This window comes from Leiobunum rupestre, chromosome 4, assembly GCF_980474605.1.
Source record: "Leiobunum rupestre chromosome 4, qqLeiRupe1.1.hap1, whole genome shotgun sequence".
NCBI classification, from domain to species: domain Eukaryota; kingdom Metazoa; phylum Arthropoda; class Arachnida; order Opiliones; family Sclerosomatidae; genus Leiobunum; species Leiobunum rupestre.
The window spans coordinates 25,575,362-25,636,309 of record NC_143387.1 but is presented as its reverse complement, the minus strand read 5'-3'; the positions used below and the strand labels follow the sequence as shown (position 1 = coordinate 25,636,309).

Here is a 60,948-nt window from a genome sequence, read left to right as displayed (position 1 = left end):
TTAAAACGGCGTGAGTGGGGTGTAACACTTTCTTAACACCTTTTAAACAATCATTTTTCTTAGAGTGTACCATCCTCATCGACGGTACCCGGGAAGAGGACCTGGCCACTACTCAAGGGTCAAACCTGGTTAAGAAAGTGGTCCGCAAATTGGGAATACTCACCCTCAGCGTCTCTCCCACCTTCAGTCCTGGCCAGGGGCTCCTCTGGACACCGCTTAAGCCGAGTATCTGGTCAAAATGCTGCCTCCGCATTTGACCATCACGGCAGTGGCTAAGAGCATCGTCAGCGCCTTCGACAATTGCAATGCCATGATTGCGAGTTGGATTGGCTCAATTGTTATTTTGGTCAGAGTAAACTTTTTTTTTAAGAAGATACAGTTATTTTTAAACCGTGACAGGGTTACAGAATAAAGTGGGTCTCCTTTTCGTCAATATCGGTGGCACCGAGGCCATTGACAATGTCTACAAGAAAAATGTGAAAAAGCTGATGGAGAAGATCCATTCAATCGACGCTGGAATAATTTTTCTATTCACTGAGACTATATTCCAACGATCTCAGAAAAGGTACAGCAATTTCAAGGATGGATCAAAAGCACACTATTAAAGTTCCATTGACGTCACCCACATAATTTAAAAACTGACAAAGGGAGTGCATTCATATTGATTGTTTTCATACCATCATAAGCAAATTAATTACAAGTTCTCTATAAGATTGACACATTCTTGCTCCATAATAATCCACGCTACAACAACAACAACTTCCGGGTTTCGGCAGGCTTTTACTATGAATGAAATAGTTGAACCTAATGTTAAATCCTTTTACTAAAATGTTTATTGAGATTAAGAATAAAATCAAACTTTAACTAATGTATTAACCACGTTTATTAAATACACTAAATACTAATGCATATGGATCTGAAGGTTGCCAAAGGAATATTTAATCTTAAAGTTATTCGCTAACATTTAAATTTACAAATAAGAAACCTTCTCCACGATGCACCCTAACTACAAATATTTAACTAACGCGTAGAATCTGTAGCGGCTTGTAATCGATGGATATGGCAAGGATAAGGGTGAATAGTCTTAGGCAGTTGATTAAATTTTTTTAGAATCACTCATTACGCAACGGTTACTTTACGCGTAAATCTAGAAAGTCGATTCTTTTTGCAAAGGCACCCGTGAAAAGAGTATTTTTCAAAATATAGCTACTTCATCAATGGAATATTTACACAATCAATATCGGTATACAATGGCTTATGTTTAAAAATTTTACCGATAAATGGGTAAAAATTTGCCAAACTTCTGCCCATTCGTACGTAAAAGAGTGGGAGCACTCTAGAAGACACCTGAAAACAGAGGCTATGGTCGAGGGGCTGACCACTCAGCGTTATCAGTGTACACGCTTCCTGTAATGAGTAAGTAATATAAAAAAGAAGTTAATAATGTTTGCTCGCAGACCTATTGGTACGAGTTATTTTTTTTTTAAATTTAAATTTGTTTAGGTTTATCTTTTTGGTCCCTTTTCATTATGGACTATTCTACCTATTCGCGTATTTTATCACGAGCTATTAATTACTATCGCCCAACGAGTTTAGTTATACCCTTCTGATAACGTCGCAAGTAAGTGTATTCGACGCATTGAAATGCTTCAACGCTGAAGTTATTTATCGCTGTAGAAATGATTCATCTACATTTTGGCCTTGTCTGGAAAAGGAACGCGATCGAATTTATTTCTCTAAAACTCCGGTACTCGACAATGTTGGAAGTAAAAAATCGTTATCCTTCATTTTAATCGCGTTAAAAGTAAAAACCTGTCAAGAAAATCTATAATAAGAAAACTTTGTTTATAGCCATTTTAAATTAGGTGGCGAGGAAGGGGGGAACGTTGGCCATAATTTGAGAATAATTAATAAAGAAAGAGCGTCCCAGATGGCACGATCCCAGGAAGCAGTCCCATTGAAAGGCTAGTTCCTAACCGCGGATCAATATCGGGCCTGCGAGAGTTCCATGCCAAGGCGTTATATATTTCATGTTCAACAAGTGTATGACGACCTATTTTTCCGATATGGATCCGAGTGTATAACAGTTTCCTTATTAAACTTACACCCAATCTAGAAAGATATTCCCATTTTCTGTGGCTCCTTACGAAGTGCCCGGTAACTTAGTTAACACCGACGAAACACCGTTCCTTAAACTTAAGCGGAGCTCGCTAGCTGCTCTAGATCTAGTATCTGATAAATAGACGACAAAAACTCTTTATTACAGCTAACGTTCATTGCATGAGAAAATAAAAACAAAGCGCAGAATAGAATTATCGGTGGGCACCAATCTTTTGAAGACATATCTTACTATGGACATGGGTAGTTTTATACTTAAATTATGGAGGTCAAATATTTCATTGATTATAGTATCAATCCATATTAGGTCGAACATTTTAGGAAATGGTTTAGAAAATTGAAACCTTAAATTTTTTGTTGTATCTGAAAATATTTCGTCAATAGACCTAACAAGGGTTTATGGGAAAATATTTTGTATTCAGCGAAATCAGATAAATCTAAAGGTAAATGATGTTTAATCACTATATTTGAAGTTAACCCTGTTGATATTATGGCAAAATTATATTTATGAGGTCTACGAAACCTTTGGTCAAAATATATCGTCGTAGACTCAATTGACTAATTTTAACTCAAAATATCATTGATTAACGTCAATTTTATTTCTAATAGTATAATTAAACTGTATAAATTCTATTTTCGGTATGCTGCAGTATATCAGGTGTATCTTTCCATTAAGAGTGTGATAAGCTATTAATAATGCAAGTGAACGTGGGCTTAACATTATTGGTACGAGTTATTTTTTTTTAAATTTAAATTTGTTTAGGTTTATCTTTTTGGTCCCTTTTCATTATGGACTATTCTACCTATTCGCGTATTTTATCACGAGCTATTAATTACTATCGCCCAACGAGTTTAGTTATACCCTTCTGATAACGTCGCAAGTAAGTGTATTCGACGCATTGAAATGCTTCAACGCTGAAGTTATTTATCGCTGTAGAAATGAAACATTATGAACTTTAAACTAATAGCCTCATATATCACAATTAACTGGTTGAAATTCAAAATTTGGACCTTGTTAGGACACGGGGATGGTTTAGATCTGTTTGTACCTAGAGTTTCAATACATTGTACATGTATATCTTATTATTATATATTTTATTATTATATTATATTATATGTATTACCGACCCTACAAAAACATGTAAATGTGCATTAATTTAATTTAATGTTTTGTTTTTCTAGCGATATTGTGACAACTGCTGTGTAATAACTTGTTGGTTTCCTGTAAACTGTTTTTTTGGTAAATAAACAACTATTCTCTTATTATAATATATCTCTGAAATCGTAGTTAAGTGAGGTAAATACAGAGCTCGTAGTTTGTTTGGTATTTCGATTCGTTTCTAAAAGTATTTAAGTGAACACGCTTCTCAAATAAAAATCAATAGGTCGTTAAACATTATTGACCCTACCAATCAAAACTATTTCTCTTTAACGCTCAAGTTTTTGACAAAAGATTTCTTCGACGTGTATATTTCTTTTCAATGAATATCACAATTCTTACATTAAATCATGCGCCATATTTAATTATAAACTATTTTATTATAAAACTGTAACGTAACTTCTCAATAGCGCTTTGCAATGACAGCGACGATAATATTCTCACAAGCAGGGCTAAGAAAGGCGAGACTGAAAAATCCCTCAAATAATAATAATCTGGAAAAAATAGTGTATATTATCAAAATCTCTTACACGCCTTAATGGGGCTAACTAGCAATTAAAAACATAAAATGAAGAGATGAGAAAAAACACTAAATATATTGAAACATTTAGAGTTCCTTTGGAAAAATATTTAATGATCGGAGTTCTCTTCAATTAATTAACTATTCTGGTTGCATTAATCGATTCTTGTGTCGTAAGGTACTTAATATGTTTTCTAAATTTGAGAGTGACACGCATAGTGGCTATTAAAGGTAATTCTTAGCAAAGTCGTAATATTTAGCTCGTTTCCCTATCTAGACTAGTTTAAGGCGTAAACCGCTTTTCGCGAGCATTTATGTTTGATAACTCCTCCCTTCTTGGGGCTTTGGCTGACGCGGTGCACACTCGCTCTTGGTTTTTAGGCCAATATTATAATTGAGAAACTTATAAGCACGGAATGCAAACAAACAGTAAAACATGGTCGAGAAAAGAAGGGGGAGGGAACGAGGGCTATTCAGGGATTTTTCTCAAGATTTCTCGCAACTTGCAACGGTACGAGACTCGCGGTCCAGCATTTCAAGTTTTTTATACGAATGAGGACAGGTGTCGCGACACTATAATCAATTTCCACTCTTGAGACGTATCGATAGTGTCGCATCGCCTTCGCGTAGGAGAAGAAATGCCGAATTCCTCGTTCTATTTGCTCCTTCAAGTTCTATTTCTTCACGTTACATTTGGTGCTGAAATTAAATTGGGTAAGTTAATAGCGAGGGCGATAGCTAAAAGCAATTTTAAATACAATACAAACGACAAAATACCTTTTCTCTCGGCCAACTAGTCAATTACCAGTATGCCCAAATTTAAACTTAAATTTCCAATGTTGCTAAATTTACACGGTAAATTACCATTATGCTTAAATTTGGTTGCTAAACTAGTGTTACGACTTAATTTACGCTATAAATTATCATTATATTACGTTGTAAATTAATCACTATCTCTAATTTAGACGATAAATTTCCATAAAAGTTCGCTAGATTCGCAAATTACCCGAAACATGAAACTCGTAGTTGAACCGGAGCAGGAAATCGATCGTAAAGTAACTGTGTACGAGGTATTTTTCTATTTTATAAACACGCTTGACTAAAATATTTACTGGAAAACAGCTCCAAGCAGCAGGAACGTTCCTAGGCGCAAAACAAACAAATAAGGAAATATGAATTTATATACCCGCTTAGCAAAAAAGTGAGATAATACGAAAAGCCTTTAATGCAATTGTAAACAGAATGTAGCGTTCATTAGAGCGGCGCTAGCACGAAAGAAAAGTTCTGGAAATGAAATAGCGACAGATCAATGTTATTCATGCAATTCCCTTAGTAACACAGAGAGAGAGAGAGAGAGACACTACGGAATAGGAGTGGCAGGAAATGGGAAAATTTAATAGTTACCACAAACTATTTTAATAAAACATGAATTGAATAAAATATGAAAAGAAAATTTCATTTAATAATTGGAATGTGTATAAAATATAAGTCGTGTTTATGTTAGTTTCATAATACTCTTGAATCTAAGTACGGTTGTATTGTTAGATTTTTACGGAATAAATCGAAATACAGAGCTAAATAAGATAATACAGTTTATTATGACAAGGTACAAAAAGATACTATTTTATCTTATTTAGCTCTGTATTTCGATTTATTCCGTAAGAATCTATAGCAGAGCGTGGTTGCGATCCACGAACCTCTGTTAACATGTATTGCTTTAGATTTTATTGTAAATAGCTCATTCACGCAAAAATATGAAACGGTTAGTGGCGTAGCCCGAATTTCCATCCTGAGGGGTGCACAATAGACTAAAAAATTAAAATTTATTTATACAAGCTAATAATTAAGGGTTGAAGATACATGTAGCACTGGGTATGCCACTGTAAAAAGTTCGAGAATACGACTATAATACATTTATACGTGTATAATAAAATATAAATGGAATTTAGACTTGTAACAGCGTTTGAAAAAAACAGCGTACTCGCCACCAAACCGAAACATGCAACGCGCCTCATAAATTTTAATTAATAGTCATTTTTAATTTAACATTTCAAGATCTGATAAAGTAAAATTAAAAAAAATTAGTTAATTTTTCTTTACGTCACAAATGATATATTTATAAATCGAAATTTCAAAATTTCCCAGTTTGAATCAGTAACAACATGGCTTAGAAATGCTATTGTCTTTATAAAAAATAGGAAACTTCTTTCATATTTTATGATATGATCACTAAAAATTGAATGTGGTAAAAGTCTTCGGGTAACTAACTTTAAAAGCTAAATGCACGTACCTTAGGGAAATATAGGATAGACTAAATACTATTTATGTCACCATGAAGCCTGATAATTAAAAATCGATTATTGACCAGAGATGATGTAGTGTATTCAGCTAGGCACAAACGCCACATAATTATCTAACCATTAAAGCTAATTTTGGTCAAAATAAATAAATACCTACTATAAATTTTAGGGTTGATGTTAACAAGGTTGCCCCTTAAAAAACTTGTCCCATGAAGGTCAGGACCCTACTCCGTTTCAGTATCGGGCTACTATTTTTAAATAACTTTTAATTGTTTTTTCAAGTTGTTCTGGTTGACGAGAATAACAGTATTCCTAAAGTTGCGTCAAAAAGTGCGGCAAATTCCATCAAAGATGTCGTCATCGACACCATCGACATTAAACCGGGAATGACAGAGGAAGACAGTACGTAAAATAACATATTTATAAAGGGAATTCACAGAAAAAACAAAGCGGATCACTTATAAAATAGTGAAATCTAAGGAAATGTTAGTCTAAAAAATACGATAACAAGTCATTTTATTCCCCGACAGTTTGTAAGAGCATGTTGGAAATGGCACCTAGCATTGTCATCGACGCTACCCGGGAAGGCGACGCAACCGCTACTCAAGGGTCGAACCTGGTCAAAAAAGTGGTCCGCAAACTGGGTATACCCACCATCAGCGTATCGCCCACCTTCAGTCCCTGGCCCGGCGCTCCTCCCGATGCCGCGGAAGCCGAATATCTGGTCAAAGTGCTGCCTCCGGATCTGACCATCGCTGGGGTGGCCAAGAGTATCGCCAGCACTTTCCAAAATTGCAAAGCCATGATGGTGGTACACGACAGCTCCTTCGGTAAGTGCTAGTGGTTTCAGATTTGTCATTTAATAATTGATATTATTTGTAACAGCGCTACAAAATAAGGTAGGTCTAATTTTCGACAACATCGGTTGCGCAGTGGCCATCGAGAGCTTCGACAGAGAGAACGTGAACCAAACTAGAAAGCTGATGGAGAAAATCCAGGCCTCTGACGCGGGAAACATTTTTATTTTCGCCGAAGTTAATACCATCCAAACACTTTTAGAAAAGGTACCGCAGTTTAGTCGCATTAATATTGAATTAACGAACATTTTAGACTCCACTATACTTTAAACGTTAAAGTTGATCACTGTTTGTTACTGTTTTTAAAGGCATCGGAGATGTTTTTGTTCAAAAACCATTACAGCTGGTTTGCTATAACAAAAGTAAAAGCGAAATAAATACGCGGGTTTCATTTTACATACTTATTACAATTATATTTCTTGAACTCCAGGAAAACATTAAAGACGCGAAAGTGCTATGTTCGAATTGCAAAGATGGCACAGTGGTGTTCGCCACACCTGTTGTACAGAATGAAGCCGACAATCTGGAATTCTCAAGAGCTGGTTTGGCGTACGATGACGTAGTAAGTATTCCAAAGCTAACGTTTTAGGGGAGAAATTGCCATAAGATTTATTAGATTTCTCTACACCATCATTTCCATCTGTATATTCAAGATCCAACATTTACGGAATTTATTTTTTTCAAAGGTTTATCTTTCTCTAAAATAATATAAAGATATTCGTAAGAAACAGGCATTAATTATAGCCAGTGGTGGTTCTGTAGGCTTAAGCTTAGGGACCCGGATTCTTGAAAAAGAGAGATATCCGTGACGAAGCTAGAACTAGGTATGGAGGCCACTGAACGTTATTGTGAAATTTGCATAAAAGTACCACTTAGATATTTTACACAATAATGAATTTGAGTGTACGGTCGCGTTGGTTTATTTATCCTACCAGTTGTTACATAGATCTGATCATAACTCGGGAGACTTGCTCTTAGGTTAGTAAATCATTTCACTGAAGCTGCTTTGTCGGACATAAATTATCACTACCTCTCTTGGTTATCTTTTGCCGTTTAAGTTAAAGTATAACGTTTAAGATTGACACTAGTAAAAAACGTGTTATCTAGGTGTACAGCGCTTTTCATTTTGATTTGACGCGAAGAGTGGCCGAATTGGTGACGAAGGACGTCGGCTGGCCGGCAAAATTGACCTTACCAGCAGACTGCGCGACCGCATTGACTGATGAAGCCAAAGCCGAGAGAGCTAAAGCCAAACTGATGTCATTACTCGAAAAGGTAATACAATTATAGTACTTTCTGTAAAAACAACAATTACCTTTAAAAGTGAGTTTCGTTAAAATACAGACGCCACTGAAAGGCGCTTACGGGGACATTGTTTTCAAGACAGGCAACGCCAAACGAACGACGGCCTACCAAAAAATTCAAATGCAAGTAAATAAGGGCACATTGAATTCACCGGATTTCAGGACTGAAGTGAGGAAAATTCATTTCACACCGTCTGTAACTAGCCATGACCCAAACTAATACCTAAAAAAATTCCACAGCCTATTATATCATGGCAGGCAAAACTGGGGGAGAAACCGAAAGAAGAGTTGGTAGGTGGTGACGTCACTAGTTTAGCGAAATTAGACGCCGTTCCCATGTTCAGAATAACCACCGTCCACGTAAGAAATGTGCAGTGTAAATTATTATCCAAAATGAAGCGTTCTAAAATCTCCGTATCAACCAGGACCCGCCATTCATCTACGCGACGAAGAAAGAGAACGGAGAGGACTCTTTCGAAGGATTGTGCATCGATTTGTTGGAAGAAATCAAGAGGGTGGAAAAGTGGGACTTTGGGTATCGGATGTTCATCAACAAGGAAAATCGGCACGGAGACCTGAGTGAATTTGGAAGCGGAAACATTACTTGGAACGGAATGATTGGTGACGTTGTCAATGGGGTAAATTACGCTAGAAGTCCAATCACAAATACCATTTTACAAAATTGAACCATAATTGGAACATTTTCGTAGAGGGCAGATTTGGCTTTGGGACCCTTGGCTCTCATGGCGGAAAGAGAAATTGCAGTGGACTTCACGGTTCCTTTTTATGATCTGGTAGGAATCTCCGTTCTCATGAAGAAGAACAACCCCAAAACCGATCACTTTAAGTTTTTGACTGTGCTAGAGGCTAACGTATGGGCTTGCATCATCGGAGCATATTTCTTTACCAGGTAAGAACTCCTACAAGAACTAGCGGTGTAAAAGAAAACGAATCTTTTCATAATTCACAGCTTCCTGATGTTCCTGTTCGACCGCCTGAGTCCGTACAGCTATCACAACAACAAAGAGAAGTTCAAGGACGACGAGGAGACGAGGGACTTCAGCCTCAAAGAATCTCTCTGGTTTTGCATTACCTCTCTCACTCCTCAAGGTGCAGTTCTAAGACTACTCGGAGGAGATAATATTGTATTGATTACCTTTCACCGCAGGTGGCGGGGAGGCTCCGAGGAATCTGTCCGGTAGGTTGGTGGCGGCCACTTGGTGGTTGTTCGGCTTCATCATCATCGCTTCGTACACGGCCAACTTGGCCGCTTTCTTGACGGTCTCGCGTCTCGACACCACCATCGAGTCACTGGATGATTTGGCCAAGCAGTACAAGATCAAGTACGCTCCCGTTGAAGGCAGTTCCTCGAAAACCTACTTCGAAAGAATGGCGTCCATCGAAGAGCGATTCTACGAGTGAGCGCCGTGAGACTCAAAACACATTTAGAGTTGAAACTGAATTGTTTTCGTTTGCACATAATGATCCATAGAATCTGGAAAAACATGTCCCTTGATGACACCCTGAACGAAACCGAGAGGGCCAAATTGGCCGTCTGGGATTACCCTGTCTCGGACAAGTACACAAAAATATGGTGGACCATGAAGGAGACGACGTTTCCACTTTCGTACGAAGAGGCTATTAAGAAAACTTTAGACTCGAAAGGAACTCAGGATGGTTTCGCCTTGATTGGTGAGTTCACAGTTTCAATCTGTAAAGTACCCAATGACAATAGCGCTAGAAATATTTCTAGCCGAATCTACGCGAGTACGATACGCCGCCATGGAAAACTGCGAGCTGAGACAAGTCGGCCCCGAGTTCAGCAGGAAACCACTCGCTCTGGCCCTACCAAAAGGATCCGAGCTCCGGGAAAGACTAAATAAAGCGTAAGACTTCGAAAAACCAATTTCAGCTGGCGGATTAGAAATATAAAATTTCGCTTTCAGAATCCTCATTCTGCTGAACGACCGGAAGTTGGAAAGTCTGAAAGACAAATGGTGGACCAACAACCCTTATTTGAAGAAATGTGAGAACGAGAAGAAGAAAGGCGACGGAATTGGTCTCGACAACATCGGTAAGAACCGTTTCAAAAACGCATCACATGACGTTACGAGCAATAACTGAATTGATTGTTTCTACTCGTAGCTGGTATTTTCTTCGTCATGTTCATCGGTGTCGCTATGGCTCTCACCTCACTTATTATAGAGTTCATATACTTTAAGAACAAACGTAGTGCCACTAAAATTATCAAAATTAAAGACTTCGGTCAGAGCAAAGAGCCCATCAGACGATAACATGTCACCCGAGGAAAAACGATTGCCAACATGTACATCAATATTTAATCACCCAATATTCGATGAATTAAAAAAATTGTACCGGAAATTACAAAGTAGTTTGATGACGTTTTAGGTTTACAAAATTTCATTTCCAAACGGTTTGTCTCCTGAGGCCCTATTTATCACATTGGATGTTCTATTTTTCGAAAAGAACACCACACATATTAAAGATATCCTTACTAGTTAGTTATTCCATTGAACTATTTTTAGTATTATGAGCACACTCTTAATTATTATAATTTAATGTTTTTTAGAATTACGCACTGAAGTGACCGTCTAAATTTTCGTCTTGTTATACTAGTATTCTGGGAAATGTTATTTTTTAATGAAAATTATCCAACAAAAGTTTTAGAGCATAATAAAACCACATTCTTCTAATTTTAAAGAAAATAAATACGTTAATTTCGTATTCCATACAAATACATTAATTTAAACCTACACTTGGCTTGTTGGCAACTCATATACTCGACGGTATGTTAGGTTATTGGCCATTATTTACGGCCACATCAGAAAAATCAAATCAGGTCACGGACAGCGGGGTGTTTTTGGTGTGAAAGTTTAAAGGGAAATAAATTTTAAATATTGTCTTCCATTTTATCACGAAAAATCTACTTCAATCTAAACTTTAATTGTTGGATTAAATAAATCTATCGAATTTTATATTTTGAAGTAGTTTTTAAAAGACTATTAATCCCATAACTATCCCACCCTTTTTAATAACACATTTTAAACCGATAAAATAATAAATTTCGATGCTCCAATTATAAGTATGGTTCTAAGCTAGCTCGCTGATTTTAGATTAATGCTCGGGTTTCGTTGAACCATGGATAGTAGATTTTAGAGGATCGGTAAAAAGCCGGGTTTTTAGCCCCCGTAAACCAATCACACTAAGGGAGTAGAGGTCGGGGACAGATAATCATTATCCATGTTTAAATTGATTTTTTTCGGGAAAAAATGTAAACAAAGAAATTTACCGGTTAATATTTCGGAAAATTATTAAAAAACATGTATTATTCGTAAAATTTGAGCTTTTTATCAAAAAAACGTCGTTTTTCCGATTAATTTTACAAATATATCAAAAAATTAATCGGATAATACAGAAATATAAATTACTTGATCAAAACGTTTTACGAATAATTTTGAGAGCTTTATCTATTGAATAAAAGTTAACCATCCCCGACCTCTATAAGGGAGTCGTCCAAGGTTATTTGAAAAAAAAAAAAACAAGTATCGCTAAGAGTGGACGATACTGTTCGAAAATTTTTTTATAGATTAAATATGATATACTAAATATCAGTTGATAGTTTTTATTGAATTAAAAAAACAAAATTAAAAATTACTAAAATATAAAGCGCAAAAAATTACGTAACAATATCAACCGCATTAGATTGCCATTTTGAAATTTTAAGATCACGTGGTACAAACGACCTTGCAATACTCCCTCGTAGTCTCTCGAGCTGATTGATACGCGGGGAGAAATAAAATGCACTGTGGAAGGGTATCGAAAACCTGTCCTCTTAATTTACTGTCCATGGTTGTACTATAGTTTTGGGTTAAAGGGCAACAACGTTGCGGTGGGAAAACTAACTGGAAGAATCTGCTCAAACGGCACTGTGTCACTGAAGCTCATCATTCTAGTGCAGCAAGGCAGCGCCACCCGGTTTACTGAGCCCTTAGATCTCTTGCCAGGGTTTCACCTTAATCACAGTATCACGGTGCCGCTTGAGAAGTTTTCGGCCACGTAAAATAAAATATTGCGTAAATACCGTTTTCTGTTTATTATAAACGTTCAAGCCTTCCCAAAGAAAACTTTATTTACATCAATTATTCTGTCAAATATTAAGAGTTCTATAAAGCGTGTCTCGCAAACAATTGGTGTGACTTATCAAACCCATTCATAAGCACCGAAATTCAGGTCGAGCCTGGGGCCACATAGGGCACACGCCCCCCGAAACGAATGGATGTATATATCATTTTTTTAGATTTTTTAATTTTTTCAATTGTGTGCCCCCAAACAAACTCCCGGCTACGCTACTGGGTCAAGCCGTTAAACGTTCGTAGCTGGCCAGAACCAAGGGGTGACAAAGAGTAGGAAGTATTTGTCGAATTGAAGAAAGTAATGTTTCTACAATAAGGGGTACTTGTAAGTCGCTCCCATCTTACTCTCTTGAAACGCTTGAATATTTGAAGCTTGATGACCAACTAGGACTTTATTATTGGGAAGGTCAAAAGGCAGATGAGGCACGTATCGAAACTATTTAAACGTTAACATTTGTTGTAAATTATTACACCACCTCTCCTTAATGTGACAATCGAAATTGTTGGAATCGAGACAACATATTTACACATTTTATGGTATGCACAAAACTTATAAAATAAAAAAGCGTTAAGTAATCATAACTTCCGAGTAGACGCGTAACGATAAACGACTCACTTGCCTTACCGAAATTAGTTATAAATGCGCTACTGACCAACGGGCTTAAAAATGGAGGTACTGAAGCTTCGTTTTATATAAAAACATTGGAATAGAACAATCAGCAATGAAAGGAAATTGCCTTTTCCATACCGCCCCTCCAACGATATCACTCCATTTCCGAAAAGAACAGACCAAGTCGATACTTTTTTCAGCACAACAAGTTTATCGAGAGAAAAACATAAATCATTTTTTAGTAATAATAAAAACGTTTGGACAACAAAAAAGTTTGCGGAATAGGTCTATTACGAAAGTCAGGGGTTGAAACCTTTGTTCCACATCTTGTGAAAACTCACTTCCCGCAGCGGCGCGTTTAGGTAAATTGTAGCACTAGGCGCAGTTTGATTTTGGGGCCCCTTTTTTCACAAGGCCATTAAAGCCCAGGGCGTATCCAGGATTCCACTTCGGGAATTTTCAGATAACGTATAGAGTAGCTTAGTATGGCCCGAAAATTTTATTTATTGTAAATAAATAATTATTTATTTTTATAAATTTAATTTTTGTTTAAAATATTTATTACGAAAAATAAAGCTACTTAGCACATTCAAACATTTCTAATGGATTTCGGTTTTTCGGCTAAAATGGGGCTCCTAGAAATCGGGGGCACTAGGGCGCGCCTCGTGCGCCTGTGGGGAAAATCGCCACTGACTTCCCGCCAAATCGTAACACGTCGTCTGTCCCGTGGTATTCTCTCCTACTCTCCCAAGCTTACGAAACAGACGACGTTATGACGTAGAATAAGTGAGTGTACGCAAGAAAGAAGGATAAAATTTTCATCCTCTGACTATGCTAGTAGCTACCAGTTTATGCTATTTACGATTGGAGTTACTGAAATTTTAGTTTTAATTTTATAATAATTACCTAACACCGCCGGAGAAGTTATTTCGTATCAAATCAATCGAAGAATAGCTGAGGTCTCTGTTAGGTAACAATTTTCTTTCAAATGCATCCGATTTGTAGACTTTCCCTTGGAATTTCCACGTGCGGTAAATTTTACCTCGAGTACTGGGTATATCGACTGGTTGAAATAATTTAATTTCCGAAAACGTCTATTGTTCTACTGGTACGTTAAGTTTCAAATCGGCCTGCGTCGGTATACGGGCACGCGTGTATCGCCATATCGCCGCGTATGTTATTTATCGGTCAAGTGATTATAATATTTACGGTTCGCGAATTACGAAGTAGGTTTGCACAACCGCCGTAAGACTTCATTCTCTCGGTTCGTCGTGAGGCAAGCGCGTACGCCCAAGTAGTGACGGCGGGTCAACAACGTAAAAGCGTCATTATAATTCTTTTAAGGATCCACTAATGTCGTTATAAAACTTTTGTTTATAGCCATTAATATGTTTTTGCTCCAAATATCGTCGCTAAAGTATTAAATGTAAAAAGAGCGTGCCACTGTCTCAGGGCACTCGAGTCGAGTCTTTCCCTAATCCATATTCATTTGCGGTGTGGATCGAGATAGAAAACAACCTTCCACGAAATTCCCAGTACCGGTATCAAAAGTATCGTATGGCGATAACTACGCCCTTATTCTCCGGTTAATATTGGCGACCCAATATAGAAAAAAAAACTCATTTATTATTAACATTTATTTTGACGTTTTTGACTCTTATTTTCTCAGCGCGGCTCGTCACTTCCGCTGCCATTGCGCCGCTGCGTTAATAATTCGATTAACGAAGTAAAGCTTTTATTGCACCAACGCATTTGCGTTTCTAAGCTCGCACCCTGAATGCGGCGCTGCGAAATTCTCTTTAAAATATCTAAGATTTGATAATGACGTTTTAGTTTTACGCTGTTAGAATAACATTTACTGTTTCATTTCAAAATTCCGATTGCATGTCCAGAACGATCTGATATCGCTCCGAGAGATCGTTAAAAGGAATTCGACATAAAACACGAGACGGAAAAGCACCAAACAACAACATAGCGCAACAAGTGAAAGAAACATTTTCGTTTCAGTTGGATAATCGACAACGGCGCGGCTGCAGCTCGCATTTCCAACCTGTTGTTCTAGATCGAATAAGCCATGAATCTGGTTCCTTAGAATTACTCCTGAAATCCCGATTTGTCGATTGATCGAAATATGGAAAAGTTTTGGTTTTGTTTGTTATTTCTCCACGTTGTCGTTCTACGTGACTGCGTTTTGGGAGTTAAATTGGGTAAGTTAAATAAAAAGTTATAACGGCTTTTGTACCGAAATCATTTGTGCCTTCGAGTGCTGATTAACATTGTTAACGTCTAGATAAAATTTAATTCGATATTTAAAATTAAAAGAGCAATTGCTAGGAGGATGATGTAATAGCATTTTTGCGAAGGGGGTGCAATGTAAGAGAGGTTTGGCGATGGGGCGGAGTAACGGCATTTAAGATAGTTTGGGAGAAAGGCGGTCATTTTGAGTGCTTTGCAGGACCTGGGACCCCACCTTAAAAGCTGTGCGCCTGCTCTCGATAAGAATAAAATTCCAATGTGCCTAACTGCGCAATATATTTGAATAATATCAGAAATATATAATATATATGTACCTTCCGACACTCTAGGCAATTTTCTAGTGTTGTAAGTTGGAAAATTTTCCGGAAAATGACCGAGGCCCTTTTCCGGAAAATGTTCCGTATTTTTCCGAAAAAAATAAAAACGTTTTCATTCCATGATTAGTCTAATATATTGTTGCAAATTTAAATGAAGTGGCATTTTCGCTTCATTTTTTCGAATCTAAAAGTAAAACTAAACCTCTAGACTAGTTTGAACTGATTAACAATGTAACGCTATTAATGTTTTGTAGTATGTTTACTGGTATTAGACATTTTATATCGATAAAAAATTAAAAACTATAAAAACCCTTAAAAAGAAATTTATTTTACAATTTTTTTTTCCGATTTGCGGAAAATGTTCTGGAAACTTTTCCGCATTTTATTTTTCCGGGAAATTAACAACACTACAATTTTCAATAGACGCGATTTTCCCGCCAACCGCATCCCGGCTCAAAATTGACCACGTATATTATAACGATAATGTGGTCTATTACTATAGGTAGTCTAGAACGATAGTATTTCGTTCAGCATAATTTTTTCTTCGAAAACGAATTTTGAATAATAAACAAGAACCTGGGAATTAATAACATAAGCAGTAATCAAGACGGATATTTATCTCGCAAGATATCTACTATATAAACGTTTGATTATATTATAAATACGTTTATGGCCTTATCTCAACGCGATTATTAGAAAACTCGAATAATTCAATCGTTAATAAATTAAACAAATTAATGCATTAGTATGATTAACTATAAAAATGATTAACTAGTGATTAAAAGAATGAAATGGTTAACTATAACTACCTATACAAATGATGAACTAGTGACTAAAAGAATGAAATGGTTCACTATAATTAACTATAAAAGTAATGAACTAGTGATTAAAAGAATGAAATGGTTAACTATAATTAACATTATGAAATGGTTAACTATAAGTAACATTATGAAATGGTTAACTATAAGTAACATTATGAAATGGTTAATTATGGTTAACATTATGAAATGGTTAATTATAATTAACATTAAGAAATGGTTAACTATAATTAACAATATGAAATGGTTAACTATAATTAACATTATGAAATGGTTAACTATAATTAACATTATGAAATGGTTAACTATAAATATCATTATGAAATGGTTAACTATAATTAACATTATTAAATGGTTAACTATAACTAACATTATGAAATGGTTAACTATAAATATCATTATGAAATGGTTAACTCTAATTAACATTATTAAATGGTTAACTATAATTAACATTATGAAATGGTTCGCTATAATTAACATTATAAAATGGTTAACTATAATGAACATTATGAAATGGTTAACTATAATTAAAATTATAAAATGGTTAACTATATATAAAATAATAAAATGGTTAAATATCGAAATTTTATCTTGGCTTAAAAATAGAATGCTTAAGATTAATATTATTAAATGGTGATTAAAACTTAATCAAAATGAATAAATCGTGATTAAAACGTGATTAAAATGAATAAATGGTGATTAAAACGTGATTAAAATGAATAAATGGTGATTAAAACGTAATAAAAATGAGAAAATCATAATCAAAATGATTAAATCATAATCAAAATGAGTCAAAATCCGGGTAGAAATCCGTCCAAACAACGAAAGATTCCAACAGCAGACCGCAGTTGGAATCTTTGGTTATAAATGTGTGGTTTGGTTTTCATCCAACGTCGTATTTCGACGGGTGCTAGACCATTAATGTTGTATTTAAGAACGCTGTGCAGTGAAACTATTATTAACTGCATTTTACCGATTTACTGTTAGAAACAATCTGTTAATAAATCTGTTGTTTAAGTTAATTATTATCAGAATGATTAAATTGTATTGAAAATTATTAAACCATAATTAAATGGTTAAATCGTAATTAAATGCTTAATAGTAATTAAATGCTTAATCCTAATTAAATGGTTAAATCGTAATTAAATGGTTAAATTGTAATTAAATGCTAAATCATAATTAAATGCTGAGTCGTAACTAAATGGTTAAATCGTAACTAAATGGTTAAACCGTAATTAAATTGTTCAATCGTAATTAAATGGTTAAATCATAATTAAATGGTTAAATCTTAATTAAATGGTTAAATCTTAATTAAATGGTTAAATCGTAATTAAATGGTTAAATCGTAATTAAATGGTTAAATCGTAATTAAATGGTTAAATCGTAATTAAATGGTTAAATCGTAATTAAATGGTTAAATCGTAATTAAATGGTTAAATCGTAATTAAATGCTTATATCGTAAGTAAATGGCTAAATCGTAATTAAATGGTTAAATCGTAAGTAAATGGTTAAATCGTAATTAAAATTTGATGAAGCATTAATAAAATAAGATGGTTAAAATTATTTGAATTATCTTATGAATTAAACATGAAATCGTAGTTTAAATTATTTGAATTATCTTATGTTTAAAAGATGAAATTATAGTTAAAATTAATTGAATTATCTTATGATTAAAAGAGGAAATCGTAGTCAAAATTATCTGAATTATCTAATGATTAAAAGATGAAATCCTAGTTTAAATTATTTGAATTATCTTATGATTAAAAGATGAAATGACAGTTAAAATTATTTTAATTATCTAATGATTAAAAGATGAAATCGTAGTTAAAATTATGAAATGATGAGTTTAACATAATATGATAAAAAGCCATTGACAAATTACTTAAGGCGGTAAGGGGATAGAGGTTTTTTTTAATAAACATTTCATACGGAGATGCCAAGAAAGTAGACTGATTTCATTCATATCAGTAACACCATAAGTAACATAATCGTTAAGTGTCATACTTATGTTATTATTCAACTTATGATATATTATTGTTTCTGGAGACCAAATAATAAATAGGCTTAATTTTGAATTATTAAAAATTTTAAGGTTTATGGTGCGATTATAATTCAATGACATCAGAGTATTGGTTCCGAAAAAGATAATTGGGTCATTTATGAACGCCCTTAATTATCAAATTAATAAAATATGGATTTTGGGCCTAAGCTGATTATTTTTATTATTATTATTTATTATTTATCGTCTTTTGAAAACCAATCGCTTTTCAAATTTATATTAAACTGATTAAACAGTTTGGAATCCCAATTAAAGTGATTAAATCCAAAATTAAAAAAAGTTTATGGTACCTCTAACAATTGTAAGTAGTCAAATGGCTATGCTGCCTATGGCGGATATACTGGTCCAAATAGACCTATACTCTCTCCGCATTGCGTGTTAACGTAGCCTTAATATAAACCTGAACTGCCGAAGCCGACGTTTCTCTAATCCCGTTTGGTGCAAGGCTAGCTTGAACGGCCTCAAAAGAGATTAATTTCGATATTTTCTCGGAAAATTTGTTCCCCCCCCCCCCGCATAGGAAAAAAAACCGTTATTTTTCTATTGGTTTATTTCTCTCATGTGACTCAACAAAAAAGTCATGGCTATTGGCTAATGAAAATAGTCGACAGTTTTAACGAGCGAATGGGAGCGATGTTTATATTTGACGTGTTGGAAGTTTAAATTTCTTAAGTAAGAATAATTTTACTATGGCTACTTTGTGTGTAAAATAAACTCAGTGCAATCTTGCAGCGTAAAGTAAGGCACTCAAACGCTAGCCGTAAATTTTTTAGAGCCAAGTAAACTCTCCATAAAGATATAAAGATTTAAAAACTTTCTTTATTCTCTCATTAATTATTCTCATTAATTAAATGCGGTATTTCATCCATAATTTTGGCTCTCTAATTCCCTTTCAATAGAACTTCCTGATTCCACTCTTGCCCACTAGATAAAGAGAAAAGACGGCTCTTACTCAACGCGAGCAGACGACACTAAAATTATAGTAAAGAATCCTCTCTCCCCTTCCACCCCACTAAGCTCCACCTAGTCAAATTAGAACCTCCCAATATAGTTTAATTCTCGACCGCACAGCAGCGCTGTCTCCGAGATTTTTTTCAAATTTTTCATTTTTGTGGTAATCGAAGGGACAAGTTTTGACATCACGTTTTCTAGATAAAGTGCTTATTTGACTACTAATTTAAGCCCCATTTTCATGCTCGCTGGTAGCGGGTAAAAATCGACAAAATCCGCTTCAGCTATACACTTTTTCACTTTCCGCGTCGATCTGTTTCAAACAGATATTTTAGCTTTATTTTCACGCTTGCGAGTGGCGGAAGCGAATTTTGAAGATTTTTATCCGCTACCAGCGCGCATGAAAATGGGGCAGAGGTATTTTAAACATATGATAGTAGTTAAATTAGGACATTTTCCACCGGTTGCGGTATTTAATTTGTGGTTCTTGTGAAGAAAACTAAAAATGCCTTTATTTATAAATGTGGGGTGCGTGTGAGACACAATTAAAGACAATCTAATATAGAAATTAAAACAACAACGGATCAATTGTTGGCTATGCGTTTTCCTTGCTAACTACCAAAAGTGTACTTGCGAAAACTAAACTAAAAATCAATGTTACCTGAGACTAGGAGCGAGAAAATACCGGTTTTCTAGCTTTAGGTAGGGGTAAAAAACACGTTTACTTTAAATATAGTAGAAAGTGAATTTGTACCGTACATTTTTATTATGTTGAGAGCCTCTGATCTTTACACTAAGTATTTTGGACGTCAAAAAATACACTTATATTTATCTACATGAAAGATATATTGGAGATTAAGCTCTTACACTGAAAGGTGTAAGAAGAACGCGTAGAGCTAGTAACTTTCAATATACGAATTATTTTATTATAGTTATTCGTTGTTTAATTTTCAACTTAATTTAATTTAAGGTTATTTGAATTATTTACATTAAGAACAAGGTCTTTAGAAATGTTTCCGAGTTCTTCGCTACACATACTAGTCTAGTAACAATATCTCAAAAGATATACCATGTCATAAAATAATAAATAATTAATAATAATCAGCTAGGCTAACACCCAAGGCACCACCTTAGGCCTAAGTCATCAAGCGACTTTAGCCATAAATTCAGGTGGCCGGGATACAATGTGGAGGAAGGTTGTGGAAAGCCCTTCATACGACGCGAGCCAACAGCTCCCTACACTAATTATTACCGTTAATTTCAAGTTTTTATGGAAGGGGAAACCGAAGAGCTCGGGAGATAACCCCTTAAACCAGTGGGGAGAGAACTTGCAAACTCAACCTTTCTTCTGCTTTAACTAGATCTCATTGAAATTTTCTAAATTGATATTTTATACATCTGCTGATACCCTGAATTTATTTCTTTCGTGAATATTCCACTCTTTATAGTAATGTGTATACAATATCGAGTACATTACATCCCTGTACTCCGGATTATGAAGCGTCCGCATCACACCACGTACAGAATAATAATAATAATCAGCTAGGCTACACTAACTACGTTAACCTTAGGGCTCGGAATCGAATATCCATTATCCTAAAATATTTATAGTTTTTTCTTTAAGGGTAGAGTTGTAGAAATGAATAAATTGCAATTATTCATAAGACGAACTAAACAAAATATCGACATTTCGTTAAATAGATAAAGATAATGTTTTTTTAAATATTATTCATTTGGATAAATCTTGAATTCGCTTATCTTATTAGTAAAATATATGCAAGATTTTTTATTCTTATCACTTTTGTTCATGACCAAACATTTTTCGCTAAACATATCCTTTGAAATAGTGAAGTTGGAAACGAGTATTTTTATATATTTATAAACAATGTCTATTTTTTATTCATATAAACAATGGATATTTTACGTTGAATGTGTTGTGTAACTAAGGTAATTTTACTCTCTTATTCTTTTGGATAAATATTGTTCAAATAAAAAAATTCGCCATTTGGATCGAGCCGCTAACCTTTTCTGTTCATCCATGTCGACAATGGCTTAAAGAAGTGCTCCGCGTGGTTCCGGCTCCGACTTAAACCCTATCGGCTCCATTCGGCTCCGGCTCCAGTTCTATTCGCGGCTGGGCGTGGGGATTACACAGCGTGGGCTTCTGGCATTCAGAAGGTCGCGGGCTTTAATTTAAAAACACTCTATAGTAAAAACGTTTGTACTTTAGAGTGTTGTTCAATTAAATTTTAAAGAAACCAATTTAACACTGTTAAACTTGATATCATAGGTCGGGGGGCTCTGGGCTTCAAAGATCGCCAATGCCCTAGGTTAGGCTGGGGCTCTCTTTTGTATATTAGAATGCCGATCTCTACTTGATTAGTGCTCGGATTTCGATTAATTTTTATCCATGAATAAAATAAGCTCGGCGATATTTAAATAATATTTATTTAAATAACCAATAGTTGAATACAAATTGTAAAATGTTTGAATAAGCCTATTATTTAAATAAAACAAACAATTATTTAAATAAATTCCACTTTTATTCAAATAAATGGTTGGTTGCGTAAAAAACATAATTAAATAAGTTAAAATGATATTCTTTTTACCAACGTTTTTTAAATAAATCGGAAAATTTGTGGATAATGAATAAACAATTTCGAGCACTATAGTTGATATATAACGGTTAGATTGATAGCCGGGCAATGAAATAATATTATCGCCTTCTTGGCGAACTTGTTTGTTATGAATTTACGAGTCCTAGCAGTAGCAGTGGTATACTCCACTGATAACTTGGTAAATACTAATTATTTAAGTCCTAGCAGTAGCAGTGGTACACTCCACTGGTAACTTTGTTATCTATCTGGTGTAAAAATAAAATAAAATACTTTTATAAGTATTGATGAATGATGATGTTGTGAAGTTAATTTAACGCTTTGATTAGCTTTTGAAACACAATAATGTATTCTTTCACAGAAACATTAGTGTTATCTTAATATATACATGCGCTTAAAAAACAATTAGTGCAATCGGAGCCGGCTCTAGGATTTTGCATCCGGCTCCGGCTCTGGCTTTTAACGGGAGCCGAGTTTTGGCTCCGGCTCCGGCTCCGACACATCCTCGGAGCCGATATCGGCTCCTGCTCCGACCACGGTATTTTAGAAGCGCTTGTCTACGCCCTTAACGCGATTTCCATTACTCGCTACGAGTGACATTCCATTTGCTGGGCGATTTGGGGCTCGAGACCTTCGAGGAAGCAGTGGTGTCGCTACGGGGTGCGGGGGTGCGGACCACCCTGGGTGTAAACCTCAAAGAGCGCCAAGATGGGTGACACTCTTGGCCCTTGAAGCATCTGACGACAGAATAAAATCATACCTCGCTCAATGTGCAAGAGTGACTGTCACTCTAAATTTCCGCATTGGGTAACACTTACCTTAGCTACGCCACTGTGAAGTAGATCCGCGTGTTTGGATCTATCTAAATACAACGTACCAATTTTCCTCGTCCATAAATTGGGCATTGGCTGCTATCGCACCCAAAAAGATAAATATGAAAGTGGTACATCAAACGATAGGAGATATTCTCCGCTTTAACACTTCGTAGTCGCTTTCGCAAGTTGGGCAATTGGAACCCATAAAGTGGACATTCTCTATCCCTCATGCTTATGACAATAGAAAGGTAAATCGTACATCAATTTCATCAGACGATTGCTCCTTCGTTGTCGCTGTATGTATTTAGTTCGTGGGTCTTTTTGGGTACTTGGGGGCCCTAAAAAGTTCGACCAAAAAAACTAAGACAGTTGCCAAGTTTCTGAAGGCACCCTTCAACCGAGCAACGTATCCGTAAAAGGGGCGTCTTTGAATTCTTGTTCAGGGTTCGTACACGACCTGGAAAACCTGGAAATGTCAGGGAAGTTGAAAAAAGGCCCAAAAAGACAGGGAAATGTTAGGGAATTTTTAATTGAATCCAAAAAGTAAAAGAATTTACTTTCTGAAAATTGTAAACTCGTCAATTCCCTGAATCCTCAATGTACATCGCGTAGAAGTCCTAAATTCTTGCCTTGGAACTAAACTAATTCCGTAGGTTTATAGACAAATGCTAGTTTGTGTGTATATAAAATATTAGAGATCCGAGGTCTCCGTGGTGCTCTTAGATGTAATAGAAAATGTTCAGGAAATTTTAGTTAAAATGGTCAGAGAAAACTATATTATACACTAAACGACCGCGACCTCAAATTATACCGAAATGAAGATCGGGTCTCTTAAAAAAGTGTTCTCGATTTGGATAAAAGTAAACAAAAGCGATACCGATTTTTCTTTTGTACATGTAGATAATACATTGCCAATAAAAAATTTCAAATTGTTTTAAATTTATCCATTCGTGAATTTTTTTCGTAAATGAATTCGCCTATTGTTTATTTAAGATTTGGATATAATTATACTTAATATACGTTTTTGAAGGTTTGAGTTCGTTAAAAGAAAAAAAGCTGCTTTACAGCTTTCTTACGTGAATAACTATTTCTTAAAAAACATAAACCCTAAAACATATAAACAACATTTTCTTTATGAACAGCGAAATATTATTCAGATAAATAATTGTTTAAAAATATAAATTTTAAAGAAATGCATTTATTCACTAGTAAACGAAATCTATTTTCTTTAAATAAACAATCGTCATTTGGATATAGTAGGCCTTATCCATTGGATAAAAGTTGTAGGAATTCCGAGCACTAGTTAACCTCAACAAGTTTTTATGGAAGGGGAAACCAAAGAGCTCGGGGTAAACCGCTTAAACCAGTGGGGAGAGAACTTGAAACCTCAACGCAGAAGGAGTTGTTCCGAGTTTTCACCCAGTGCCACAAGCTTGGTTCGAACCCGGCTCCTCTTGCTGCGAGGCGAAAGCGCTAGCCACTCCGCGAGAGAACAAGACTTGGCTTGTCACTTTAGAAAACACAAATACGGTGCAATTTCAAATTTTCAATGATTAAAACAATATAATTTTTATTCTATTTTTAAATAAGAAATTAATAAAATATGGATTGCATAGGTTTTTTCATTATCGCTTAACAGGCAATCACAGTTTAACGGAATTAATAGCTATAGCCCTGCCTTTCGCCTTGGGAGAGCGCACCTAGAGTATTAAAGAATAATATCCATGGGTGAAATAAATTCTTGGCGATACCTAAAACTAATCATATTTAAGAACAAAATAATCACTCACTTCAGAATAAATTAATCTCACATTTTAAAATTAATTAATAACGTTCGGAAGCTTAGTAACTCCAATCTATAACGCGCAAGTAATATACAAATATTTGTAAAACGTTTTATTGTAAAAAGAAACCAATGTCCAAAAATTAGAAGTAAACACATTGAGACTAGCAGCTAAACAAAATTTGTGCTTAATTAAGTCATTTAATTTTTAAAGTTGTTCTGGTTGACGAGAAGAACAGTATTCCGAAAGTTGCGTCGAAAAGTGCGGCGAATTTCGTCAAGGATCTGGTGGTGGAAACCCTCGATGTTAAGCCGGGCATGACAGAGGAAGACAGTAAGCGCCACAATCATCGAGCATATCTAAAGGAAAATCGGTTCACTTTTAAGAAATTGTTAATGTTCTAAAAATATATGCACAACGACCTACTAAACTAAAATTCCAAGCTTACAATTCTCAGGATGACGTTAAGTACTTTTCTCTGATAGTTTGCGGTAGCTTGCTGAAAATGGCACCAAGCGTAGTCATCGACGGTACCCGGGAAGAGGACCTGGCCACAACTCAAGTGTCAAACCTGGTCAAAAAAATAGTCCGCAAACTGGCAATACCGACCCTCAGCGTGTCGCCCACCTTCAGTCCCTGGCCAGGCGCTCCTCTGGACGCCGCGGAAGCCGAGTATCTGATTAAAGTGCTACCTCCGGATTTAACCATCGCCGGAGTGGCTAAAAGCATCGTTGGCGCTTTCGAAAATTGCAGAGCTATGATGGTGGTACACGACAGTTCATTTTGTAAGTTGTACAGGGTTTTGTTAAACAATTTTAATCGATACTGCTATCTTTGAAACTCGTCATGTAAGCGCTGCAGAATAAAGTGGGTCTGATTTTCGACAATATCGGTTGCGCCGTGGCCATCGAGAGTGTCAACAAGGAGGACATAAACAAAACTGGAAAGTTGATGGAGAAGATCAAGGCCTCCGATGTCGGAAACATTTTTATCTTCGCCGAAGTTAACACGATCCAAACACTCTTACAAAAGGTAATGCAGTTGTTGGGTAAAATATTTCGTTCTCAGTATTTAAAATAAAATGCTAAATACTTGCTAGAAAAATATTTTTTAAATAAAATACTAAATACACTTTTGAAAAAGTATTTAAAAAAGAATACTTTATTTAAGTATTTTAAATTACAAAATACTCTATTTAGGAACATTTGATATAAGTAACAATAATGTAAAAAAATTATAATTTTTAAAATTGACCATAGCTCTCAAATGTTGTAAAAGATTTGATATTGCATTCGTTTGAGCCGAGAGAGTAGTGCTGGGACAAAACATACATTTTGCTTTAACGTTCATCGTAATTTTATGAAGGCTAACTATTTTTAAAAAATGATCAATTTAAAATGTTTGGAAAATTATCATTCTCTGACACTGAGGGAGATGTATCCATTTTAACATAACAGATAAAACTGCTGAAATGACGGTATCGGTAGACTATTCACCGGAATTACTCCCTTATTCTCGCGCTGCTGCGTATTTAAAAACATTTGAAATCCACAATAACAGTATGGGAAAGAGTCACAAAAATACCATAATTTGTTGGATTGTAATATGATTATGGTTAAAATTGTTTAATTTTTAAAATTTCGGTATTTTGCCAACAAAATACTACAAAAAAGTATTTAAAAAATGCAAAATCCTTGATCATAAAAGTATTTAAAATAAAATGCAAAATACTTGATCAAAAAAGTATTTAAAATAAAATACGAAATACTGAAAATGCATTTGAAATACTACCCAACACTGGTCTTAATACAAAAAAGGTCACTGGCGAGATAAAATTGGAAAAACATTTATGGATATAGGAAGCATGAGAGCCAAAATATATTTTATGACCTATCTTTATCCTCAGTTTAAGACATAGAACAAGATCAGCTGTGTTAATTATAAAGGAGCCAATTAATAGGAATCTGAAAACCTATATAGTATTACGCCTGGTCATGATCAAAAATCGAAAATCAAATTTTTCTTGGTAACTTCAAACTGCTACTGCATCCACCCAAACCATGTCAGCAATTCTTACCTAAAATCACTGTTTTCCAGTTTGCAAATATATTTCTGTGAAAAACCAGTTCGTGAAATTCATACTAAATTGTTCTCCAAACTTCAATAACACGAAACGAAACAAATAATATTAGCTTGTACCAAATAAAACGCAATTTTAAACTGAGCATTTTCGAGGAGTAACTCGTTTTCATAGCATGTTATTTTTTAATATTTTATAAGGCTTCGGATATGTCCTTGTTCAAAACGCATTACAGATGGTTTGCGATAACAAAGGTAAAAATTCTTTTAAAACGGTATTAAAATAAAATACTAAGATATCTTCATCTTTAAAGGAAAACGTCAAAGTTTCATGCCCTAATTGTCAAAATGGGTCGTACATTTACGCCACGCCAATCGTTCAATACAAAGACGCAGAAAACGAATTTTTAAAAGCCGGCTTAGCCTACGACGACATAGTAAGTGTACTTTGTTAAAATTGTACAAGCGATACAAAGAAATCCTTGTGTAGGTGCATAGCGCGTTTCATTTCGATCTGGCTCGAAAAGTGGGTGACATGGTAGAAAAAGCCACGGCAGCAGAGGGCGGATGGCCGAAGGAATTGACGTACCCGGCGGACTGCGCGACGGACTTGACGGACGAAGCCAAAGCCGAAAGAGCTAATACCAAACTTAAATCATTGCTCGAAGAGGCAAGTATTTATTGCGTTCTAGATCATCCAAATGTTACATATAAGCATAAGGGCTCAATTACAGGCACCACTGAAAGGGGTTTATGGCGACATCGTATTTAAGAATACAGACGCTAAACGAACGACGGCGTATCAGCAAGTTAAAATGGACATTTTTCACACTACAACGACACCAGAAGTCAGAACTGACGTAAGTCATTAACATACGCGTGACTAGCAGGATTAAACTAATATAACTGAATTTTAACAGGCCATTATAAAATGGCAAAGGAAATTGGGAGTGTCACCGAAAGCCGAGTTGACAGGGGACCCTAACAACTTGAAAAAATTTGACGCCATTCCAATGTTCAGAATTTCTACCATCAACGTAAGAAACGGGAAACGTCAAACCTCGAAATTGTTCTCCAAAATGATCCGTTCGTTTTCTCCGTATCAACCAGGACCCGCCATTCATCTACGCGACGAAGAAAGAGAACGGAGAGGACTCTTTCGAAGGATTGTGCATCGATTTGTTGGAAGAAATCAAGAGGGTGGAAAAGTGGGACTTTGGGTATCGGATGTTCCTCAGCAAAGAAAATCGGCACGGAGACCTGAGTGAATTTGGAAACGGAAACATTACTTGGAACGGAATGATTGGTGACGTTGTCAATGGGGTAAATTACGCTAGAAGTCCAATCACAAATACCATTTTTCAAAATTGAACCATAATTGGAACATTTTGGTAGAGAGCGGATATGGCTTTGGGCCCCTTGGCTGTCATGGCGGAAAGAGAAATTGCCGTGGACTTCACGGTTCCGTTTTACGATATGGTTGGAATCTCCATTCTCATGAAGAAGAAGAGAGATAAAAAGGAGCATTTCAAGTTCTTGACTGTGCTAGAGGCCAACGTGTGGGCCTGCATCATCGGAGCCTATTTCTTCACCAGGTGAGAATAGCGGCGCTAATAAATGCAAAACCTTTAACTTACGCTTTCTAATAACCTAGCTTCCTCATGTTCTTGTTCGACCGGCTGAGTCCGTACAGCTACCACAACAACAAGGAGAAATACAAAGACGACGAGGAGACGAGAGACTTCAGCCTCAAAGAATCCCTCTGGTTTTGCATCACCTCCCTCACACCTCAAGGTACGTTTCGACGAAATCTTGGACCCCAGAGTTCCGAAATGGTATCTAACAGGTGGTAAAGACCAAACACCGAGAGGGCGAGCCGGCGACGATAGAAGCAAACATTTATCGACAGACCACTATTTGAGCGTAGATGTTCGCCGTAACATTAAATTGAGACGTTTTCCCTGTTTTAAAGGGAATATAACCTCAGTTATTTTGAAAAATTGAAGGGGTCTTCCATAAAGATTGTTTTGCAGGTTATATTCCCATTAAGGATTGATTTTCTTTATTTAACAAACTATTATTAAATTCACTATCTACTAAAAAAATTGGTATATTGCAATACTATTGCTGGAGTAGGTTGCGAGTTTTTGTACGTTTTTTAACTTCTTTTTCGTTTAATATTAACCATATTTTACATTTTCGGAGTACGTACTTTACGTTTTTCACTTGTTATGGATAGACATGACGATTGTCTTTCACCACAGGTGGTGGGGAGGCTCCACGTAATCTCTCCGGCAGGCTGGTGGCGGCCACTTGGTGGTTGTTCGGTTTCATTATCATCGCCTCGTACACGGCCAACTTGGCCGCCTTCTTGACGGTCTCACGTCTCGACACCACCATCGAGTCACTGGATGATCTGGCCAAGCAGTACAAAATAAAATACGCCCCCATTGACGGCAGTTCCTCGAGAACCTACTTCGAAAGAATGGCGTCCATCGAAGAACGATTCTACGAGTGAGTTGAATAGGTTTTAATTCATCCAAAGCTGGCTTTAATTTGATTTCGATTTCATATAATGATTGCAGGATCTGGAAAAATATGTCCTTGGATGACACCCTGAACGAAACGGAAAGGGCCAAGTTGGCCGTCTGGGATTACCCTGTCTCGGACAAGTACACAAAAATATGGTGGACCATGAAGGAGACGTCATTTCCAGCAACATACGAAGACGCTATTCAGAAGACCTTGAGCACAACATACAAAGATCCAGTAGACGGTTTCGCTTTGATTGGTGAGAAGAAAATATTAACTTTATGGCCTTGTAGTTAACATTCACGCGTTACAATTCTTCTCTAGCCGAATCTACGAAAGTCAGGTACGCCACGATGCTAAATTGCGAACTGAGGCAAGTTGGTGGGGAGTTCAGCCGGAAGCCACTGGCCATAGCCCTACCGAAAGGTTCAGAGATCCGGGAAAGACTAAATAAAGCGTAAAGTTCTATTTTGAAAAATCTGCTCGTAGCAGTTGCTCAATGTCTCCAACTTCAACATAATTCTATTACAATTGCAGAATTCTAAGTCTGCTGAACGAGAGGAAGTTGGAAAGTCTGAAAGATAAATGGTGGAACCACAACCCTCATCTGCTGAAATGTGAGGAAGCGAAGAAGGAAACCGATGGCATCGGTCTCGACAACATTGGTACGTAAACCTGTGATACATTAAGCACCTTAGTTTACTTTCGTACACATAGAACTAATTAGTAAAAGGGATAAGTCAATTTTCTGGAAACACTAAGAAGCGTAATATATGACGCGTCTATTTGTTTAGCTGGTATTTTCTTCGTCATGTTGATCGGGGTCGCTATGGCTTTTGCGTCACTGATCATAGAGTACATGTACTTCAAGACCAAACGCAGTGTCAATAAGGTCGTAAAGATCAAAGACTTCGGTCACGGCAAAGACCCAATCAGGCGATAAATTCAGCCAGAAGCCAAAGCAAGAATTATCAACACTCACATTCAACGATTTTGAATTGTAATCGTGATTTATAAGTTTTCGATATTAAGCACAAAATCAAAATGTGTCAATGTTTTTTAAACCAATGCTCAATCAACACCCTTATTTAAATAAATCAATGTTCTACGAAATCACACTAACTACAAATACATATCTTACAAAAAATATTTTCTGCTTTAAAAAATTTATTTTCCACTACTATTGTAAGCAAAGAGAACAATTTTATCGCAATAAAAACTATCTTGAGCAATATATTCTTCGTGCGTGTCTATTTTTATTATTTATATTATTGAGAGTAAGAGGCACGCGAGGAAGTGGATAAACAAGATCGTAAATGAAGTTTCGTGGTATGAATAGTGTAACGGCCCCAGCTTTAGTCTCGTCCACCGAGTGTAATAATGTATTGTAAGGTTAACGAAATGACTGGAATTTTATTTTATAAATTAAAGAAAATTAGGAAACCAATATTTTTGCCCTAAATATTTTTCGTTCTAGGTACGTGCCTTGTTACCTATACAAGTCCTTGATAGTACCAAAGATAATTTAAACTCGTACCCTAGATTCGAATACTGAGAGTTTTCCCATTGACGGTTTTGTTACGTAGCGTTTACCCTTTTCCGGCACGTGACCTCAGAAAAATCGGGCTCCATCGGTTGCGGCACGGCCAACTTCGATCACGCGATATAGCGCGGCAGCGCGTGATTGAAGTTGGCCGTGGTTGCGGTAAGGCGCAAACCATGGAGCGAATTTTTTCTGAGTTCCGGCGGGAAGTGGGTAAACGCTAACGGCAACGCGCGAGAGAGTGATTTCGAATCTAGGGTACGAGTTTCAATTATCTTTGATAGTACTAAATAATTCCAAGGTTGTCTAATAATACTAATCCGAGAGGTATAGATCCTTCGACCTCTTTACCGTTATTTTGGCTTATCAGCCTAGTTTATACTGTAAATGAATGTTACGAGTTAGAAATACCAATGGCCGGGATGATCGAAAGTGTTATATTTCAGTGAATAAAAATTAATTGTAGCTAATATAGAAATTTAAAAGAAATAATTTGTGAAAGGGGCCGTTCACAAATTACGTTACGCAGTAAGAGGGGGGGGGGGGGGTTGTTGTAGCGTTGCTACATGTTAACGGGGTTAAGGAAGGGGTCTGAAATATTTCATTCTCAGTACTTAAAATAAAATGCTAAATACTTGCTAAAATAAGAATTTAAAATAAAATACTACATAAACTTTGGAAAAAGTATTTAAAATAAAATACTTTATTTTAGTATTTTAAAATACAAAATACTCTATTTAGGAACATTTGCTATAAGTAACAATAATTATCTGTCAGTCTATTTCTCCTTAAAGTATAAATAAGTTTAAAGCGAAATATGCGTAACATTACCTTTTACGAAATCACCAATAATAATTTTTAAAATTGGCCATAGCTCTTAACATTTACTCGCAAATGTTTTAAACGATTTGATATTGCATTCGTTTGAGCTGAGTGAGTAGTACTGGGATAAAACAAACATTTTGCTTTAACGTTGATCGTAATTTTATGAAAGCTAACTATTATAGAAAATGATCCATTTAAAAGTTTGGAAAATTATCAATATTTGACACTGAGGGAGATGTATCCATTTTAACATAACAGATAAAACTGCTGAAATGACGGTATCGGTAGACTATTCACCGGAATTACTCCCTTATTCTCGCGCTGCTGCGTATTTAAAAACATTTTATATTCACAATAACAATATGGGGAAGAGTCACAAAAATACCATCATATGTTGGACTGTAATATGATTGTGGTTAAAAGTATTTTAGTTTTTAAATTTCGTTATTTTGCAACAAAATACTACGAAAAAATATTAAAAATATAAAATACTAAATAATTTTTCAAAAAAGTATTTAAAATATAAAATACTAAATAATTTTTCAAAAAAGTATTTAAAATAAAATTATAAATAATTTTTCAAAAAAGTATTTAAAATAAAATTATAAATAATTTTTCAAAAAGTATTTAAAATAAAATACTAAATAATTTTTCAAAAAGTATTTAAAATAAAATACTAAATAATTTTTCAAAAAAGTATTTAAAACCAAATACTAAAGAATTTTTCAAAAAAGTATTTAAAACCAAATACTAAATAATTTTTCAAAAAGGTATTTAAAACCAAATACTAAATAATTTTTCAAAAAGGTATTTAAAACCAAATACTAAATAATTTTTCAAAAAAGTATTTAAAACCAAATACTAAATAATTTTTCAAAAAAGTATTTAAAACCAAATACTAAATAATTTTTCAAAAAAGTATTTAAAACCAAATACTAAAGAATTTTTCAAAAAAGTATTTAAAACCAAATACTAAATAATTTTTCAAAAAGGTATTTAAAATAAAATACTAAATAATTTTTCAAAAAAGTATTTAAAACCAAATACTAAATAATTTTTCAAAAAAGTATTTAAAACCAAATACTATATAATTTTTCAAAAAAGTATTTAAAACCAAATACTAAATAATTTTTCAAAAAAGTATTTAAAACCAAATACTAAAGAATTTTTCAAAAAGTATTTAAAACCAAATACTAAATAATTTTTCAAAAAAGTATTTAAAACCAAATATTAAATAATTTTCCAAAAAAGTATTTAAAACCAAATACTAAATACTTTTTCAAAAAAGTATTTAAAACCAAATATTAAATAATTTTCCAAAAAAGTATTTAAAACCAAATACTAAATACTTTTTCAAAAAGTATTTAAAACCAAATACTAATTAATTTTTCAAAAAGTATTTAAAACCAAATACTAAATAATTTTTCAAAAAAGTATTTAAAACCAAATACTAAATACTTTTTCAAAAAAGTATTTAAAACCAAATACTAAATATTTTTTCAAAAAAGTATTTAAAACCAAATACTAAATAATTTTTCAAAAAAGTATTTAAAACCAAATACTAAATACTTTTTCAAAAAAGTATTTAAAACCAAATACTAAATAATTTTTCAAAAAGTATTTAAAACCAAATACTAAAGAATTTTTAAAAAAAGTATTTAAAACAAAATACTAAAGAATTTTTCAAAAAAGTATTTAAAACCAAATACTAAATAATTTTTCAAAAAGTATTTAAAACCAAATACTAAATAATTTTTCAAAAAAGTATTTAAAACCAAATACTAAATAATTTTTCAAAAAAGTATTTAAAACCAAATACTAAATAATTTTTCAAAAAGGTATTTAAAACCAAATACTAAATAATTTTTCAAAAAAGTATTTAAAACCAAATACTAAATAAATTTTCAAAAAAGTATTTAAAACCAAATACTAAACAATTTTTCAAAAAGTATTTAAAACCAAATACTAAATACTTTTTCAAAAAAGTATTTAAAACCAAATACTAAATAATTTTTCAAAAAAGTATTTAAAACCAAATATTAAATAATTTTCCAAAAAAGTATTTAAAACCAAATACTAAATACTTTTTCAAAAAAGTATTTAAAACCAAATACTAATTAATTTTTCAAAAAGTATTTAAAACCAAATACTAAATAATTTTTCAAAAAAGTATTTAAAACCAAATACTAAATACTTTTTCAAAAAGTATTTAAAACCAAATACTAAATACTTTTTCAAAAAAGTATTTAAAACCAAATACTAAATATTTTTTCAAAAAAGTATTTAAAACCAAATACTAAATAATTTTTCAAAAAGGTATTTAAAACCAAATACTAAATAATTTTTCAAAAAAGTATTTAAAACCAAATACTAAATACTTTTTCAAAAAAGTATTTAAAACCAAATACTAAATAATTTTTCAAAAAGTATTTAAAACCAAATACTAAAGAATTTTTCAAAAAAGTATTTAAAACAAAATACTAAAGAATTTTTCAAAAAAGTATTTAAAACCAAATACTAAATAATTTTTCAAAAAGTATTTAAAACCAAATACTAAATAATTTTTCAAAAAAGTATTTAAAACCAAATACTAAATAATTTTTCAAAAAGGTATTTAAAACCAAATACTAAATAATTTTTCAAAAAAGTATTTAAAACCAAATACTAAATAAATTTTCAAAAAAGTATTTAAAACCAAATACTAAACAATTTTTCAAAAAGTATTTAAAACCAAATACTAAATACTTTTTCAAAAAAGTATTTAAAACCAAATACTAAATAATTTTTCAAAAAGTATTTAAAACCAAATACTAAAGAATTTTTCAAAAAAGTATTTAAAACAAAATACTAAAGAATTTTTCAAAAAAGTATTTAAAACCAAATACTAAATAATTTTTCAAAAAGTATTTAAAACCAAATACTAAATAATTTTTCAAAAAAGTATTTAAAACCAAATACTAAATAATTTTTCAAAAAGGTATTTAAAACCAAATACTAAATAATTTTTCAAAAAAGTATTTAAAACCAAATACTAAATAAATTTTCAAAAAAGTATTTAAAACCAAATACTAAACAATTTTTCAAAAAGTATTTAAAACCAAATACTAAATACTTTTTCAAAAAAGTATTTAAAACCAAATACTAAATAATTTTTCAAAAAAGTATTTAAAACCAAATACTAAATAATTTTTCAAAAAAGTATTTAAAACCAAATACTAAAGAATTTTTCAAAAAAGTATTTAAAACCAAATACTAAATAATTTTTCAAAAAGTATTTAAAACCAAATATTAAATAATTTTCCAAAAAAGTATTTAAAACCAAATACTTAATACTTTTTCAAAAAAGTATTTAAAACCAAATACTAAATAATTTTTCAAAAAAGTATTTAAAACCAAATACTAAATAATTTTTCAAAAAGGTATTTAAAACCAAATACTAAATAATTTTTCAAAAAAGTATTTAAAACCAAATACTAAATAATTTTTCAAAAAAGTATTTAAAACCAAATACTATATACTTTTTCAAAAAAGTATTTAAAACCAAATACTAAATAAGTTTTCAAAAAAGTATTTAAAACCAAATACTAAATAATTTTTCAAAAAAGTATTTAAAACCAAATACTAAATAATTATCCAAAAAAGTATTTAAAACCAAATACTAAATACTTTTTCAAAAAAGTATTTAAAACCAAATACTAAATACTTTTTCAAAAAAGTATTTAAAACCAAATACTAAATAATTTTTCAAAAAAGTATTTAAAACCAAATACTAAAGAATTTTTCAAAAAAGTATTTAAAACCAAATACTAAATAATTTTCCAAAAAAGTATTTAAAACCAAATACTAAATACTTTTTCAAAAAAGTATTTAAAACCAAATACTAAATAATTTTTCAAAAAAGTATTTAAAGCCAAATACTAAAGAATTTTTCAAAAAGTATTTAAAACCAAATATTAAATAATTTTCCAAAAAAGTATTTAAAACCAAATACTTAATACTTTTTCAAAAAAGTATTTAAAACCAAATACTAAATAATTTTTCAAAAAAGTATTTAAAACCAAATACTAAATAATTTTTCAAAAAGGTATTTAAAACCAAATACTAAATAATTTTTCAAAAAAGTATTTAAAACCAAATACTAAATAATTTTTCAAAAAAGTATTTAAAACCAAATACTAAACAATTTTTCAAAAAGTATTTAAAACCAAATACTATATACTTTTTCAAAAAAGTATTTAAAACCAAATACTAAATAAGTTTTCAAAAAAGTATTTAAAACCAAATACTAAATAATTTTTCAAAAAAGTATTTAAAACCAAATACTAAATAATTATCCAAAAAAGTATTTAAAACCAAATACTAAATACTTTTTCAAAAAAGTATTTAAAACCAAATACTAAATACTTTTTCAAAAAAGTATTTAAAACCAAATACTAAATAATTTTTAAAAAAAGTATTTAAAACCAAATACTAAAGAATTTTTCAAAAAAGTATTTAAAACCAAATACTAAATAATTTTCCAAAAAAGTATTTAAAACCAAATACTAAATACTTTTTCAAAAAAGTATTTAAAACCAAATACTAAATAATTTTTCAAAAAAGTATTTAAAACCAAATACTAAATAATTTTTCAAAAAGTTATTTAAAACCAAATACTAAATAATTTTTCAAAAAGGTTTTTAAAACCAAATACTAAATAATTTTTCAAAAAAGTATTTAAAACCAAATACTAAATAATTTTTCAAAAAAGTATTTAAAACCAAATACTAAATAATTTTTCAAAAAAAGTATTTAAAACCAAATACTAAACAATTTTTCAAAAAGTATTTAAAACCAAATACTAAACAATTTTTCAAAAAGTATTTAAAACCAAATACTAAACAATTTTTCAAAAAGTATTTAAAATAAAATGCGAAATATCGAAAATGTATTTAAAATAGTATTTAAAATACCAGTATTTAAAATACTACCCAACATTGCTTTTGATCAAAATCACTTAATCAAAAATTTTTAGGTAACAGTTTCTAGTTAGTGATTTTAGTTACATTGGACTACTCATACAATCAAAGTTCACACAGGCCCGGACTGGCCATAGTGGATGGCCGGCGATCGCCGAGGGCCCCCGGCTAGAGGGGCCCCCAAATTGCTTATAATAAATTTTAATAAAAAATATATTTTTTTTCATACACCCCCACCGCCCGGAAAGGGGGCCCCCCTTCAGTCTCTAGCCGAGGGCCCCCAAAGGAGCCAGTCCGGGCCTGAAAGTTCTTAATAAGATTATATGACATTCAAAAAGGTAGCTTGGTGAAACCAATAAGGGTTTTAACTAGTAAGCACCTATTTCCAACCAGTTTCGAGAAAATGAATGTTTTGAGACCGGTTCAAATATTCTATGAAGATGTAATTGAGCACTGCCTTAAGAACGATTTTAAGACTTAACTTATGTGATAAAGGAGACGAAGAGGATTTAGAAGCCACCATTTTCCTGATGTAAATGATTAGAAAATGGTATCAGATCCATGACGTTCGCAACAAGACTTATGGGCTTCATTTAAGAAATATGGAAATACACTGCCTTTTATAAATGTTGATGACGAAAGACTTCACTGGTTGATTACGGAATTTCTTCCGTTATAGAAATGATTCAAGTTAATGCAACCAAGAAAGAAGACCATTTCACTGATGTCTGATGAAACATTTGAAGCCATTAATCTTACCACAAGAGCAAACGTTGCCCTAGTAAAATATTTGTAGAACAGCGGCTTCCATTATGTTTCCACTAGGAAGTTATTCAACGACGCCGTTGAACAAACATTCAGTCACACGCGACATTCGGGAGGCTTTAACGACCAATTCGACGTTTTTCAATTAAATTCAATTTTTTTATTTATTTTTCTAGTAATTAATAATCAGTACAAACGTTTCGAGGGGCCAAGTCAGCTAGCAACTTATAGGCCCCTGTGATGAGAAGTTATAAAACAGAAGTAAACTAATATTAACAAATAAATATAAATAATAGCATTAGTAAAAACAAAAAATAAAAATTACTAAAGAAATAAACATTTTACACATATAAAAAAATATAAAATGAAATAGCATCAGTAATAGAACTCTTGCTTTTGACTAAAAAAATTGCCCTAATATTATATTTTTCAAGGTTATTTTAAGGGTGAGTTACAATTTAAAAGTTTGGGGAAAATGAAAACATCATTGCCTCGAATGTTTCCTCACTTAGTTTCTTCATTTTGTCCATTGCAGTATCTTGAATCATGGTCATTAATGGAATAAAATCATCGTCGAGCCAATCCAGCCTTTCATCGGTGATATCAAAAAATGGCAATTTAATATCGTTTATTGTTATAACACCTTGTTTCAAACTCCGCACATTGTGAATATCAAACCACTTTGAGATATATTCCATGTAAATGATGTAAGAAATGGTTGCTGCTAAATCTTCACGTTCTTCATTGTCACAGTGTTTGAGCTTTAATATGGTTTTAAGAGCAGATATCATCTCAGGGGAAAAAAGCTGAATCGCTCTTAAAACATGTATTTTTTTCTACTTTTGTTGGGTAAACATGTTTACGCGTGAGGTTTCTGACTGCTTTAACGACTTTGTTTTTTTGAAGCTGATAAAGCTTCTCGATAAACTTGGATGAAACGACAGAGCCAATTAGAATAAACTCTCTAGCCAAAAATTGATTTCGCAAATTCTTAAGGATGTGGCTTTGATCAAATGCAAGAAATAATTTACGCAATTTGTCAAGGGGATGTTTAATTACCGGTTTCATAGTACCGCCACATAACTTTTTGAAGGTTGCAAAGTTTATTTTAGCGTTATCGCTGACTAGACGTGTAATTATAAACCCTTCGTGTTCCACTCCTTCAATCACTTGCAGGGTCATTTTGTGTTGGTTTTCTCCATTGAGTTTTGCTACAAACAAATATTCCACTGGCATTCGAAAGTCGGATGTTAAGCTTTGATAATAAAAGCAAAGAAGATGGGTCGCCAAAGTTTCTGATACACCTAATTCCTCACGTGAAATGTCGTTTCCTCCAAAGAATAAATCCATCTTCCGATCATAAAGATACTTTGGTTTTATGTACATTTCATCAAAAATCAATGATCCAAGACGTTGATGTTGGCTTTCTAGAAGTTTAAATTGTTCTTTAAGTCTAAATTTCACAAGTGAAGTTACACCTGTTTCTCCTGTTGTAGCTCCGAGGTATTGTTTTAAGGTATGGTGGTGGGGTAAATGCAAAACGCCTAATTCTCTAATATAACGATATGCAGCTGGACACTTTTGATTCCATAAAACCCGGACTTTTTAATGTTTATTCTTGGTATTTCGCTTTCTTTTTTCCAAAACAAAACAGTTGCTCAATTAAGAAGTTTGCTTTTAAATTTCCTTCGTTAACGGCAGCGTTAATTTTTACTAACTGTGGTATTACACTTTTCTCTAAAATTGTACTTTTGTTTTCGAATGCTGTAACTTCTAATAAAGTTTTTTGGCTTTAGCTTCTGCATTTTTCAATTTTTTTTTAAGTTTTTCTATAATTCGGCCTTGTTTACGAGATGATGTTTTTGGTGTGTTTCTGTATTTTCTTCCCGAGCTTGAAACTTGAATACCTATATCAACAGGTTTAGGTATGCTTGACGAATTTTCAAAAATAGGAACTTGTTCATTAAGGTCAGCATAAAAGTGGCTAATACTGTCATTGAAATTATCTTTGCCTTCAGTTATAGGATCTGGACATAAATGAACATTTTTAATTTCTTTTATCATATTAGGAACTTTTCTCTTTGGATTTTCAGGAGACAAGAAAGCTAGAATGCTCTTGGATTTCTTTATTGTTGTAGGGCTTAGATTGATGCCCTCTGATTGAATTAAGTTTTCCTGGAAAAGCCTTTTCCGTGAGAAATTATTGGAGACCTGCTTACTAGAAACAACTGAAGCTGTGATTTGAACTTGTGCCATTGGCGACCTAATCTTGAGTGTTGAAGTTTTGATCATTTGAGGTGATTGCCCTTCCTTGGATTTTGTATATTGGACGGGAGTTGTTAACGTTTGCACTGAAGAGGACCCATTATTCTGAATTCTAGAACTTGCAACTTGAGCGTCTTTTCCCATAACCAGTTTTGATGTTTTAATAAGTGGTTCGTCATCAAATATTGATGGTATTACGTTTGGTGATATTCTTCTCTTTCTGTTCATTGAGATATTAAAATCACAGTCGTTAAAGTGTTAAAAGAACAGCTTGATAACTTAATACGTGTGACGTTGTACTTGTACTTTCCAATTTACTATTAGAGTCCGTAGAAAAACAATTCTTAATGAAGCAGGAATTTACCATTTTAACTAAAAAAATCAGGAACTTTTTAAAAGCATTTAAATATAGGACCTTTCTATTTTAGATTACACATATCAGACGGAGACCTAAAAAGAAAAAGGGAAAAACATTAAATCTATACCATCTATTGCCAAGGCTTAAGTAAAACATCATGCCTAGACAACAATTCTTAATAAAACTTGGTGGATTACTTGTAATGAGTAATCTTGCAGATACAAGTATTTAATTTACACGTTATTTCCCAAATTTATTCTAAATTATGGAAAATATAATTCATCAATACCTGTGAGTTTCTTCGGCCGTATTAGAAGGACGTCACGCAATATGATTTTAACCACGTGATCATCAAAAAAATCCGCAAAAGAGAGACACCTAACGGAGCATAGGTGCAGATTCAAAATGTCATTTAAAAAATCTCTACGGTCTACATTTCCAGGCCTAGTATTTAGAAGGCAATGGACTGAAGTACCGCAAAATGATTCGTGAAGAGGGCCACATAACACCCAAAAAAAGACAGTGACATCTTTGTTAAAACAAGTATGGATTCGACTCAAGACTGTTCACATGCTTTTTTAAAACAACAGCTATCAGCTATTAAGGTGAAAAATAGTAGAGCACGTCGATGGCATCCCAGTGTAATGAAGTGGTGCTTATTAATTCATAGTAAATCGCCAAGTTCCTATGAATGCTTGAGAAAAACTAAAGCTCTTACTTTACCGTGCCAAAGAACACTTTACAGTTATGCGTTGCCCTTGACCGCAAAGCCAGGTTTTCAAGCGGAATATTTTACCATGTTAAAAAAGCAAATGAGTGAATTGAAATGTTTTGATGAAGAGCATACAAAATACGTCTCTATCTTTATAGATGAGATGAAAATCAAAAAAGAACTAGTTTATAAACGTACAACTGGTGATCTTATAGGTTTTGAAGATTTGGGTGAAAGTTTAAATGAAGTAAGACGTGGTGTAAGTGATGCGAATGATGAGAAGAAAATAAATAATATCGACCTGACCACTAATGTATTGCAAATAATGATCAAAGGCATTACAACCAAATTACAGTTCTCATTGGCCTTTTTTTCATGTAGCGGTCTACACGCTGATGACTTAAATGCTCTAATCTGGGAAGCCATAGACTGTCGGGTTTTAACAGTTATTGGAGATGGTGCCAATACAAATCGTTCTTTCTTTAAGAACAATATGCTAACTCCAGATAATCACAGCTTAGCCCATTATGGCCATAATTATTTTGCATACGAGCAAAATCCTAGACTGCTATTTTTCCCATTTGACAATCCACACTTTTGGAAAACCAGCCGGAATAATGTGGAATGCAGTACTCTAAATAAGAAGACCCAAAGAAAGAGGAAAACTTCAACTAAAAAACCACCAACAAAACCCAAAGTTGAGGTACCCACAAGACTCCTAATGAAAAACAAGAAACACATACTATGGGACCATATCCGTAAAGTATATTACAATGATGCAAAGTGAATTACTAGACTTTACCCAAAATTAAGACTTCCCCACTTTAATTTGAAATCACGTGGTAAAATGAGAGTTAAGTATGCAGTCCAAGTGTTGTCCGATAAGGTGGCTACTGGAATTAGGAAAGAAGTTGGAGAGGAAGGCAAGCAAACAGCGAAATTCTGTTCGATGATGAACAAATACTTTGATGTTATGAATGTGTCTAGTTTCTCTAAATCGCGCTATAAAAGAAAAACTAATTTGAAACCATACCAGCTTCCGGATGATAGTCGTTTAACGGTAAGATGAGCAATCTATATATTCTTCTTCTCTTATATTTAGTTAGTTTCTTGTTTTGATTAGTGGCTTGAGAATGATTTTCTGGGGTACTTTAAAGAATTGGAGGATGAAGTAGCAGCTCTAGAGGGATATACTAATGCACAGCGCAAGAGTATGCTTTTAAGCACTGAAACATCGGAGGGACTCAAAATAACAAGTAAGCTCATAACTATTTATAAGCTTGCTCTGGAATTTTTTTCTGGAATTATTTGATATTTTTTGTACAGCTTGGTCAATGATAAAAGTTATCAAATACATGCTTTCGAAAGGAGCTAAATATATTCTGACCAGAAAACTAAATCAAGATCCTATAGAACAGGAGTTTGGGAAGCACAGAAGCCTTTGCGGTTCTAATAATAATATGGTCAAAATGTTGGAAAATTGAGATTGTTAAAGGGAATTGTTCCAAACGCAATAGGAGGAAACACATCTACAGAGGTAGTCAAAATCTTTTTTTATTAAATCATTGCTTCATATTAAAGAGAACACAAAAACAGTTAAAATTCATAATATATTTTATATCCAATGTTTTGGAGGAACTATTCCTCCTCCCTGAATGAGTAGTTCCTCCAAAACAAATAAAATATGTCTTGAATTTTATATTGCATTGCTTTCACAATTACTTAAAACCTTTCTTAGACTAGGAACAGATTTTATATTTTTAGTGGTATCGCGTTGATATTTTTCAGTTAGGAAATTTGTAAATGATTTACCATGTGTATTTAGTTACGTGGTTATCACAGATTTTAAAGCCTTCTCTTTAAATTCATTTGGAAGGCCATCACAGACAATTTCCCATGTATGTAATACTGCTGGGTTCTTCATAATGTCATTTTCTGCTTTATTTTTCCTATTTTCTATAATCTTGCAACCCGCTGAATCATAATATTTCATTGTAATAGCTGCCATCTAGGAGCAACAAACACAAGGAGAACGCAGCTAGCCTTTAAACACGCTAACGAAGGGTTGTGTACGAATTTCATTGGACGAGCGTCACGAGCCTTTACGATGATCGTTTTACGGGGGGGGGGGGAGGGAGACAATTTCCAAATTTTCCCCTTCCGACGGTAGCAGGCGCTAAAGCGTCTAGCCAATGAAAAACGTACACAAGAAAATCCACGACTTTTGACTGGTTGCGTTCTCCTTGTGTGGGGTGTTGTGTTTGTTGCTCCTAGCTGCCATTACTTGAAACATCTTGAACGCAGACTCATTTAAATTGTATAGACCTCCACGGTTAAGAGACCGGCTGAAGTCATCATAGTCATGTCTTTTTCTTCAAATTTAGAAGTCATATTACTAATTAGTCTTTGCGTAGTTCCTCCCTTTTATCTTTTTTTTAGTGATTATATTACAAATTAACCTACATAATGTAAAGCTTCTTCAGAGATATTTTCTTTATCTTGGATTGATTTGGGAGCTGAAATATAATTATGTTTTCCAGATTCAAGATAGTAATTAATTACTATTAAAAGTCGTCTTAAGAATGCTGCCGCTACCCGACTGATTGCGCCCAAATCAAAGGGTGAAGTCTGTAATTTAAGGATGTTGGGTGAAATTTATTATATTTATAATAAGTAATTAAAAAACTCTTACTATGCATTTTTGACTAATTTTTGATATAACTTGACGTGCTTTCATTTGAAGATCATGACTTTGAAGAATAATGGAAAATTTGGTTTTACTCGTGATTAATGAGGTTAATATTACGTCTTGAGCAGTACTCTTTAACTCTAAATATTCTAATGAATATCCATTTAATATTAAGCAATTTAATAGCCTTTTAGAAGTTTCGTTACGGGGGCTATTTTGGGCATCCTCAAGTTTTTCGACCGTTTCACAGAAATCTGTCATGAAGAATATCTATGATATTGAAAAACGTATCAAATTAGTTTATAAAATGGATTAGTATAACTCAACATGAAAATTAGGCATTAATTTTACCTTTCAATAATACAATCTCTAACTCCACGGGGGCCACCATCTTGTTCCAAATTTTTAAATTCAAAGAACTTCACTAGGTGGCGCTGCCCATCACGTAAAATTTCCACGCGACATTTGGAAGACGAAGTTTTATAGCCTTACATTGCACAGGCTATAATAGCCGCATAATTCCCGACCCTCTTCCCTTGGATGGGCGAGCCTAACGTGCACTCCACCACTAAATTCTATAAGATCCGCTTGTCCTGTCAAGAGCTACGACTGAGAAAAGTGCTATTGCTAGGGCTCGAAATTCATTAATCGCCTATAATACTTAACCAATAGATTTCAAATAAATGAAATGTCACATTTTATGGGCACCAGGATTGATTTTGCGGCTTTGCAAATTGGAGTTTCATATATTTCCTATCGATCCAGGTATCAGTTCGATATTATTTATCGATTGATGAATTATATCGGCTTAAGAGAAATCAAGTGCCCAATTTTATTGGCCCCTAACATGACCTAAATGGGTTTTGTGCCAGCGAATTTCCTGTATTGCTTGTATTTTACCCAAACCCGTTTCAGAGCCAGTGAGATTCCTGTACTATCTATCGATTCACGTAATCTGTACATTTACGAGGAAATTTTATTTGGGTGACGACACCGTCCCCCTTGATATTTAACAGCGCGGTGGCACTAGCATGACCAGTGCCATAATGGAAACTAATACCAATAGAACGATGCCTCAATTAAATTTTCACCGAGTGGCGTTGAGGGGTCAGAAATGAATCTATTCGAAGCCTAATATGTCGAAATATTTTTGGGATAAGTAAAATTCTCTTTCTACACACAATCCCTAGGGATTTGTTTATATTGATTTCACATTTACGGGCCTCGATAAAAGTCGATATCCCAACATAATTTCTTTTTATATCTGAGCCCACAAGTTGGTCATTTTCGACTTTAAATCCACATATATATTTTTAAATTTTTTAACTACGTTTACGGTTGCATTGAGAAATTTTCATTTATAGGCTTCGAGTTTAGGAAATATAGAGCCATCTGCCTTAATAACCGTCAACTAAATGTGTGAAGAAATAGCAGACGACGTTTGAATTCGGTTGAACTTTCAGCTGTTGCGCAGAGATAATTTTGAACGAGCAGACATCTTTTATATATTCAATTTAAAACTCAGTCGGTAGGCGGCGATACTTATGACCAAAATTTAAACTACGCACGAAGCCTATAAGTGAGATTTCTGGTCAACTCGCAGGACCCCACAGCCCGCGCACACACTATCGTGATATTTGAATTTCATACCAAATTCAAGACTCGGAATACAAGCGCCATCAGTCTCCAAATATTTGATCGTCGACCTTGGAAACCTCTACGAACTGTGTCCATTGTCTTCTACAGGGCGTTGGATACTTTCGCGGTTCTTTTTAAGGTACTGTTGTAAAGCGTGATCATGGGTTTTTCTTTGAGTTAAAATTACTCTTTTGTTGTTAATGCTTAGTGGGTTAATTATGTTAAGCGACAGGGTGATTGAGATAATAATTTTTATATACAGGGTGGTTGAAATATAGTTCATTTTCGACAAAATTCGTCTTGGGATATTTATTAATTAATGTACAAGATGATTGAAAATTGGTTAAATTTCAAATTTAATATTCAAAACATAAATAATACATCGGGAGGATTGTGTGTACTCAAATTTCCGTGACATCTTGTTATTAATATCAACGCCGTGAACTGGCATAGCTAGATAGAGAGAACTATCTGGCGATCGGTCGACGCCTTAATTACTGATATGAAAGATACAAAAGAAATCGACGTTTCGCTGGGACCCATTCGGAGCCTAATTCGTCGAAATTCCTTTTATTTATATCGGCATTTGTAGAGGGCCGTTGAGGATAAAGTGTTGTTCGTTTGGACACATTCGGAGCTAGCGCCGCGGTGTGTTCATCATCCGCAACACCGCCAGCATCGAAAATTGCAGCCTTTTCCCCCTCTTTATCTAGAGGGAATGGTGCTAAAATGATGCCGCACTCCATAGGTGATATCATGGCTTCCCGGTCGCTGCCTCAATTTTGTATACTTGAGGGCCCACATGTTGGGCATTTACCCGATTAGTTATTTTATAGATATTTCAATCACATTGGTGGATTGTGTGTACACATTTACCAAGAACGGCTTTCGTCATGACTAGTTCAAATTGAAGCCATGCTTTGTTGTATGGTAGAATAGTTTATTTTGGAAATTAGATGTATTCTCGAATTTCTTCGGAGCCATTTTTAATTAACAATTTGTTATTGTTATATAATTTTAAATTTCACGAACCAACTGAAAACCGAACATTTTAACAATTTTCAAATTGGGTAATACCTTCAAATATGTTCCGAGCACATTTCCAAATGAGACGATTAATTATGTTATAAAAATTATTTAAAATTGTGGTTTTGTATTACCCTCTAGGTATTATACTCGATATTTATATCGTCTAATAAATTCGATTTCTGTTTAATATATTACGATTTAAACTCTCCTAAACATGAATGAACCCAATTTTTTTAATTTACTAACTATATGAATTGATTAAAAGTTGATGTTTTTCTTATTCATCTGGTGATGGTGATTTAATTTATTTAACTCATCCTAACTACTCTATAGAGCGCGAAGTTGGGGGAGTTCTTACCCCATTTAGTGGCGGGCTCTAGTACTAAACATTAATAGTATAATTATTTAATACTCAATAGCAGCGGGTTGATTCACTATTAGGTAAGCGTCAATAAAAATGTGTTTGAGAAGGTCAGAAAGTCAGCTGAGTCACATATCCTTTAGAACGATGACATATTTGGTAGAAACAATACGCTAGCTGAAAGCATCACCACCGGTAACTTCTTAATTATAATATTCAGGAAATCAGCAATCGAAATGAGCTCAGTACTGCAACTGCGTGAGCGAATCGAGATCAGTAGTTTCCTTGGTAAACACAAAACTCCTATAATCGAAAAGCAATAAGCAAACTTATCAAAATTAGTAATTGTAGCGCCACAGAAGAACGCGAATAGTGATGAAAATATTGTACCACATACTTCGTGTTATATAAAATGACTACAATAAAACAATCCGTGTGAAGGAAATTGCCTTTATATTATGTTTGGTAAATTATTTTAGTTTCGTAATATTTTAGAATAATTACCTGGTAGGGCTAGGAAGCTGTTTCGTACTGTCATCATTTCAAATGAAACGAAGCGTCCGTAACATTTTTCAGACTTTCTCTAGATTCCCGCAGATGAAATAATTAAATTTTACAAAAATCGAAATAAAGACATTTGTTCTCCTGATATATTTTGTTTCATATCTGCCTGCATTCGAGTAGTGAGAAATCGATGTGGTCTGTTATTTATTAGTAATTATATTATATACGGATTGCGGTTTACGAACGTGACTTTTCACAAACGTTGTGAGACTTCATTTAAACAAGTAGTGACGACGAAGCGCAAAAGTAAAACCGTCATTAAGGTCCTCCTAACAGAAATTTTGTTTATAGCCATTCAGTGTCGTAACTAGGCAGGTGTGACAGGTGCGGCCGCACAGGGCCCAGAAGCCAAAGGGGGGACCCATAAACGAGGTTAAAAACAAATATGTTAAATTATTTTTTCAAAGCTGTGGTTCGGCCGAAATTATTTGTAAACAAGTAGGCCCCCTCATTTTTATGTAGTCACCGTCTACATTTCAATTTCTTTGTCCATTAGAAAAATGTCAATTATTTTAAGGGGATTTAAAAGTTTTAAAATGGTAGTTTAATTTTTTTGGCCATCCACCTTTCAAATTACAAATTAAGCCGACACTGAAAAACAACTGGACCACTTAGGGCCCTGTAGTAGCGGGAAATGTTTTGAGACAAAATTGAAAATTCAAACATTGTCAAATATTTGAAAGGGAATATAACCTCAACGCGTTATTTATGGAAGACTCCGTCACAATTTTAGCAAGTATTTACGAGGAAGCGGGCAATGTTCGAAATGTTGGTGTCCCACACCAAATACCTGAGGTTCTATTCCACAGTGTTCCAGAGAGCCCAAATTTTGGAATAAATTCCAGGAAAGATAATGTGGAAATATTTTTACATATTCTGGTTCAGTAAACTACGATTTAATAAAATATAAGAACCGAAGCGCTGCGACCCCTGGCGGCGGAACTAGCTTCCGTGAAGGAGTATCGAAAAACCGCCAACGGAAATGGATAGTACACCATCAAATTAGTCAAATATAAAAATTTCAGCGTCGTAGGTATATTCAAACTCTCTCCGCAGACGAAATAGGACTGAAAAAACCCATTTTGGGCCATGTTCAGAGGGGTATTTCTAAAAAACGCGCAAGTGTCCATGGGAAATTTTTTCGAGAGTCCATAGAAAAAACCCCAAAATTTTAATTAAAATTACTAAAATTTGTTGATCTACACGCAAAATTAAAATATAGCTATTTAAAAACAGTAAAATGACTCTTAAAAACTCCCGCAAAACAAACAAATTTTGGGCTAGAAGTAGCAGAACCGCTCAGCTTTATTTTGGATATACTAGCTGGCATTTATTGGAAAACTATCACACTGTGAGAAAAACTCATTTATAGCCAGAAATATTACGAGATAAAGGTTACCGAGAAATAATGTAAATAGAGAGATTAATCAAACGCTCTAGAAGTTCCAACAAAACGTCCTATATGCGGAGCTACACCGACACAGTTTAATGATATTGCACGACAAAACTTTCAACCAAAAGACGAAAGCACGTTGGAACACGGTGTAAGCCCCTTACACGCCTGGATACGTTTCCTAGAGTTCTGTCTCCATTTGGGTTATCGCAATGTAGACGGACTAAGAACGTGGAGAATAAAAGGAGGGGTTAAAAATCCAATTTTTATTGAACGAAAAAGGAAAATTCAAAGTTTACTGTGGGAGAAATTGGCTTTACGGGTTGATTTCCCTAATCCCGGTGGAGCAGGAACGAGTAACGATGGCAATACCGCGAGAAGATCGTTTTCGTTAAAAAATCAGTCTGTGTTCGCTGAAATTCTTGGCATTGAGAAATGGTTAATCGAAGGCCTACACATTATTTTGTGTCTAATTTCTTCAAGTCTGCCAATTGATTCTGAAAAGTTTGGGGTTTACTGCAAGAGTCTAGCCGAAAAATATATCGCTGAATACCATTGGTTTTATTTGCCGGTTACTGTTCATAAAATTCTATTTCATGGCCACGAAATTATACGTAAGTCGACTTTACCCATGGGCATGCTGAGTGAGCAAGCGGGTGAGTCTCGAAATAAAATCTATCGCCGAGATCGAGAAATGCACGCGAGGAAATCTTCGAGGACTCACAATTTAACAGACATTTTCTGTAGAGCAATGGATTCCTCAGATCCGATTGTCTCTGACTTTTCGTTAAATAAGAGGTTGGAAAAAAGAAACACTCGTCCTTTACCGAAATCTGCCCTTGACCTTCTTAACGAGCCGGAAGAACCAACATTTCCAAACAGTTTTGCCCTTTTACAGGAAAATGATGACAATTATAATGATCTTCAAGACGACCGAAGAAACACCATTGAACACAACGAAAACATATCCATATTAAATCATCTATGTTTAGAAGTCATTTCGGAACCAGAAAATTAATATTATTAAAACCAAACTACTTTTGTAACAGCGTAACAATAAAATTAGAATGAATTCGAGTTATGATTAAATAAAATAATTTTGCCATTTAGTGTAGCCCGAATATTTTTCTTCAAGCTTTTAATATATTATTCTACCCTTTTTGGCCACAATAGTGCGGTTTGGGCTATTATTTTAAAATTGTTCATAAGTTTTAAAATCAACTTTTTAAGAATATGCGTGTAGATCAACAAATTTTAGTAATTGGAATTAAAATTTGGGGGTTTTTACTATGGACTCTCGAAGAAATTTCCCATGGACACTTGCGCGTTTTTTAGAAATACCCCTCTGAACATGGCCGAAAATGGGTTTTTTTTTTTCAGTCCTATTTCGTCTGCGGAGAGAGTTTGAATATACCTACGACGCTGAAATTTTTATATTTGACTAATTTGATGGTGTACTATCCATTTCCGTTGGTGGTTTTTCGATACTCCTTCACGGAAGCTAGGTCCGCCACCAGGGGTCGCAGCGCTTCGGTTCTTATATTTTATTAAATCATATAGTGTACTGAACCAGAATATGTAAAAATATTTCCACATTATCTTTCCTGGAATTTATTCCAAAATTTGGGCTCTCTGGAACACTGTGTATTCCCTTTAAAGCAGGGTTGGCAAAAACACGGCAAAAACCTGTTTTTGCCGGGACATGTGGGAAAAACTGGTAGAAACTGGAAAAAAGTGAAAAAACTCTTTTCATGCTAAATTAATCATTGATACAGTATATCTATTAAGTGATTAATTTGGTCATTGCAAATAAGAGAGATGAAAAAAGGCCAGAAGAAGAGTGAATAGAATAGAAGAATATACTGCTATAATTATTTATTTTTAATTGAATTTTGCCACTAGAGGTGGAAAAACCATGGAAGTACGATTTTCCACACGGTTTTTAACAGGAAAAAACCGCGGAAAAATTTCGTTTTTCCACCCTTGGCAAAACTGTGCCAACCCTGCTTTAAAGCGATCAATTACATGTCATGTAATTTACGACTCGCAATCTTCATGTAACGCAGCAAATTCAGCCCTGCATTAGACATAATTAATTTTTTATTGTTTTGTTAACTACCGGTGCCCGGGTATCCAATTGATTTGTTAGGACCGGGTCTAGGCAGTGGTGTAGCGACGGTACAGCAGGCCCTTGAAGTAAGTGGGCCCTTATCGTTGTAGGTGTATCAAGGGTGAGGAGAGAGTGCCCAAAAACTGTGCCTAGGACCCGATTTCGGAGAATTTACAATTATCTTTGATCTAGTTAAATAATTGAAAACAAAAAACAAAGCTAATAACACTATTGGACACCGCTGAAGATTTTTGGGCTCCCTGGCTTCAAAATCTGAAGAGTTAACAAGGCATTATTTTACCGCGAAATCTCAATCTTCTTATCTTTAAAATCTTAAATCTTAGGTTATTTCGCTTAGCACTTCTCGTTTGTCGTACAGGATGAGGTACAAAGATACCATTGGGACACCTCCCAGGCTACTATACACCCCTTTGTGATTTATTATAGAAGCGCAATCGGAGAATGTTTGAAACACCTCTTACTAACTTTGTTTTTTGGGTTGAGATCCACTGTTTGTGCTCATGCCTTTCAATGTCATCAAATGCGGCAACTAAATCGTTGTTTCGGGTGACTCCATTTCCTGGACTGTCTATGCAGTTCCGACTATTAATATCGCAGACAGTCAAACTCATCAAGTCAGTGACGGAGAATAACGTTCCACTTTTGGTTCATATTTTGGTGGTATGTGCACACTCAAACGGAGTGAGTTCCTTTTGGTCAAGCCAAAATACACCAAGGAGGTCTCAAAGAGCCAAATGATGAAAATCCAACATCTGAAACAGAAAATTTCAAGAAAGGGCAGTTCTTGGCTGCTGTGTACGATGAAGAATATTATATCGGAAAGGTTTTGGACTCATCGTCAGAATTTGATGATGTACTTGTTTCATTTATGTACCCTGCAAACGTGTTAAATAATTTTAATTGGCCTAAAAAAATTGATAAACGCTGGGTTCCAATAGAAAATATATTATGCAAATTTCAATGCCCTTCACTAATAAACCATTTTATAAGTAAATACAACATAAAAGATGCAGATAAGATAAAAATAGAACAGTGTTTTTTGATGTTTCTGTCTAAAAAATAAACATTTAAGTTAAAAACTTTAATTTTGTTATGGGAATAAAACCGAGGAGGGGGTAGATAAATATATTATTTTCTCAAAAATTAAACATTTTACCCTCGCAATTTTTCGTTTCCTTCTATATTTTGTATGGAGAAAATGAAAACAAAATTTTAAAAAAATAATAAAAAATAGCTATTTTCAGGGTCAAGGGTCAAATAATTTAACTTGTTTTTTCTCCTGGTAACGATATTTAATGTTTCAATCTGTATTTTTCATCGTATTTCTCTCCGTTTTCTTTAAAATGAGACATCATACACATTTTTACGATAAGTGGAAACTGAGAAAATTATATGAACGTTTTAGGGGTCAAGGTCATTTTCATAAAATCGCCTATCCCATATCTCCGTAACTAATCACCAGATCGTCGCGAAAATTGCGGATCTGGGTTCCACGACCAAAATAACCCTAAATAGAAGTTTTCATCGAAATCGGTGAAATAGGGTGCCCCAGGTGGGAAAATCTTACGTGGAATTACCCTAAAGTGGGTCTGATTTTCGACAATATCGGTTGTGCCGTGGCTATCGAGAGTGTCAACAAGGAGGACATGAACAAAACTGAGAAGTTGATGGAGAAGATCAAGGCCTCCGATGTCGGAAACATTTTTATCTTCGCCGAAGTTAGCACGATCCAAACACTCTTACAAAAGGTAGGGCAGAAAGGTTCAGCAAGACCATTTTCGTTTATTAAAGGCCACAGCTAAGAGATTTTGGTCTAAGTGGAGATGTGAGCCCATAATATCACGCAATTACTATTATGTATGGTCACATAGTAGTTAAAATAGGATAATTATCTTTACACACACAAAGAACAAGATGGTACATTCCATAATAAGAGCCTCATCCTCGCCCCTATCCCTCTGGATAGGTCAACCTAACAGGCACTCCACCACTAAATTCCATAAGCCCCGGCTGTCCTGTCAAGTGCTATAACTTAGGATCTCGAAATTCCCTTTCGATTCGAATATAAATGGTAAATTTAATGCTAAATTTTGTGGGTGCCCTGTTGCCCAAATTAACTTTCCACCCGTGATTTTGATACATAATAATCATCAGCTAGGCTAATACCCAAGGCACCATCTTAGGCCCAAGTAATCTAGCCACTTATAATGCCTTTTAAACAGGTGGATATTTCCTATCGATTCATGTATCATTTACAATTTTGGCCGAAATCGTTTCAGATGAATGAAATGCCAAATTTTTTATGGACCCTGATCGTAAGGGCTCGACATTTCCTATCGATTGATGTATTATAAACATTTCTTGACCTTAGGGTAAATCGAGGGCCCAATTTTATGTACGTATGTTATATTTCCTATACATTAATGTATCGTTTACAAACTTTGGTTTTAGAGGTATCAAATGCCCGATTTTGAAGACCCCTTGATTCCTTAAATTTTAATAGCTATCGAGTTCAAGCACTGATATGGTTAGAAAGTGTTGTACTCACGCGTTTTAACCTAAGAATTATAATACAGGGTGCCATCTAGGAGCAACAAACACAACACCCCACACAAGGAGAACGCAACCCGTCAAAAGTCGTGGATTTTCTTGTGTACGTTTTTCATTGGCAAGACGCTTTAACGCCTGCTGCCGTCGGAAGGTAAAATTCGGAAATTGTCTCCCCCCCCCCCCGCCCGAAAAACGTTCAGCGTAAAGGCTCGTGACGCTCGTCCAATGAAATTCGTACACAACCCTTCGTTAGCTGCGTTCTCCTTGTGTTTGTTGCTCCTAGGTGCCATCTAGTAAACACGATAGATGGCGCCACTTAACTTTAAGTGGTATATAGCTAGTCCATGGCGGGAATGATTTTATCATCCTTGTTTCGGGGGCTTGAAGATGAGCGCTAGCCTAAAACCAAGTTCCATATTATCTTTGTAAATATATGTTCATTAAATAAGATTGTTGGATAAAGAAATTGTTATTCACGAACACAACAGAAATAAAGAACTAATACCGATCGCACGACTTCTTTATTACATTGTTATCTGGCGGCATTGAAGAGAAATCGACGGGTACATTTTATTTGGGGTATGAAACCCCCATTTGCTGTTTATTAGCATCGCCGCAATGAAATGACTAAATAATGGGAACTAATACGAATCAAACTTTTTTATTATCACTGAAAGATGGCGGTTCAAAAGATATAGACGTTTCGCATAGACTATGTCGGAGCCTAATACGTCGAATTTACATTAGAAAAACAAAAAACACCCTTTGATTAATATCCGCCGCATTACCATGGATCAATAGAGGGAACTAATGCCAATTGAGCGACTCATTAATGAACACATTCGGAGCTAGCGCCGTGTTTTATTTTCCACCACTATCACCACCGCCAACGAAAATCCCCTCCATATCTAGAGAGGATGTCCTAATAGATGGCGTTCTGTAGCAATATGAATCGGGTTCTTTTTTATTCGTTTTCTCTGTTCTTCAACTTCCATGGCACGTTCCGTTATCTAGAGTTCTTTATTTCGTTTCCACTTTCATTTAAATTGGAAGTCTCTTCTAATGAACACTTCTATAGCAAGCTAAACAAGACATAATTAATGAAGTGTGTTATAGAAAAAGTTTCGTCGTTTATAGAGAACTGTTCATCGTTTATAGATAACCTTTCATCGTTTATAGATAACGTTTCATCGTTTATAGATAACTTTTCATCGTTTATAGATAACTTTTCATCGTTTATAGATAACTTTTCATCGTTTATAGATAACTTTTCATCGTTTATAGATAACTTTTCATCGTTTATAGATAACTTTTCATCGTTTATAGATAATCTTTCATCGTTTATAGATAACTTTTCATCGTTTATAGATAACTTTTCATCGTTTATAGATAACATTTCATCGTTTATATAGATAAATTTTCATCGTTCATAGATAACTTTTAACATTCATAGATAACCTTTCATCGATTATAGAGCACTTTACCGTTCATAGAGAACTTTTACCTCTCGTATATAACTTTTTACCGTTCATAGATAACTTTTTACCACTCATAGAGCACTTTTTACCGTTCATAGATAACTTTTTACCACTCATAGAGCACTTTTTACCTATCGCAGAGAACTTATGAAAAATACCGGTTTTACCGGATTCCATTTTTTTTTGTAACATCCAAATGTTTTACAAAATTTTATAAAAGTTTCAACCATGTTTACAACGTTAAAGTATAAAAATTATCCTATGGGGATTACAATTTTTATTTTCAACCTATAAATAGCTCGGCCTTTTTAAGAACCCCTAACATTTATTCAATGTACTACCTGTTTTCAGGGTTATATCTGCAGGGAAATGTGAACATTAAGGTGTGGGTTCGTGTGATAGGTAAAAAAGGGGTTTGTAAACAAATCGAGGTAAAAAAGTTAACTTAAACAGTATTTAAAGTACCTGCTGCTTGGTTTTGTGCTTGTTGCAACCTATTTCCAGGGGCTAGTAGGCCACACAATACAATACAATATAGTCCTAACATATATAAGTGGTATTTTGGTGATTAAAAGATAAATCGTTATTAAAAGTTATTACATTAGTTCGCATTTAATTACTTGATATGGCAAATTTATCAAATAAACGGCAAATTTTATCACTTTTACTCTCAATTTAATCACATTTATAAATAGGTCGCACTCGATTTTTTATTAATAATATGTGATTTAATAGCTTTAATATTGTTTCGTCTTCCAATCCACGATTTAAAACGTATAGTGAGGAAAAATGTAAAATATTTTAGATTTGGCGCCATTTTCTGATTGCGAATTCCCTTTAACTACTGTATATAACCAGATAAAATGTTTTTCAGAGACCTTCCGAAAAACCTCTCTGGACGGCGGGAGAAACTTATCTCCTAAAACTTGAAGTTAATTTACGCTTTTCTACGTGAGAGATGATTTTCACCATATAAGCTTATATGAGAGTTCTCTAAGAACAGTAAGAGGTTATCTACGAGAGTTGAAAAGTTATCTGCGAACGGTAAAAAGTTCTCTGTGAGGGGAAAACAGTTATCTACGAGAGGTAAAACGTTCTCTATGAGAGGTAAAAAATGTTCTCTACGAGAGGTAAAAAGTTATCTACGAGAGGTAAAACGTTCTCTTTGAAAGGTAAAAAGTTCTTTACGAACGGCAAATAGTTCTCTATGAGAGGTAAAAAGTTCTTTACGAGAAGTAAAAAGTTATCTATGAGAGGTAAAAAATGTTCTCTACGAGAGTTAAAAAGTTCTCTATGAGAGGTAAAATGTTCTCTATGAACGGTAAAAGTTCTCTATGAACGACCAAACGTTTTCTATAACACACTTCATTAATTATGTCCTATTTGGTGTCTGTTTCGAATTCCATTTGCGTGTGCATACTCTTAAATGGCTAATGCCAATAATGTTTTCTTTATTTAGTCAAATCAGCAATCCCGACCTATTATCACGGAATTAAAACGTAGAACTGCGTTCCAGTTCAAAAATATATATTGCCATCCGTAAAAGATGAAGTTCTGATCAAAAACGAAACAATAGATTTTCTTTAAGAAGCCTAGCTTAAAACCTTGAAAGAATAAACCGTTCAATAATTCTTTAAAGATCAAACTGAATATTATCAATGACTGACTTATGTTATATGTTTTATTTTTTTTATTAAGGCTTCGGACATGTCCTTGTTCAAATCGCATTACAGCTGGTTCGCGATAACAAAGGTGAAAAGTAATTTTATTATAGTATTTAAGTAAAATTCTAATTTATCGTCATCTTTAAAGGAAAACGTAAAAGTTTCATGCCTTAACGGTCAAAATTGGTCGCACATTTACGCCACGCCAATCGTTCAATACAAAGACGCAGAAAACGAATTGTTAAAAGCCGGCTTAGCCTACGACGACATAGTAAGTGGACTTTGTTAAACAGAAAATTCTACAAGCGGTACAAAGAAATCCTTGTATAGGTGCATAGCGCGTTTCATTTCTATCTGGCTCGAAAAGTGGGTGACATGGTAGAAAAAGCTACGGCCGCAGAGGGCGGATGGCCGAAGGAATTGACGTACCCGGCGGACTGCGCGACGGACTTGACGGACGAAGCCAAAGCCGAAAGAGCTAATACCAAACTTAAATCATTGCTCGAAGAGGCAAGTATTTATTGCGTTCTAGATCATCCAAATGTTACATATAAGCATAAGGGCTCATTTACAGGCACCACTGAAAGGGGTTTATGGCAACATCGCATTTAAGAATACAGACGCTAAACGAACGACGGCGTATCAGCAAGTTAAAATGGAAATTTTTCACACTACAACGACACCAAAAGTCAGAACTGAAGTATGTCATTAACATACGCGTGACTAGCAGGATTAAACTAATATAACGGAATTTTAACAGGCCATTATAAAATGGCAAAGGAAATTGGGAGTGTCACCGAAAGCCGAGTTGACAGGGGACCCTAACAACTTGAAAAAATTTGACGCCATTCCAATGTTCAGAATTTCTACCATCAACGTAAGAAACGTCAAACCTCGAAATTGTTCTCCAAAATGATCCGTTCGTTTTCTCCGTATCAACCAGGACCCGCCTTTCATCTACGCGACGAAGAAAGAGAACGGAGAGGACTCTTTCGAAGGATTGTGCATAAATAGCTTTGATATTTTAAAGATAGGAGTGTTTTTGGCGCCCCCCACGTGAAAGACAGCTTGGCACCCGGTTCAAAATGTACAAAATGGCGCCCTCCTATATACAAAAACAAAATATATAAATAGCTTTGATATTTTAAAGATAGGAGTGTTTTTGGCGCCCCCCACGTGAAAGACAGCTTGGCACCCGGTTCAAAATGTACAAAATGGCGCCCTCCTATATACAAAAACAAAATATATAAATAGCTTTGATATTTTAAAGATAGGAGTGTTTTTGGCGCCCCCCACGTGAAAGACAGCTTGGCGCCCGGTTCAAAATGTACAAAATGGCGCCCTCCTATATACAAAAACAAAATATATAAATAGCTTTGATTTTTTAAAGATAGGAGTGTTTTTGGCGCCCCCCACGTGAAAGACAGCTTGGCACCCGGTTCAAAATTTACAAAATGGCGCCCTCCTATATACAAAAACAAAATATATAAATAGCTTTGATATTTTAAAGATAGGAGTGTTTTTGGCGCCCCCCACGTGAAAGACAGCTTGGCGCCCGGTTCAAAATGTACAAAATGGCGCCCTCCTATATACAAAAACAAAATATATAAATAGCTTCGATTTTTTAAAGATAGGAGTGTTTTTGGCGCCCCCCACGTGAAAGACAGCTTGGCACCCGGTTCAAAATTTACAAAATGGCGCCCTCCTATATACAAAAACAAAATATATAAATAGCTTTGATATTTTAAAGATAGGAGTGTTTTTGGCGCCCCCCACGTGAAAGACAGCTTGGCGCCCGGTTCAAAATGTACAAAATGGCGCCCTCCTATATACAAAAACAAAATATATAAATAGCTTTGATTTTTTAAAGATAGGAGTGTTTTTGGCGCCCCCCACGTGAAAGACAGCTTGGCGCCCGGTTCAAAATGTACAAAATGGCGCCCTCCTATATACAAAAACAAAATATATAAATAGCTTTGATATTTTAAAGATAGGAGTGTTTTTGGCGCCCCCCACGTGAAAGACAGCTTGGCGCCCGGTTCAAAATGTACAAAATGGCGCCCTCCTATATACAAAAACAAAATATATAAATAGCTTTGATTTTTTAAAGATAGGAGTGTTTTTGGCGCCCCCCACGTGAAAGACAGCTTGGCACCCGGTTCAAAATTTACAAAATGGCGCCCTCCTATATACAAAAACAAAATATATAAATAGCTTTGATATTTTAAAGATAGGAGTGTTTTTGGCGCCCCCCACGTGAAAGACAGCTTGGCACCCGGTTCAAAATGTACAAAATGGCGCCCTCCTATATACAAAAACAAAATATATAAAAAGCTTTGATTTTTTAAAGATAGGAGTGTTTTTGGCGCCCCCCACGTGAAAGACAGCTTGGCACCCGGTTCAAAATTTACAAAATGGCGCCCTCCTATATACAAAAACCAAATATATAAATAGCTTTGATTTTTTAAAGATAGGAGTGTTTTTGGCGCCCCCCACGTGAAAGACAGCTTGGCACCCGGTTCAAAATTTACAAAATGGCGCCCTCCTATATACAAAAACAAAATATATAAATAGCTTTGATATTTTAAAGATAGGAGTGTTTTTGGCGCCCCCCACGTGAAAGACAGCTTGGCACCCGGTTCAAAATGTACAAAATATCGCCCTCCTATATACAAAAACAAAATATATAAAAAGCTTTGATTTTTTAAAGATAGGAGTGTTTTTGGCGCCCCCCACGTGAAAGACAGCTTGGCACCCGGTTCAAAATTTACAAAATGGCGCCCTCCTATATACAAAAACAAAATATATAAATAGCTTTGATATTTTAAAGATAGGAGTGTTTTTGGCGCCCCCCACGTGAAAGACAGCTTGGCACCCGGTTCAAAATTTACAAAATGGCGCCCTCCTATATACAAAAACAAAATATATAAATAGCTTTGATTTTTTAAAGATAGGAGTGTTTTAGGCGCCCCCCACGTGAAAGACAGCTTGGCGCCCGGTTCAAAATGTACAAAATGGCGCCCTCCTATATACAAAAACAAAATATATAAATAGCTTTGATATTTTAAAGATAGGAGTGTTTTTGGCGCCCCCACGTGAAAGACAGCTTGGCGCCCGGTTCAAAATGTACAAAATGGCGCCCTCCTATATACAAAAACAAAATATATAAATAGCTTTGACCCCCTTCGACCAACCCCCTTAAAGGGAAAGTGACCGAAAAAAACAAGTTGGTCTCATTCGATAGAGCTCTTTGACGCGCACGCAGTGCCGTTAATTTCCGCCCCTCCGACCAACCCCCTTAAAGTGAAAGTGACCGAAAAAAACAAGTTGGTCTCATTCGATAGAGCTCTTTGACGCGCACGCAGTGCCGTTAATTTCCGCCCCCTCCGACCAACCCCCTTAAAGGGAAAGTGACCGAAAAAAACAAGTTGGTCTCATTCGATAGAGCTCTTTGACGCGCACGCAGTGCCCTTAATTTCCGCCCCCTCCGACCAACCCCCTTAAAGGGAAAGTGACCGAAAAAAACAAGTTGGTCTCATTCGATAGAGCTCTTTGACGCGCACGCAGTGCCGTTAATTTCCGCCCCCTCCGACCAACCCCCTTAAAGGGAAAGTGACCGGAAAAAAAACAAGTTGGTCTCATTCGATAGAGCTCTTTGACGCGCACGCAGTGCCGTTAATTTCCGCCCCCTCCGACCAACCCCCTTAAAGGGAAAGTGACCGGAAAAAAAACAAGTTGGTCTCATTCGATAGAGCTCTTTGACGCGCACGCAGTGCCGTTAATTTCCGCCCCCTCCGACCAACCCCCTTAAAGGGAAAGTGACCGAAAAAAACAAGTTGGTCTCATTCGATAGAGCTCTTTGACGCGCACGCAGTGCCGTTAATTTCCGCCCCCTCCGACCAACCCCCTTAAAGGGAAAGTGACCGAAAAAAAAACAAGTTGGTCCCATTCGATAGAGCTCTTTGACGCGCACGCAGTGCCGTTAATTTCCGCCCCCTCCGACCAACCCCCTTAAAGGGAAAGTGACCAAAAAAAACAAGTTGGTCTCATTCGATAGAGCTCTTTGACGCTTACGCAGTGCCGTTAATTTCCGCCCCCTCCGACCAACCCCCTTAAAGGGAAAGTGACCGAAAAAAACAAGTTGGTCTCATTCGATAGAGCTCTTTGACGCGCACGCAGTGCCGTTAATTTCCGCCCCCTCCGACCAACCCCCTTAAAGGGAAAGTGACCGAAAAAAAACAAGTTGGTCTCATTCGATAGAGCTCTTTGACGCGCACGCAGTGCCGTTAATTTCCGCCCCCTCCGACCAACCCCCTTAAAGGGAAAGTGACCGGAAAAAAAACAAGTTGGTCTCATTCGATAGAGCTCTTTGACGCTTACGCAGTGCCGTTAATTTCCGCCCCCTCCGACCAACCCCCTTAAAGGGAAAGTGACCGGAAAAAAAACAAGTTGATCTCATTCGATAGAGCTCTTTGACGCGCACGCAGTGCCGTTAATTTCCGCCCCCTCCGACCAACCCCCTTAAAGGGAAAGTGACCGAAAAAAACAAGTTGGTCTCATTCGATAGAGCTCTTTGACGCGCACGCAGTGCCGTTAATTTCCGCCCCCTCCGACCAACCCCCTTAAAGGGAAAGTGACCGAAAAAAAAACAAGTTGGTCTCATTCGATAGAGCTCTTTGACGCGCACGCAGTGCCGTTAATTTCCGCCCCCTCCGACCAACCCCCTTAAAGGGAAAGTGACCAAAAAAAACAAGTTGGTCTCATTCGATAGAGCTC

At 34.7% G+C, this 60,948-nt stretch overlaps 2 protein-coding genes across 2 annotated transcripts; both read left to right on the top strand.

The window, feature by feature from the left end:
- The first annotated feature begins 6,382 nt into the window (after nucleotides 1-6,382).
- On the top strand, nucleotides 6,383-10,920 carry LOC149947264 (ionotropic receptor coreceptor Ir25a-like). Its single transcript, XM_090171342.1, has 16 exons — nucleotides 6,383-6,499; nucleotides 6,628-6,927; nucleotides 6,983-7,161; nucleotides 7,263-7,316; nucleotides 7,385-7,516; nucleotides 8,062-8,229; nucleotides 8,299-8,427; nucleotides 8,499-8,618; nucleotides 8,684-8,896; nucleotides 8,969-9,168; nucleotides 9,229-9,368; nucleotides 9,427-9,676; nucleotides 9,751-9,950; nucleotides 10,012-10,144; nucleotides 10,205-10,332; nucleotides 10,404-10,920. Exons 1-16 carry the CDS (start codon nucleotides 6,484-6,486, stop codon nucleotides 10,550-10,552), a joined length of 2,511 nt encoding a protein of 836 aa, XP_090027468.1. The 5' UTR covers nucleotides 6,383-6,483; the 3' UTR covers nucleotides 10,553-10,920.
- Nucleotides 10,921-15,026: 4,106 nt separating this feature from the next.
- Nucleotides 15,027-30,441, top strand: LOC149947263 (ionotropic receptor 25a-like). Its single transcript, XM_090170621.1, has 17 exons — nucleotides 15,027-15,229; nucleotides 24,852-24,971; nucleotides 25,124-25,423; nucleotides 25,492-25,670; nucleotides 26,919-26,972; nucleotides 27,032-27,154; nucleotides 27,208-27,387; nucleotides 27,452-27,577; nucleotides 27,638-27,754; nucleotides 27,828-28,040; nucleotides 28,113-28,312; nucleotides 28,372-28,511; nucleotides 28,982-29,231; nucleotides 29,303-29,508; nucleotides 29,574-29,706; nucleotides 29,787-29,914; nucleotides 30,044-30,441. Exons 1-17 carry the CDS (start codon nucleotides 15,154-15,156, stop codon nucleotides 30,190-30,192), a joined length of 2,694 nt encoding a protein of 897 aa, XP_090026747.1. The 5' UTR covers nucleotides 15,027-15,153; the 3' UTR covers nucleotides 30,193-30,441.
- Nucleotides 30,442-60,948: the final 30,507 nt, after the last annotated feature.

Bases quoted from the DNA above. Each gene is read 5' to 3' on its own strand.
- LOC149947263 (XM_090170621.1), top strand. From the start codon at position 15,154: ATGGAAAAGTTTTGGTTTTGTTTGTTATTTCTCCACGTTGTCGTTCTA. The intron at 15,230-24,851 runs GTAAGTTAAATA...TAATTTTTAAAG, and splicing joins CGTTTTGGGAGTTAAATTGG to TTGTTCTGGTTGACGAGAAG. The intron at 29,232-29,302 runs GTGAGTTGAATA...TAATGATTGCAG, and splicing joins ATCGAAGAACGATTCTACGA to GATCTGGAAAAATATGTCCT.
- LOC149947264 (XM_090171342.1), top strand. The intron at 7,317-7,384 runs GTAAAAGCGAAA...CTTGAACTCCAG, and splicing joins GCTGGTTTGCTATAACAAAA to GAAAACATTAAAGACGCGAA. The intron at 9,951-10,011 runs GTGAGTTCACAG...AAATATTTCTAG, and splicing joins GGATGGTTTCGCCTTGATTG to CCGAATCTACGCGAGTACGA.